At 39.1% G+C, this 72,089-nt stretch overlaps 1 protein-coding gene across 8 annotated transcripts; it reads right to left on the reverse strand.

The window, feature by feature from the left end:
* Window positions 1-14,223: 14,223 nt before the first annotated feature.
* On the reverse strand, window positions 14,224-45,413 carry LOC145009014 (S-adenosyl-L-methionine-dependent methyltransferases superfamily protein). 8 transcript variants are annotated; one of them, XR_013663713.1, is made up of 4 exons: window positions 44,693-45,413; window positions 44,447-44,535; window positions 41,044-41,625; window positions 40,027-40,457 (listed from the first exon to the last, which is right to left on the reverse strand). XR_013663713.1 is itself a non-coding variant. In XM_078967662.1 (2 exons), exon 1 carries the CDS (start codon window positions 45,371-45,373, stop codon window positions 44,708-44,710), a length of 666 nt encoding a protein of 221 aa, XP_078823788.1. In that variant the 5' UTR covers window positions 45,374-45,413; the 3' UTR covers window positions 44,413-44,535; window positions 44,693-44,707. The 8 variants fall into 8 exon arrangements, 1 of the variants encoding a protein (XP_078823788.1); XR_013663714.1 differs by lacking the exon at window positions 40,027-40,457 and adding an exon at window positions 40,501-40,639; XR_013663717.1 differs by lacking the exons at window positions 40,027-40,457; window positions 41,044-41,625 and adding an exon at window positions 14,224-14,241 and having other exon boundaries at window positions 44,477-44,535.
* Window positions 45,414-72,089: the final 26,676 nt, after the last annotated feature.

A 72,089-nucleotide genomic window follows, 5' to 3' on the forward strand; every position in this document is an offset into this window, starting at 1 on the left:
TTCAATGAGAAATGGTACGAAAAATGGGTTTTGGATCTTTTCTGGGTATGAAGCTTGATAAATTACGAGGTAAATTAGCATATTTTTTTGTAGATATCTTCACAACTAGCTAGTGCTCCATAAGGGTTAAAAGTGGTGAAGTGGCCATAACAAACGATATGGTTGAAGCTATGTTTGGACTTCCGAATAAGGGTTTGGATTTTAAGACACTGGATGAATTTAATAAGAATGATCCATTTCTTGAGGCTTGGAAAGGACAATATGGGAAGGGAAATTATTATAATGGAAACTATTTGAAGAATATAAGGAAAACAAGTGATGCGGATGAGATGTTTAAGCTAAATTTCTTAACTTTTTTCATTAATACTTTTGTTGAAACAGAGACGATGGGGTCTTGTAGAATTAGTTTTATTGAAAAGTTAATTAAATACAAGGATGTGTCAAGTAGTCACTGATGTGAGTACATAGTAGACTGTTTAGAAAAAACAAGAATAAATTGAGGCCAAATGACAAGAACTACTACTTCACTGGACCTCTTGCGTTTCTAATGGTATTGTAACACCCCCCTCTGGCACGTATCACAATATTGTCCGCTTTGGGCCACTCGGCACGAGGACTTCCCAGGGGGTCACCCATCCCGGTACTACTCCCGCCCGAGCACGCTTAACTGCAGAGTTCTTATGGGATCTGCTGCCCTCACGGCTTTAAAACGCGTTGTGTTAAGGAAGGTATCCACACCCCTTATAAGTAGATGTTTCGTTCTCCTTCCAAGCCGATGTAGGATCAGGTGCAACCCACCTTAGTTGTAACGCTCCGTTTATTTAAATAAATTAATAAATATAAGTCTCGGACTAAGTTGTGAAGAATTTTAGAAGTCGGAGATTAAAATTGTCAGTTCCAGATTAGTCTTATAAGTATTTATGGAGGTAAGGACCATGTGGTAAATTATCGAGACTTAAGATGGATAGACTATGAGAAACAAGGGTTAGATGGTAATTTTGGACTTCATTGTAAAGAGTTTTGAAAGGTAGGGTTTAAAAGGTAAACAAATTAAGGTGGAGGGGTTGAAGTTGAATAATCTAATCATAAGTTTGAAATAAGATACGGGATATACCCGTACCCCTTCCCCACGCCATTTCCTTCAACCCTAAAACTAGGAGACCCTTTCTTTGCTTCAGCCGCCACTCCCATTTCTCTACCTCCAGTCGCAGCCACCTCCCGTTCCCATCCTCCCTTCGCCACAACAATCCAATCGTTGCTAGGTGCCGCCTCATCGCTGTTGCTGGAAGCGATTGGGAAGCCGGAAAGTTGCTGAGAGAGAGACCGAGATCGTCGCAGTCGCCGCCCTTGGCCGCCAAATCCTTCTATCGCTACTCCTTCATCACCGAGGAACCACGACATTGCTGCTGTTGGGTTTTAGTCAGAGGCTAGGCGCATTTGTTGTCATCGTTCGTTGCTGTCGTTCGCAAATCACTACACCCCGCCGATGCCTGCATAAGCCACCTGCCACCGTGAAATGGTGGCTGGGTTGGTGGTCTCGTGAAGCTGTGTGTGTGTTGCGATGTTGTGCACGAGTATTGGGATGGTTTAGAGCTACATAAACGTTTTCTGGCCGGAGACCCGAAGAAAACCCCACCGCCACCACCGTAAGGTGGTGGCTGCCACTCGCTACCGCCACCTGCCGCCTCAAGGTGGTTGCATGTGTCTATTTTATTTTTCGTGTGTTATTTCTGCGATGTAAGGTTGGGTTTGTGTGGCTAGAAAACCAAGAAGGCCATCACCACCACCGTGAGGTGGTGGCTGCCACCATTCGCCGCTGCCGGCCACCATGGGGTGGTTGTGCATGTTTAATTAGTGTAGTGTGTATGTTTATTTGTGGGTTCATTGTAAATTGTAAAGCAATTGGAATAATGAAAGGAAAAATCAAACCACCACCATAGGGTGGTGGCTGCCGCCACCGGCCGCCGTGTCGGGTGGCGGTGTGCCTTGTCTCGATTGTGTTGATTCGTTTGGGGTGCTTGAAACCCTAGTGGGCCTTGTAAGCCCTAATGGGCCCAATTAAGCTTAATGGACCCTAATTGACCCAAATAAAACCCTAATGGGCTTAATGTTATTCTAGTGGGCTTAATAGGCCCAATAAAGCCCTAACGGACCTAAAAGCCCAACAAATTGATAAATGGGCTAATATTTGGATTGGAACACCATAATGCCAATAGAACCCTAATTTGTGGAAATTGCTTGGGACGCACACGAGAATTAATTATTAAATCTTAACCAATAATTAATAATTATTGGCAAACTAGCGTAGGGAATAATGGACTTAACGGATTAAGTCCTTAATGGGTTAAGAAAGAAACACTGAACCTTAATCATCATTTCATGTGAAAACTCTAAGTTGGGATTATGCGCTTGGACTTATCGAGACCCACATTTGGGCCATTGGAATGGAATTGTGTGATTAAGCCCAATCACACCATATGACTTATTTAAAAGAATGAGGGACTTAATGGATTAAGTCCTTAGAGGAATAATTCCTTAATGGGTTAAGTAGGAAACTTAACCCTAATCGGCATTTTATGTGAAACCCTAACTTCACTTGGGTTTATTGTTGGGCCTTTCTGTTGGGCCTTAATAATTGGATTATTAATGGGCCTAGGGTAAGTCCCACGTAAGGGGTTGGGCCCAATTTTCCAAATTGGGCCATAGATGGACCATAGTTGGGCCTTAATGATTGTATGATGTTGGGCCTTAGAATAAGACCATGTATAGGCCTGGCCCCAATTTGGAAAATTGGGCCATATGTTGGGCTTTAATCCCTAGTTGACTTTGGGCCTATGGATTGGGCCTTGGGCTTGGGTAAGCCAAGCTAGGGGTAATGTAGTAATTATCCAAGCATGTATTTTTAGTTGTGTGTTAGAACCCAATTACTAATTGGGTGTTATTTGGTGTTGACAGTTCGGGAATCTGTCAGCCAGCAGCTGGGGTGGAGTCTGCGGGACTTCAACAGTGTGGGATTGTGTCAACGGGACTTCAGCAGTGTGAGGTGAGTTTCCTTCCAGTAGGGACGGGTCTAAGGCCACAATGCCGGCCCGTCCAGTTAGCAGTAGTTTCCGGACTTCGATCCGATGTAGTAGCTAGTATGTTTGATGCCTTCGTAGCTCAGACAGGATTTATGCGCTATGTTTTATGTGTTATGTGTTATGTGTTATGTGTTCCGGGCTACGGCCCGATGTAGTATGCAGTATATGTGTTCATGCTAGTTGATATGCTATGCTATGTTCGGTCAGTTAGTTCCGGACTTCGGTCCGATGCAGGGGACAAGGTCCGATGCAGTTAGTTCCAGACCTCGGTCCGATGCAGTTAGTTCCGGACCTCAGTCCGATGCAGTTAGTTCCGGACTTCGGTCCGATGCAGTTAGTTCCGGACCTCGATCCGATGCAGTTAGTTCCGGACTTCGGTCCGATGCAGTTAGTTCCGGACTTTGGTCCGATGCAGGGGACAAGGTCCCAGTCAGTTCCGGACTTCGGTCCGATGCAGTTTTCGGGCTTCGTCCCGATGCAGTGGGCAAGGCCCAATATGTGTTTATATGTTATTGTATGGTATGTGGTAGTTTGGGGGAGCTCACTAAGCTTCGTGCTTACAGTTTCAGTTTTGGTTTCAGGTACTCAGTTTTCAAAAGAGGAGCTCGGGAAGATTGCAGTGCACACACCATTTGTTCAGCCTGGGATGTTTTTACTCTGATATATTTGACAGTTGTTATAATATTTTGAGATACATTGCTTATGATTTCTATATGAGGTTTATTGACTATGGTTTTATCATTAAATTAAACGAAATTTTCAGACTGTGTTTTTGGGATGTTACAAGTTGGTATCAGAGCCTTGGTTTGAGGGATTCGGGCACACTTTCGGGTGTGTCTGAACTCAAACTAAGGAAGTGGTATAAAGTTTTCAAGAAAAAAATCATGGTTACAAAACAATTTTGAGAAAAGAAAACAATTTTAGAAAAAGTATAAAGAAAAGAGTTTTAGAAAAAGCGAATAGAGTTTTGAAAAGAGAAAAGAGTGTGGTGCATGCAATTAGACGAGCTCAAGTAAGTACTCCCAAATTACCCATACAAGTTTATGTTATGAATATCAGTTCCAGTTTCAGTAGAACACCATGCTAGAATAGGGCTAAGGATCTAGGAAGGATGCCTTATGTGCCTATTATATGTGTATCAGCTTTATGAGAATTGCATGCTAGTTAGGGCTAAGGATCTAGGAAGGATGCCTTATGTGCCTATTATATGTGTATCAGCTTTATGAGAATTGCATGCTAGTTAGGGCTAAGGATCTAAGGAGGATGCCTTATGTGTCTGTTATATGTGTACCAGCTTATTGAGAGATGCATGCTAGTACAAAGTAGCCAGTACGATAGCCAGAGTAGTATATGCTTTAGTATGTGTACTCAACGCCCGAATGCTGCTTGCTTTGTGCTCCTGGGAGTTCTAGTTGCCTTTCACTAACTAGTAAACGAATATGATAAGTTACATATTGCAAGGACTAAATAATTTCAGAAGGTTAGGTCTAACCCTATTTCGTAGCTCTTGTCTGAGTCCAACCGTTGTAGGGTAGGATCTCTCATTCGAAGAATTATCTAGTCTGAGTAATATGTAATAGTATTCGCGAGCTAGTTAGGGGAAGAAAGCAGGAACTTCTTATGCAGTTGATGGTGGGGGTGAGTTAGTGGAGTCAGAGATTTCCCTAGGGCAAGCCTAGGATGAGATTAGCATGAGATTAGTAGTAGTAGTAGTAGTAGAAGGGACTTGGTGGAGTCAAGGCAGTTCTTGAGGAAAGTACGGATAGATGTGGAAGGTAGTAGGGGCCCATACTACTGAAAGCAGAGGATCGGTACTCAAATCAAGGAAGGCTAAGATGAAACTAGAGAACTTGTAGTGTGTGAGATCCCTCGAGTTTGGATAAGTATCGTGATGTTAGGGATGGTATATTGCCAAGTATAGTGATGCTATGTGGTAGACCAGATGGTAGTTCTGGTATCGACGAGGGATCAGGCTCGGACTCTGGAGTCGGGCAGATTGATGAGCAGATAAGAGAGTTCATTTCATTTGAGAATTTTGTGCAGTATCACTGACCAGACTCCTGTGATCCTCAGTGTGACCAAGGAGGGCATTATGGAGATTTGTGATGAGAGGCCGAGTGCATTCTGCACTGAGATAGCAGTCATGATAGAGACCCGTACGTTGATGTTTCGGGAATTCACGGTTTGTGAGGCTTCACATTGTCAGGGGGTTAGGGACCCCATTGTTAGTGGCAGATGGTTGGCAGATGTTGCCAACACATTTCGTACCAGATGTTGTCTCGAAAGGAGACAAGGTCTGACTTACTTCCTATCTCCTGAGGGATAGAGCACGAGATTGTTAGGAAGAGGTTGGTAGTGAGTTGAGTGATGACGTGGTTGATGTTATGTCATGAGATGACTTCCAGACCAGATTATGGGCAGAGTGTGCCCAGGCGATTGAGGCGCAGCAGTTGGCGCAAGAGTTGTTAGATCTACACTAGACGACTAAGATTGTGGTAGAGGTCACTACCAAGTCTCAGGAAAGAGTTTATATGGTACCACAGTATGCAGCAGATGAGGAAACGAAGAAGGTAAGTTATCAGAACATATTGTAGAATGATAGCAGGGAGATTGTGAGTATCTCGGGGTGCAAGACCCTGAATGATATGATTTCTAGAGCTCGAGAGCGGGATATTGACTTAGAGCACATTGTTAAGAGGGAACCAGATCAGTTGCTTATAGTAAAGGGTATCGGGAGGAGACCGTAGATTTTAGATCAGCTTCTGAGAGGCCAGCGGGGTCATAATCGGTGCAACACTTGTGGGAAACTGCACAAGGGAGACTTTTTGTTCCAAGGGTTGAGTAAGTGTAACCCTATGTTATCCTCGGTTCGTGTCTAAATTACATTTTCAAGAGATGTCATATGCCAATTGCATGCCGAGAAGCATTAGTGAATAGTGATAGAGCAATCCCCCAGATTATGGGATTGGGAAAGTACAACGTCATCTTGGTTTATTCCAAGACTGAGGAGCAGCACGAGAAGCACCTGCGGGAGGTGCTAGAGACTTTGAGGAGGAAGAGAATTTTCGCAAGGTTCTTTAATCGTGAGTTCTGGTTGCACGGGGTGCAATTTCTTGGGGTAGCTCGTCAATCGGAAGGATATTCTAGTCAATCCGGCCAAGATAGAGGCCGTGATAAAGTGGGAGATTCCGATGGTCTCCAATTGAGGAGTTTCCTGGGTTTAGCGGGTTATTACCGGAGATTTATTCGAATTTTTAGAGTTGTGTGATCTTTTGGATTAGCTGGTGTTGAAACACTAGCAATGGTAAGTGTGGTTTCTAGCAGATCGGTCATGGGTAGTGAGAAGGATTGGGAATTCTTCCAGTTTTGTGTGCTGTAGGGCATTAGCTGAATCAAAGTGGGGGAGAATCACCCAAGGATTCAGAAGCGAGGCAGTTTTGAGACTAGGATAAGTTTCGCATCCTTATTGGGAAGGAAGATAGCCCAAGTGGTTGTATGATTTGAGGATAGTGTGAGATGGAAGTTCGGAAAAGCGTGTGTTCGATCCAGTATCAGAGTGTTGTAAGCCTGCGGGTGTAGCCGTAGCATTCACTAGCAGTCAGATAGTGCTAGAGTGATGAGAGTCTGTGGGTGTAGCCGCAACCTTGACTAGGTTGGTAGATAGCGTGAGTGCGTTGTTAGGACGCAGAAAGGTTAGTAGTACTCACCATTTCAGGTATAGCAGTAAGGATATGGAAATCCATGGATTGGATTTCGGAATTTCCCAGACGGATTAGACCTGGTTAAGCCAGTGATAAGACTGTAGAAGCGCCACTACAGAGAAGAGAGCAGAGAAGCAGTGGACTGCTTGAGGTCATTTATGACATAAGGCTACCAATGATCATGTAGCAATCGCGTTTAGCTTTGGGTTTTGGTGACGTCAGGATTCGACGCATGGAACCGATCAGTTAGATCAAAAGGCCGTTAGGGCCACAGTAACAAGATAGCTAATAGTTGTTGGTTTCAAAGAAGGATTTCGTTCAAAAGTTGTGTGAGGCGACTAAGTAGGGAGTCCTAGGGGCTCCGCAATGGGGCTGGAACCCGATATTTTAGATGATTGGCGGAGAATTGAGACCAGGTAGGTCTCGGTAGATGTCAGGAAGCAGCCATGTGACAGCATACAGTTTCAGACAGTTCGGTGTTTCAGGTAGTTCAGTGTTTAGACAGCTCAGTGTTTCAGGCAGTTACAGCTCTTGAGCAATGTTAGTAATTGTGCCCTGATCCGCAAGTACAGACAGGATAGCTGGTTTATTAGGAAGTGACGAGTCACTCATAGCGGAAATAGCTAAGCATTGGCCAAGTATAAGTGATCTACAGGGATAATTAGGTTTGGGAAAATGTCTTGTATTGGGCATTTTCGAGCTAGCAGAAGTTGAGTAGTCAGTTGGGAGATAAGCAGGCTGGTTTCATTGATAATAATTTGGTATGAGTGGTCTGTCAGGAAATCAGACCATCTCAAGGCAACAGATATCAGACGAAATAGATGTGATCTTGTCGCGAGGGTTGGTTACAGTAACCCCTAGAAAGGCTAGGCTGTGCCCAGGATGGTGACCTGGTTACAAGAGTGGTTTGAAGTGAAAGGAATGGTAAGGAATGATTTCGAGGACGAAATCTAAGTTAAGTGGGGGAGAGTTGTAACGCTCCGTTTATTTAAATAAATTAATAAATATAAGTCTCGGACTAAGTTGTGAAGAATTTTAGAAGTCGGAGATTAAAATTGTCAGTTCCAGATTAGTCTTATAAGTATTTATGGAGGTAAGGACCACGTGGTAAATTATCGAGACTTAAAATGAATAGACTATGAGAAACAAGGGTTAGATGGTAATTTTGGACTTCATTGTAAAGAGTTTTGAAAGGTAGGGTTTAAAAGGTAAACAAATTAGGGTGGAGGGGTTGAAGTTGAATAATCTAATCATAAGTTTGAAATAAGATACGGGATATACCCGTATCCCTTCCCCACGTCATTTCCTTCAACCCTAAAACTAGGAGACCCTTTCTTTGCTTCAGCCGCCACTCCCATTTCTCTACCTCCAGTCGCAGCCACCTCCCGTTCCCATCCTCCCTTCGCCACAACAATCCAATCGTTGCTAGGTGCCGCCTCATCGTTGTTGCTGGAAGCGATTGGGAAGCCGGAAAGTTGCTGAGAGAGAGACCGAGATCGTCGCAGTCGCCGCCCTTGGCCGCCAGATCCTTCTATCGCTACTCCTTCATCACCGAGGAACCACGACATTGCTGCTGTTGGGTTTTAGTCAGAGGCTAGGCGCATTTGTTGTCATCGTTCGTTGCTGTCGTTCGCAAATCACTACACCCCGCCGATGCCTGCATAAGCCACCTGCCACCGTGAAATGGTGGCTGGGTTGGTGGTCTCGTGAAGCTGTGTGTGTGTGTTGCGATGTTGTGCACGAGTATTGGGATGGTTTAGAGCTACATAAACGTTTTCTGGCCGGAGACCCGAAGAAAACCCCACCGCCACCACCGTGAGGTGGTGGCTGCCACTCGCTACCGCCACCTGCCGCCTCAAGGTGGTTGCATGTGTCTATTTTATTTTTCGTGTGTTATTTCTGCGATGTAAGGTTGGGTTTGTGTGGCTAGAAAACCAAGAAGGCCATCACCACCACCGTGAGGTGGTGGCTGCCACCATTCGCCGCTGCCGGCCACCATGGGGTGGTTGTGCATGTTTAATTAGTGTAGTGTGTGTGTTTATTTGTGGGTTCATTGTAAATTGTAAAGCAATTGGAATAATGAAAGGAAAAATCAAACCACCACCATAGGGTGGTGGCTGCCGCCACCGGCCGCCGTGTCGGGTGGCGGTGTGCCTTGTCTCGATTGTGTTGATTCGTTTGGGGTGCTTGAAACCCTAGTGGGCCTTGTAAGCCCTAATGGGCCCAATTAAGCTTAATGGACCCTAATTGACCCAAATAAAACCCTAATGGGCTTAATGTTATTCTAGTGGGCTTAATAGGCCCAATAAAGCCCTAACGGACCTAAAAGCCCAACAAATTGATAAATGGGCTAATATTTGGATTGGAACACCATAATGCCAATAGAACCCTAATTTGTGGAAATTGCTTGGGACGCACACGAGAATTAATTATTAAATCTTAACCAATAATTAATAATCATTGGCAAACTGGCGTAGGGAATAATGGACTTAACGGATTAAGTCCTTAATGGGTTAAGAAAGAAACACTGAACCTTAATCATCATTTCATGTGAAAACTCTAAGTTGGGATTATGCGCTTGGACTTATCGAGACCCACATTTGGGCCATTGGAATGGAATTGTGTGATTAAGCCCAATCACACCATATGACTTATTTAAAAGAATGAGGGACTTAATGGATTAAGTCCTTAGAGGAATAATTCCTTAATGGGTTAAGTAGGAAACTTAACCCTAATCGGCATTTTATGTGAAACCCTAACTTCACTTGGGTTTATTGTTGGGCCTTTCTGTTGGGCCTTAATAATTGGATTATTAATGGGCCTAGGGTAAGTCCCATGTAAGGGGTTGGGCCCAATTTGGAAAATTGGGCCATAGATGGACCATAGTTGGGCCTTAATGATTGTATGATGTTGGGCCTTAGAATAAGACCATGTATAGGCCTGGCCCCAATTTGGAAAATTAGGCCATATGTTGGGCTTTAATCCCTAGTTGACTTTGGGCCTATGGATTGGGCCTTGGGCTTGGGTAAGCCAAGCTAGGGGTAATGTAGTAATTATCCAAGCATGTATTTTTAGTTGTGTGTTAGAACCCAATTACTAATTGGGTGTTATTTGCTGTTGACAGTTCGGGAATCTGTCAGCCAGCAGCTGGGGTGGAGTCTGCGGGACTTCAGCAGTGTGGGATTGTGTCAACGGGACTTCAGCAGTGTGAGGTGAGTTTCCTTCCAGTAGGGACGGGTCTAAGGCCACAATGCCGGCCCGTCCAGTTAGCAGTAGTTTCCGGACTTCGGTCCGATGTAGTAGCTAGTATGTTTGATGCCTTCGTAGCTCAGACAGGATTTATGCGCTATGTTTTATGTGTTATGTGTTATGTGTTATGTGTTCCGGGCTACGGCCCGATGTAGTATGCAGTATATGTGTTCATGCTAGTTGATATGCTATGCTATGTTCGGTCAGTTAGTTCCGGACTTCGGTCCGATGCAGGGGACAAGGTCTGATGCAGTTAGTTCCCGACCTCGGTCCGATGCAGTTAGTTCCGGACCTCGGTCCGATGCAGTTAGTTCCGGACCTCGGTCCGATGCAGTTAGTTCCGGACTTCGGTCCGATGCAGTTAGTTCCGGACTTTGGTCCGATGCAGGGGACAAGGTCCCAGTCAGTTCCGGACTTCGGTCCGATGCAGTTTCCAGGCTTCGTCCCGATGCAGTGGGCAAGGCCCAATATGTGTTTATATGTTATTGTATGGTATGTGGTAGTTTGGGGGAGCTCACTAAGCTTCGTGCTTACAGTTTCAGTTTTGGTTTCAGGTACTCAGTTTTCAAAAGAGGAGCTCGGGAAGATTGCAGTGCACACACCATTTGTTCAGCCTGGGATGTTTTTACTCTGATATATTTGACAGTTGTTATAATATTTTGAGATACATTGCTTATGATTTCTATATGAGGTTTATTGACTATGGTTTTATCATTAAATTAAACGAAATTTTCAGACTGTGTTTTTGGGATGTTACAGGTATGATTTGAAATATTAACTTTATGTGTTAAATATTGTTAACCATAAAATTCTATATTAATGATAAATTATGTAATGTAATTGTGCAGACGGCATATGTAGACAAAGTGATATGTGAAGATGTAAATTTGCAAATGTATAAGGCATTCATCACAATAATTTATTCTGAACACCTAAGAGTTTTGGAGGAATATAAAGTAAGCAAGGGATCTATGGAAATCTCTGTTTCAAGGAAAATGTTGATAGTGTGTTTTATCATGAGATGATGAATCAAGATGATTGAAGAAATAGATCAGTTGAGCTAAGAATATTATATAATAACTTTACTAGAAAAAAATGATGTTTTTATGTTAGTGAATGGTACGTGTAATGTATTATAAATTAGTAGAATGTTAAATTAAAATTTCATTCATTTAAATTGTAGGAGAGTTGTGGAATTATTGAAAGTATGATAGGAAGGTTGCTTGAGAAGAAAAAGGTTATAGAAACAAGTAGTCTGATGTGTATAGAAATGCATTCGAATGATGATAAGATGAAGTCAGTGGTTAGAAAGGTGGTCAAATTTTTTAATGGGACAACATTAAAAGCATTAATTAGGGATGAGCATGAAGATAGAATGGATGTTGATATTATGAGTGGGCATGCAAAGGAAGGAGAAAAATCAGATGAAATGATAAACCAAATGCTTACTAATTTGACCAAGGAGAAAAATCTGAGATTGTATTCATTCATTAAAGACTTCCAGCGTACCTCAAATTTATGAACTTCAAGCCTCGAATTCCATATCAAGAAGTTGAATTTTTTTTACGAAATTTTGAATTGTTGACAATATTCAAATAAACCTGGAAAATTGTAATTGTAATTATAAAAAAGTTAAAGAATATAATATGTAGTAAATGATAAGTTATTTGATGTTATAATAATTCAATTTATAATAACTGTACTACAATTAATTTTCTAAATATTTTCATAAAATTATGGTTTTAATACACTAAACCAATTGATTGTTATATTGGTAAATTTATTAATTTATTCATTAATATTACATACTATGTAAATATATTATCATCTAGTATTAAAATATACAATCACTTCATTGTTTTTGAATAAAAAGTGAATAAACATTTACATGCATAAATACCTTCAATGGCAATTTAGATGTGATATGCCACATAAAAAGCCTATGAATCAATTGTGGGAACACAGTTATAACGTCTTTCTTCATTATCGGGTCTTGGTCGGATAAAACCAACAATTGCTTGCCAAAAGTTTTAAGAAAAGATTTCAACAACCATATATAGGAATCAGTGACACACCTCTTGTGATAATCAATTCAAGTACAAGGAACAAAAACCATATGGTACCTGTAAAAGTATTTGAATTAATATATGCATGAATAATAAATAAAAAAAATATTAAATTAAAATCATATCCAAACCATTAGTTCGAAAAGTAGCATCGAAAGAAACTACATCACCAAAATCTTTAAAATTGATCTTGGATGTTTCATCTGCCAGAAAAGAGCATTTAATTGCTTATTCTCAACTCAATAGTCAAAAAAAAAAATCTTAACACTCTTTTCTGTTATTCAGCTTGTCCACTAGAATCTAAGAAACACTACCACCTATGATGCAATTAAGATCCCCCATGTAATTTTTGAAGTCATCAATTAGGCCTCCTACAAAATTGTATCCACCAAGAATACTTGTATAGAGCCTGTGAGCTATGATTGTACCAATATTTTGATTATACATTAAATTGATTTTTGAGTCCAAAGTATCAACAGGAGATGTATTTAGGAGACCTTGGTTATTACATATAAGATATTTCATGTACAATATTCCACACTTTTTTTTGTTTGTGGTCTTTCTAACATCAAAATCTCCTGCACATGCATATTTTCTGTACATCTCTTCAATTGCATGATCAGATGGGTATTTAAGGTCTTTTATTGGCTTAAGCTAGGGATAGTAAGAATCCAATAAGATTTACCGGCTATTACCAAATGTTGATCAATACAATCACTTGTTCTCTCTTTACATGATTCAATGTTTGTGACATCCAAAAAGGCACAACTTAATAACAGAGTCTAAATCACAATTTGATAAATCAAATAAAATGAAGTACAAATTATCAATGAACTCTAAGTATGTGACAACTAAAAAAGATTTTGATAGTCTATAAAGACTATGCAAATCATGTAATGTGTTTGAGAATATTTTACCGACAATAAGTATAAAAAAATAACATACCAGAGATTTGCATTCTTTCAGAAATATTTTCAGCAAATGTGAACTCCCCTTCATGGTGATGATCCATAGTGTTTGGCATTTTCAATTGAGGGATTATCATCATTATTTGAAAAAAATTTCATCATCTCTTAAGAAGAATTCAACATCGATTGAGGCAGTTTCATCTTCATTCATATCGTTTATATCACCAAAATCGTTAGGGAATGACAAATCCATTCATGGATTCTTATGGAATAAAAGAATTCTATAAATTTGAGGACAACCTTGAATGGAAGATACGTTTCGTAAATGTTTGTTACTAATGATATTAGATCCTTGAAATTTGTCCTCACGATTGCTAATACATGATTGATGATTGATCGTTTCATAAATGTTTGTTAATACTGATATTAAGGTGTCGTTTGTTTTTCTGAAGCAAAAATTAATGAAGTCTGCGGACCAGCTTTGCAGCCCTGTGCAGTAGAAGAGGTGGACCAAACGATTGTAGACTATGATAAGAAACGTGTTTGTTTTTTTTAATATCTACATGTTGCTTCAGATATTAAAAAATTAAAATAAACTGATTTTATAAACCGAAAATAGTTTTTTAATGCTGAAATTTTAATATTGTATAACATTTCAACAAGAATTTATGATATTTCAGCAAAAAATAATGATATTTCAACAAAAAAAATAAATAAATAAAGATATTTTAGCAAAAAATAATGATATTTCATCAAGAAATTATCATTATTCAATATAAAAAAAAAACTCAACAAGAATAAATAAAAACAGAACGGAAAAAAAAGTGAAATAAGATTTCAGCAGCATATAATCATGATTCATCACGAGTTCAGCAAGAAGAAAAATGAAGAGGTTCGAAGAGACGATACAAATGTTGTACCAAACAGAACACGCGCGAATGTTTTTTACTTGAAGACTTCTAAAAAAACAAACAACTACGAGATGAAAAATGTTGTTAAGCATGAAGATGGAATGGATGTTGATATTATGAGTGGGCATCAAAGGAAGGAGAAAAATAAGATGAAGAGATGAACCAAATGCTTACTAATCTGCCCAAGGAGAAAATTATGTGAGCTTGTATTCATTCATTAAAGACTTCCACCCTACCTCAAATTCATGAACTTCAAGCCTCGAATTCCATATCAAGAAGTTGAATTTTTTACAAAATTCTGGATTGTTGACAATATTCAAAGAAACCTGCGAAATTGTAATTGTAATTATAAATAAGTTGAAGAATATAACATTTAGTAAATGGTAACGCATTTGATGTTATAATAATTCATTTTAGAATAACTGTACTGCAATTAATTTTCTAAACATTTTCATAAAATTTTGGGTTTAATACACTAAACCAATTGATTGTTTTATAGGTAATTTTATTAATTTATTCGTTAATATTACATACTACTGTTGGGTTATTGGTGTTGCGTCTTGGGCTCGCTTCCTAGTCCATTCTTTATGCGGTATGGGCCTGTCCATCCGTATCTTATTTTCTAGGGTTTGTGTATTTATAGATGCTTGCATGCATCTTTTACGTAACTGATAGAGTAGGGTTTTACGGTGTAATTATAGAAGTTATCTTTTTGTAACCCAAGAATCCTCTACAGTGGAAGTTCTTCATCGAGCTCTACTGAGGATTGAAAGTTTAATCATTCGACATATTCAAATCCATTCTTGAGTATTGCTTTATATTCTTTATATACCTGTTTCAAATATCTATTCGATCTTAAAGATATTTTTATCTCATCAATTGGTATCAGAGCAGGAGGCTGTGTAATTCATACACATCTCTTCTGTGAAAGAAGCTATTAGGGTTTGTTCCGCATTAACTAATATTTATTCAGCCGTCACCCCATAATTGACGTATCTCATTACTTGTTCGTTTTGCCCTAATATTATATATTACAACTCTGATCTTTCAAACAGGTTATTCAATCAAGCATAGACGAGTCGCCATCTAATCCCATTAATATTTCGAACAGCATTGGATCAACAACGAAAATTCCCATCCTTTACACCCAAGATTATGAAGTCTGGGAAAATCACTTTGAAGACTATGTTTTAGGATCTGAGGACAATGGATACCTCATCTGGGAAGCAATCGTTTCAGGACCCTTTGCTCATTCTGCAACTTCAAGGATTATTAAAACTCAAAAGGAGTATAATGATCTTTTGAAAGATGTTAAAGATGTTGCCCAAGACGAAAATGATAAATTTCAGTGCAATATTAAAGCATTGAGATTAATCAGATTCGCTCTTCAATCTGACACTTTCAGGCTGGTGAGTTCGTGCACTACTGCCAAAGAAATATGGGACAGGCTTCGCGAATTGTATTCTACGGACGAAGATCTTGAACACTCCATTCAAACCTTACTCTTATCCGAGTTTGGTGAATTCAAGCAGAGAGTCGAAGAAACTGTGACTCAAACGTTCGATCGCTTCAATCATCTTCTTAGCAAGATGATTAAACATGATATTGAAAGGAAGTTGATTGAGCAGAAAGTCACGTTTCTTAACGGCCTCAGATCTGAGTGGAGAGCTGTTGTGTCCACAGTTAAAGCGCATGAGCAATTCAAATCTTATTCTCTAGCGAAACTGGTGGGCATACTGAAATCCCAAGAGAAGATCGTACTACAGGAGAAAAATGTAGTTTCAAGCCTCGGTTCCATGGCACTACTATCCAAAAGTAAAGCGGCGATGGAAGATGAAGACCTCAACTTAGAAGATTATGATCTTACTTCTGAAGACTATGCTATGATGGTATCAAATCCCATGAGGTTCATCAAGAAAAGATTTCCCACCAATAAGAACCGTAATTGGCAGGGAAGTTACAGCTCTGAAAAGGTCAAAGAAGAACCGAAAGCAGAAGAATCAAGGAAGGAACCGAAAGCTGAAGGAGATTCGGGAGTGAGCTGCTTTTACTGTGGAGGAAAGAATCACTATGCTAAAGATTGTGTTCTCAAGAAAATGGTTGAAAGGATGAGGAAAAAGATGAAGAAGCATTGTTACTAAAAAAGCTGGATGAGATCAGGAAGAAGAAATCTACTGCTAACTCGTCTATGAATGCTTTAATTGTGTAGGGTTCAATAGCAAATGATGAATTCGGAGGAGTGGAGGTCTGGTCAACCGACTCAGAGAATGATGAAGTAAGGAAGCCTTCTCAAGGAAAAGCTTATGTGGCGAAAGAGAAGGACAGCAGTGGAAGATGCTTGATGGTGTCTGATGTATCTCAGATGAGGGGATATAACACAGATGGTGGGAACAAAGACTCGAAGGAGCAACAGGACATGTGCTTTACAGCAAAACCGCTCAGCGTGCAATTCAACGAGCTTGATGAATTAATCAAGAAGGTACAATCCGTGTTTGTTTCATTTAAAGTCCCACAATGCTCATATGAAAAAGAATTAAAAAAATGTTAATTCAAGAATTTCTCATCTAGACAGTAGCTTAACTCAAACTCGGGTCACCAATTCTAACCTAACTGACCAAATAAGCAGGGTGTCGTCGAAGAGTGAGGAACGGAGGATGTGGATCAAACTGAAAGAGTCGGAGTTAGTCAAAACCAAGGACGAAAACATTTATTTGCAAAGAGACAATTTAAAACTTTTGAAACAGGGAAATGTTTTTGTTTGATTGCTAAGCGTCTTTACAATAATATCACTCAAATTCATTTGAACTGTGAAATAGGGCAGAAAATTCATCGTATGATCTTGCCTTTTCTTGAGTTTAAGGAAGATGAAATCGACGCTGAAGCATACAATTGTGAAAGTGTGGTTTCGTCTGAGGATGTTAATCCAACGTATATGTATGGTCTAGACAAAATTGAATCTTTTATTAAGTCCAAAGACCATAAGGACATGCTAAAAAACCTTTTGGATGAAAATGACAAACTGAATCTAAGGACCGAAACCATACAAAAATTTGACTCATTGAATGCCAATTTGAGCTCAGAAAATAAAATTGATGTTGAAAATGCATCTGAGCTCAATGAGAATAATGACATGAGTGAAATTTCTGTAGAGGACGAAGTTGACTGCTCTGAATTTATCAAAAGTGAACCTGAAATCCACAAAAATCTCATCTCAGAAAATTCTGTGGAGTTCGCTCGCTTGTCCCAACAAAAGTCCCCGAAACTTGAAGAAAAAGTTGTTGTTTACCAAAAGGTAAGGACAACACATAATCAGGTGTATAAGGTCACAGGTATAACCGAACATCAGACAGCCGAACTCACAGCCATTGTAAACGAAGACAATGCCGATGGTTGTGATGAGTTCTTCTGGTCGGCTCCTATTGACAATGCTGATGCAACTGTTGGTCTATCAGAGCAAACATCCTGGAAAGCAAAAGGAAGATACATTCCTGAGCCACTTAACAAACCTGATAACTTTGACGTGTCGAGTTCCAGTGGTACAAAAGATGTTCCTAAAGATAAGGCAGATTCAAGAGAATCATCATCGGTTCAAAGTGGACCTGTTGACACCAGTCAAAATCAAAAGGCGAACATCCATCATCAGCCGAAACAGATGAGAAATCAAAAACGACAAAGGAATCAGAGATACAAGAAGAATCTTTCTGAAAGAAAACAGTTTTGGCAATCTCAAAATACCTATTTCTCATATCGTGACAAAAATTTAAAGTCAGAGAAACATACTGTTGGATCTCAAGAGAGAAATAACAACCGAAAGCAGAAGTTCGGTTCAGAGCACAGTATCAACCGAAAGCAGAAGTTCGGTTCAGAAAGAAGTATCAACCGAAAGCAGGAGTTCGGCTCTGAGAGCAAAAGAGACCAAAATTCTAGGTTCGGTCCCACTGATAATCAAAACCGAAAGAGTCACATAGAATATCAAGTCAAGAAATCATATCAGTCAAAATTCTCTCATTCTAATTCTTCTAGTCATTCTTCTTCTCAATCTCATTCTAAATCTCCAATTGACCGGAAAGGGAAATCAAAGATTTCGTAAGTTAAATCAGAGAGCAAACCAAAAACACTAAATCCCACAAAGATTAAGGTTTACACCATCAAAAAGAAAGATGAAACAACTTTGATAAAAAGAACTTATTTTGTTGACATCTCTTTTTCTGCTCCTGTTCCTGTGAAAGGCTCACGTGGACCCAAGAAACTTTAGGTTCCTAAATCTGTTTGATTTGTGCAGGTTATAAGTGACGAGCAGTTCGATGAAGAATGGTATATTGACAGTGGCTGCTCACGTCACAAGACAGGGAGGAAGGAAGAGCTTAGGGAATTCAGATCTCTTTCAAACGGTGGAAATGTCAAGTTCGAGAACAACTCCTTCGGAACCATAAAAGGATATGGAATGATTACAAACGGTGATTTCACAATCAGGAAGGCTGCATATGCAGAAGGACTACAACATATTCTCATCAGTGTATCTCATCTTGTTGGAGGTACCGGTCTCAAGGTCTCATTCGATGATGAGGGTTCGGAAATTATTGAGAAGCAAACGAACAAAGTTATTCTCAAATCAGAGCGCAAACGTAAAATGTTTCCCCTAAATCTCAAACCAATCAAAGGGAATCCAGCAATCTGCTTGTTATCAAAAGCACAGTCTGATGAAAGCTGGTTGTGGCACCGAAGGCTTTCTCATCTCAACTTCAAGGACATCAACAAACTTGTCGCCGGAGGTCATGTTCGTGGTCTTCCATTGCTCAAGTAAAACAGAGAACATTTGTGTGCGGCACGTGAAATGGGGAAGCAGAGTCGTCAAAGTCATCCATCAATTATAAACACAAAAGTTGTTGAACCACTAGAGTTACTTCACATTGACTTGTGTGGTCCCTCATCAATTGAAAGTATCGGCGGTAGCAAGTACATTCTTGTTATTGTTGATGACATTTCACGTTTTACATGGGTGTTCTTTCTAAAGCTTAAATCTGAAGCGACTCACAAGCTAAAGATGTTCATCAAGCAGGTGGAAGTACAACTGAAGAAAGTAGTTCGGAACATCAGAAGTGACAATGGCCTCGAGTTCAAAAATAAAGAATTTGAAGAATTCCTGGCGGAAAGAGGAACTACCCACAACTTCTCAGCTCCCTACACACCTCAACAAAATGGTATAGTTGAGAGGCGGAACCGATCTTTGTGTGAAGCAGCTCGAACGATGCTAAGTTTTGCTTTTTTACCTTTATATTTCTGGGCTGATGCTATATCTGCAGCTTGCTTTACACAGAACAGGTCATATCTCAATAAGCGATTCACGCTCACTCCTTATGAGATCATAAACAACTGGAAGCCGAATGTCAAATTCTTCCATGTGTTCGGTTCTCGGTGCTTCATCTTCAATTCTAAAGAGCATCGCAACAAATATGATGTCAAAGCCGATGAAGGGATTTTTCTGGGCTATTCTCTCACTTCTAAAGCGTACAGGGTATTAAACAAACGTTCAAGGAAAATAGAAGAGACGTATTATGTGACCTTTGATGATAGCTATGTCAAAAAGTCAACAGCAAACATAAACTCAACTGGTGAAATCTTTCCTCAAACAGGTCAAGTCACAGCATCAATTGCAAATCTCTTTGAGAAGTTTGTTGAGTTATTTGATGAACCAGAGAAGGCTATTAATTCGGAAGCCAGCGCAGCAGACAACAAGGTGGATCATCTGAAGCAACTAGTAGAAGATGCTACAAGGCGAATGAATGAAGAAGTGCCCAGTTCCGGAGCATCAGTCGAGGGGGAGCATGCCGATACTGCAGCACCCGAAGGTACTGTAGCACCCGAAGGTACTGTAGCACCCGAACGCTCCACAACACCAGAAGGCACAACAGCACCCGAAGGTACTGTAGCGCCCGAAGGTACTGTAGCACCCGAACGCTCCACAACACCAGAAGGCACAACAGCACCCGAAGGTATTGTATCACCCGAAGGTACTGTAGCATCCGATCACTCCACAGCATCTGAAGGCACAGGAGCACCCAAACTCTTCAATATACCCGAAAGTCCGACTATTTCAGAAAGCTCTTCATTCGAGGGGGAGAATACCAATATGCTCTTTGACGATGAAAGTCAATCCGAACCAGAAGAGATGGTAAACGCTGAATTGGATCCTTCCTATGATCCAAATTACCCTCCTCTCATCAAATGGACCAGAAATCAACCAGTCTCTCAAGTTGTAGGTGATGTTTCTGAAAAGGTTCTGACCCGATCACAACTTAAGGAAAAACAAACTTCCCTATTCTCCAAAGTAGAATTCTGTATGTTTAATTCCTTCGTTTCAAAAGTTGAACCCAAGACAGTCAACACTGCTCTCGATCACTCAGATTGGGTTCAAGCTATGCAAGACGAACTGAACGAATTCGAAAGGAACAAAGTTTGGCGCCTCATTCCAACTCCTCAAAATGCATCAGTTGTGGGTCTAAAATGGGTATTCAGGAACAAAATGGACAAGGAAGGGAATGTGACTCGAAACAAAGCACGTCTGGTAGTGAAAGGATACTGTCAGGAGGAAGAGATTGACTATGAAGAGACTTTCGCTCCAGTTGCAAGGCTGGAATCTGTTCGCATTTTTCTGGCCTATGCAGCACACAAAAACTACGAGGTCTACCAAATGGATGTCAAATGTGCTTTTCTGAATGGAGAACTTGAAGAAACAGTCTACATGGAGCAACCTCCCGGCTTCGTCAATGAGAAGTTCCCAAATCACTGCTATATTCTGGACAACGCGGTTTATGGTCTGAAACAAGCTCCTAGGGACTGGTATGAAACGCTAACAAAGTTTTTAAAGATGTCTAAATTCAAACAAGATTCGGTTGACCCAACCTTCTTTCGTAAAAAGGAAGGTAACCACCTTATGATTGTACAAATTTACGTCGATGATATCATCTTTGGCTCAACGAATCCCAGCTTAACAGCTGAATTCCAAAAGCTGATGGAGACTAAACTTGAAATGAGCTCCATGGGTCCGATTAACTTTTTTCTTGGATTAAATATTAGACAGGGACCCGAAGGCATCTTTATCAACCAGGAAGCATACACCAAAACTCTTCTTGCCAAATTTGGTATGATGGGAGATTCAAAGGTCAAGGTTCCAATGGCTTTCGGAACCAAACTCACCCCTTCACTGGAGAAACCAGCTGTTGACATTACGCTATACCGCCAGATGATTGGGTCTTTAATGTATCTTACTGCTAGCAGGCCTGACATCATGTTTTCTGTATGTTATTGTGCTAGGTTTCAGGCAAACCCACGAGAACCTCATATGCTTGCAGTGAAGAACATACTTAGGTATCTGAAGCGAACTACCTCTCTCGGTCTTTGGTATCCATCCAACTCAGGCTTCTTCGTTCAAGCCTTCTCTGATGCAGACCTTGGAGGATGTGGTTTAGACAGGAAAAGCACCACAGGGGGTTGCCAATTCCTTGATGGGAAATTGGTCAGCTGGCAGTCAAAGAAGCAAACATGCGTTTCCCTTTCTACAGCCGAAGCAGAGTACATAGCAGCCGCCTCCTACACATCTCAAGTAATATGGATCCAAATCCTGCTCCGGGATTATGGACTTAACATGAAAAAGATCCCACTATATTGCGACTCAGAAAGTGCAATTAGGATCTGTCACAACCCAGTGCAACACTCTAAGACCAAGCATATAGCACTGAGGTATCACTTCATTAAGGATCATGTGGAGGATGGTAATATCGAAATTCACTTTGTTCGAACCACCGATCAACTGGCAGATATCTTCACCAAAGCTCCACCTGAAGCCAGTTTCAATAAAATCCTTCATGGTCTAGGAAGGATGGAATCTGAATCAGTACCAAAGACTTCATCCCAAAGTTAAAAAGTAAGGAGCGAAATGAACCGAAATGAATCGAACGTTCGGTCCATTTCGGGTTCGGTTCACATGGGAACCGAAATGAACTGAACGTTCGATCTATTTCGGGTTCGGTCCCATAACACATATTTTCGCTCAAATCTCAAAAAGGTGTTGTCTATGGTTGTACTCTTTTTGTAAAGCTGTTTTTCCAAAAAAAAAAAAAAAATGGAACCGAAATGAACCGAGCGTTCGGTCCATTTCGGGTTCGATTCAATTTTTTTATTTTTTTTATTTATTGTTATTACTTATTATGTATTGGTTTTTCCCTTTTGTAACACTGTTTTCCAAAAATCCAAAAAAAAATTTAGGAACCAAAATGAACCAAATGTTCGGTCCATTTCGGGTTCAATTCATTTTTTTTTAATTTTGTTTGGTTTTTCTCTTTTCACAATCTTAAAATCTCCAAAAATATTTTTGTCTCATTCTTGTTTAAAAATTACTTGGAATAGGTTTGCTTCTCATTCTTTATTTTACCTACTTAAGCGTCCCTAGAAGCATGCTGCTGCATGTTGTCCAAAACCTCAACTGATTTTGAATAAAAGCCTTAATGACTAGGTATATACAAACCTTGTCTTCCCAGTAAGGCTGCTCCATTTATTCTAATCCTGAGCTACCTTACTCTTTTCTCATATGAGTTGAGAGTTTACTGCTTGGTCACTATTTTCAGCAGAGATACTATCACTTTTCTTCACCACCTTACTCTTCTCCATCATATTTCGGTCCCATATCGTAACCCTTGAGACTCTCAGAATTAACCACTGAGGTTTATGGTTGCAAAATATCTGTGTTTATGATCTAAGCCACGTGTCACTACGTGCTTAGTGAAACCCAACATTCAATACCTATCATGAATTGACGGTCAACATGAAATCTCTCTTTGTTTATGCGATTCTTATGAATTTGTTATTTACCATAACATTTCTTCCCCTATAATCCAGTTTAAATTTTTTTTTTTTTTTTGAGATTTCACCATCATATATTTTTACAAGTCACTATATCTGTTATCCAGCCTACTTGTTCACCAGACCACATCGGTCTCACAAGTACTTCATTTAGTCTCGGTCTTATGTCAAGGTCCGGGTTTCTAAATTGAAGCGAAAGCCACCCTATTATGCCTAACAAAAAGATGCCTTTCAACACTTCTTAGAAAGTGCTTGATCGTAATTCAACGGGAATCCATACAAACACTTTAAGGTCTCTCTTGACCTTGAAGAAAGTGATTCGTGCCCGGGATCATCTGTTTTGTGTCTAATTTGACATCACTCTTCCCCTATATATCTCGCTTTATTTCCTTATCTTTTACACTCTATGCACAAAAATCTTTGATTTTCCAAACTTCTCGTTCGGTTACTTTATAATCTTATGTTTGGATGACAGCTATTAAACAGATAAGATGTTGACTCAGCCAACAAAGTAACGGCCTCAATAGTGAGGTGATGGGCACGCGTGCAAAACGGAACAGTTCTTCTCTCTCCTGCGTAATCATCGGGGGTGCCAACCGTCGCGCTTCAGTCAAATCCGAAACCGTTTTATTGTATCAAGAAGCTTTGGGGATGATCTTTCTCTCTCCTCTACCCACGGTATAAAAGGAATTCGTCTGCTTCATTCCCAATTTACCACATTCAAAACTCAAAAGAGCAAAATCGGACGATTTCTCATCTCCTGTTCATCATCTTCTTCCTTCAACCATGGCGGATTCTTCATCAATACAGGAAACCTCCTCTCGCACAAATATTCTTCCAATCCGTGCACAACAAAGTCTGGTGATTGATCTCAACCCTAAGGCATACGAAAATTACATGTATCCCATGGTGGAGTGCCTCAAATACTCTCCGTTGGTGCTCGCTCTTTCCAAAGTTGAGCTTGTACCAATGGAATGCCTCTCCCAGGTCTTCTCCACAGCCCATTATGACAGATCAGTGGATCGCATCTACTTTGGTCTTCTTTCTCACAAGACCTCCATCTCTAAGCAACGATTCTGTTGGCTCCTAGGCTTTGAAGCCGATGAATCTAGGGTTAATCCCAACACCATTACCGTCAGGCAATTATTTTCGATGTTCTACAATATGGGGTACACGGAGATTCTCACAACGGTTACAAAATTCAAGAAATCGTGTCTCCCTCCTCCATGGAATGGTTTCTTCACCATTCTCTTCAAAGGGCTCTCCGAGCGTAGTTCTGGTTCTGACGGGGCCAGCAAACTGTTTATGACCATTCTCTATGGTCTTTATCACGGCCTTAACCTAGACTATGGCTCGGTTCTATGGCAGCAACTCATTCAGAGCCTTGCCTCCTCCTCTCGCCACACTGAGGTATCCTACGCCAGGTTCTGGACGCTCATCACTAAGTGGGCCATGGATAAACTCCATGTTCCTACTGTTGCAGGTTCCCTTCTCTGCAACATCAGCGTCTTCCACACCACCAAAATTATCGTCACCGATCCGACAAAATTTTCTTTCGTCGGATCCATTCCGGACTCTATGTCCGCCGGGGTGTCAAAGGAGAGCATCATCATGAAAGCCTACAAGGACTTTCGTCCTTCGGGCCCAAGGGAGCTTTCTACTGAAATGGTTCAGTCCATAAATGATGCAGATAAACCTGCTGTTCGCGGAAAGAAACCCGAGCAAAGGAAGATAAAGAAAGCAGCAAAGGGGGCAAAGGGTCCTTCTCCTAAGAAGCGAAAACCCTCAAAACCAGATCTTTCCCCACCAGCAAAGAAGAAGAGAGTCCAACCCAAGAGAAAACTCATTCTCTCCTCTTCTTCCATCGACTCGGAAGAGAACCACTCTGACTCTGATGAGTCAGCTAGAGGCGAAACCCCACCTCACTCCCCTGATCATGAGGTACATATTTCATCAAAACCTCCTTCCCCTTCTCCTATACCCACCTCTTCCATTCCCATCATAACCTCCTCCATTTCCATTCCCTCCATATCTAACCCTATTTCCATTCCCCCCATAACTACTCCTCTTCAAACCACATCAACCACCCTTCCCTCACCACTTTTCACAAAAGCCACCACCACTACCACCCGTGAGGTTCTAATCAACGTATCTGATACGGGGGTTTCTACTTCACAACCTGAACCTACATCTGCACCCGAACCCACTATCACCACCGAACCACCCACTGCACCCTTATCTCCCACTCCATCTGCTGAAACCGAAACCTTTTTGGGGGGGAGGATACCATTTTTGACTCCATCTACTATAGCCCCTATCAACTTCAGAGTGATGATGATGATGATGCTCCGGTCACCAAAAAGCACATCAAGGAGCTCCACGAGAAGATTGACAATCTTGTGGCTTCTTCCTCCTCCTCAACATCTCACTTTTCATAGGCTGCTATTCAGAGTATGGTAGAGTCACTTACAAAAGCTCATGAAGCCTCTATCAGCACAGCTGCTGCTGCCATTAATAAATCCACGCAGGCTAGTGCGGTAGCAACCGAAAAAGTCGAAAAACTATTTCAAGACGCCCAGCTCTGGCTGGAGTCTTTACAGGTGGCTTCAGAGTTAAACACTAAGAAGATCCGCACCGTTGTGGAGAAGCTGGTCCATTCCTTCGAGACGGAAAAAGATCAATTTGCCAGCTTCCGCCAAAAACTCAAAGAAGACAACCAATCATTTCTATCTTCGGTTGCGGATCGTCTTCTCTCATTCCAAGCCACTCTAGCCGCCGAATCTACCACAAAGGAAGAGCTTGCCCAAAAGTCTTCCGAGCTTACCTTGGCAACTCATCAGCTCTCCCAAGCCGAGAAGGAAATCGATTATCTTCAGTCTGAGAAAGCTGTGGTCAGGAGTTGTGTTTCAGATGTCCACGGAGCTTTATCCAATATCCTTGAAGCCCATGATCCGATTCTCAACTATTCGGTGAGGCGAAGTCTTGCAGAGAAGCTCGCTCCTGCTCTTGCCCTTCTTAGCCGTATTGAAGGCATTCCTGAGCAGGAGGACCATCCGAAACAAGGGGAGAAAAGAAGAAATCCACAGCTCAACAGAAACCCCCTCCAAGTTCCCTACCTCAATCAATTCCACTTTCATCACTTGTCCCTCCAAAAGCACCCAAACCAACATCTGGTCCTTCATCAGGTTTGAGTGCTTAAGCCAAAGCCAAACAAATTGACGACGACAGTGATGAGAGTGATGATCAAGAGCCAATTGTCAGCTTGGTCAGGAAGCAGACCAGAGAGAGAGAGCTGGATGAAAATGCTCGAATAGTCAGGGAAGCAGAGGCCAAGGAGAGGAAGATGAAGGAGGCTCATGATCTCCTTGAAAGCAAGAAAACTCTGTTTCCTCCTTGGACCCTCGAAGTGCTCATCAAAGAAGCCATTGAGTCCCCTTGCACTCTATGGCCAGAACCGGTCATCTCACTAGACCGTGTCAACTCAATCGATTCCCAGTTCGACATGCCCCTGACCCGAAAGGCCTTCATCTTCCATGCGTTCGCTCATATAGCTGAAGTTCCCCATCCTCACCCGAAGGTGGATAGGGAGCTTATAGACTATTACCTGAGGACTGCTCAACCTCAGTACCAAACTTGGAGCGCACAGAAGATAACCAACGTTCGGGTACTCAAGCCTGTTCGTGAAGGTAACTTTGTTAATATCATATTCAAGGTCTTGAGGGGATCTGAAAAATCTGAGCACTCTATCTCTCTGGCTGATCTTCCCAACCTCAACCCTCACGATTGGATCGTTTTGCACAACATTCTTCTTGTCAATGAAGCTGAATATGGTCCGGTCATAGACCATTTCAAGAGAATGTTAGTTTGCTATATTTTGGAGGTGGCTAAGCTTGATCAAGAGATTGCTAATATCCTGAGGAAGAAGCCCATCATCACTCCAGTAGGTTCTGCTAGCGATATAAACCGAATGAAGATGGGAAAGATTGACCCGAAACAAAACTCAGTCATGTTCACTAGAGCAGAAGGCCAGAAATGCTTGTTTGCTTTGGCTGACAAACATCTCTACACCACTACTTGTCTAGAGCATGTTCTGGGTATAATCAATCGTTGCAAGCAGAACACGGATAGTGATAAAAAGTACTTCAATGATATGATAAACTGGTACATTCACTTCCGTCAAACACTTCTTGCCATCATCCCCTACCTATTCAAGACAGTAAAGAAAGCCAGTGCTGCGGGGGCAAGCAAGCTGGAGTGAAGTCTCGCCTCAATTGACGCAAAGGGGGAGATTGTTGGGTTATTGGTGTTGCGTCTTGGGCTCGCTTCCTAGTCCATTCTTTATGCGGTATGGGCCTGTCCATCCGTATCTTATTTTCTAGGGTTTGTGTATTTATAGATGCTTGCATGCATCTTTTACGTAACTGATAGAGCAGGGTTTTACGGTGTAATTATAGAAGTTATCTTTTTGTAACCCAAGAATCCTCTACAGTGGAAGTTCTTCATCGAGCTCTGCTGAGGATTGAAAGTTTAATCATTCGACATATTCAAATCCATTCTTGAGTATTGCTTTATATTCTTTATATACCTGTTTCAAAGATATTTTTATCTCATCAACTACATAAATATATTATCGTTTGGTATTGAAATATACAATCACATCATTGTTTTTGAAAACAAATGAATAACCATTTACATACATAAATTCCTTCAATATCAATTTAGATGTGATATGTCAAGTGCAAAGCCTATGAATCGATTGTGAGAAGATAGTTTTAACAACTTTCTTCATTGTCCGGTCTTGGTCAGATAAAACCAACAATGGTTGTTTGCCAAAAGCTTTAAAAAAAGATTTCAACAACCATATATAGGAATCAGTGACACACCTCTTGTGATTATCAATTCAAATACAAGGAACAAAAACCATATAATACATGTAAAAGTATTTGAATTAATATATGCATGAATAATAACTAAATAAATATTAAACTACAATCATATCTAACCCGTTAGTTCGAAAAATAGCATCGAAAGAAACTACATCACCAAACTCTTTATAATTGATATTGGATGTTTCAGCTGCCCAGAAAAGAGCATTTAACTGCTTGTTCTCAACTCGATACTCAAAAGAAAAATTCTTAACGTTCTCTTTTCTGTTATCCAGCTTGTCCACTAACATCTATGCATCACTACCACCTGTGAAGCAATTAAGACCCCTCATGTAATTTTTGAAGTCATCAATTAGGCCTCTTACAAAATTGTATCCACCAAGAATTTGCATAGAGCCTGTGAGCTATGATTGTACCAATATTTTAATTAGACATTGTAAGAATTAAAGATTTTTGAGTGTCATCCGACTGCCTATGATGACGTGAAAACACCATATTATCTCTTGATACAACTGGATGATTGTGTTTTTCTTCAAATTCATACAACCACCATTTAGTAGTTCTATGTAAAACTTTAAATCATATACGCACATTGCAATGGGTCGTACGAGTGTTAATCCTTTTAATCTTACTTCTTGTTGGGTCCAAAGTATCAACAGGAGATATATTTAGGAGACCTTGCCTGTTACATACAAGATATTTCATGTATACAATTCCACACTTCTTTTTGTTTGTGGTCTTTCTAACATCAAAATCTCCCGCATATGCATATTTTCTATACATGTCTTCAATTGCATGATCAGATGGGTATTTAAGGTCTTTATTGGCTTAAGCTCACTAGGGATAGTAAGAATCCAATAAGATTTACCGGCTATTACTAAATGTTGATCAATACAATCACTTGTTCTCTCTTTACATGATTCAATGTTTGTGACATCCAAGAAGGCACAAGCTAATAACAGAGTATAAATCACAATACAATAAATAAAATAAAATGAAATATGAATTGTCAATGAACTCTAACGCCTTGTTCCCGAGTTCTACTTAAGGAGAGAAATGGGAGGATACAGAGGGAAAGTGAGGGGTGTCGAAGGAAAATCATGTTCCCGAGTTTCATTAATGGAAGGAAAGTGAGGGGAGGGGAAGGATTTTGGAGTCAAATTTTCCTCCCAAATTGGGCGGATTTGGGAAGAAAGTGAAGGGAAGGAAAATTTTATGTTTTATTTTCTTTTTCCTCCTAACTCGGGAACACAAAAACTTAAAAATTTTCTTCCATTTCCTTTCGTTTCCTTCGAACTCGGGAACACGGAATAATGAATATTTTCCTTCACCTCCCTTTCTTTCCGTCATAATTTTCCTTCACTTTCTTTTAATGAATTTACAAAAAAAAAAAAAAAAAAACCTCGGGAACAAGGCGTAAGTGCCTGCATAGTATACCAAGATTATGCAAATCATGTAATGTGTTTGAGAATATTTGACGTACAAAAACTATAAAAAAAATAACATACCAGGGATTTGCATTCTTCAGAAATATTTTTGGCAAATGTGAACTCCCCTTCATGGTGGTGATGCATAGTGTCAACATTTTCGAGTGAGGGATTATCATATCATTAGTTGAAAAAATTTCATCATCTCTTGACAAGAATTCATCATCGATTGAGGCAGTTTCGTCTTCATTCATATCATTTATATCATCAAAATCGCTGGGGTGAGTGGGTGGGGTGGGGGGACAAATCAATTCGTGAATTGTTATGGAATAAAAGAATTATATAGATTTTAGGACAACCTTGAATAGAAGATACATTTCGTAAATGTTTGTTACAAGTGATATTAGAAGCCTAACAATTGTCCTCACGATTGTTGATACACGATTGATGATTGATCATTTCATAAATATTTGTTAATAGTAATATTAAGGTGTCGTTTGAGTTTTCGAAGCAAAAACTAATGTGTATGCAAACTACCTTTGCAACCCTCTACAGTATAAAAGGTGGACCAAACTGCTGCAGACTGTAATAAGAAGCATGTTTGTTTTTTTAACATTTTCATGCTGCTGCAGATATTAAAAAATTAAAATAAATTGATTTTATAAACCGAAAATAGTTTTTTAGTGTCACAACCAGAAATTTTGTGTCTTGTAATAACTATACTTAAGTAAAATGTTGAATCAAAAACTTAAGAGCATGTGTGATGCTTCAAAAACTTCAAACAAATACACTATACAAGTACTCCAAATAGTCATCAAACAATTGGAAACCCTAGAAGTTCTTGTTTAGGTCCATTTTGGACTAGGACTTCCTTATTGGGCCCAAATGGACCAATAAGCTTCCAATTTGACTATCATGGGCTTACAACCCTTAATTGGGCTCTAATTGGACCCACATTCATTTATTTCAACATTTTGGGCCATATTGGGCCTAGAATGAAATAAGTTAAAAGTTTTGAACCATGATTAACCTAAACTAGCCCAACTAAGTGCTAAAATCAAATTATATTTCTTTTAGGTTAAAACTCATCCAACTTAACTTCTACATGGGCTTGAGGGCATTAAAGCCCAAAATTTCCCTTTTCCTTCAAAAATCTCAGCCCAAAACAAGCCTAAGAGGAAGGGTTGACCTTGTGAGTGACACCTCACAATTAACCAAAGGACTTCCATGCAAGGAGACTCATACTTCCTTATTGTTTAGGTCCATTTTGGACTAAGACTTCCTTATTGGGCCCAAATGGACCAATAACCTTCCAATTTGACTATCATGGGCTTAGAACCCTTAATTGGGCTCTAATTGGACCCACATTCATTTATTTCAACATTTTGGGTCATATTGGGCCTAGAATGAAATAAGTTAAAAGTTTTGAACCATGATTAACCTAAAATAGCCCAACTAAGTGCTAAAATCAAATTATATTTCTTTTAGGTTAAAACTCATCCAACTTAACTTCTACATGGGCTTGAGGGCATTAAAGCCCAAAATTTCCCTTTTCCTTCAAAAATCTCGGCCCAAAACAAGCCCAAGAGGAAGGGTTGACCTTGTGAGTGACACCTCACAATTAACCAAAGGACTTCCATGCAAGTAGACTCATACTTCCATGCACCATCCTTTCATGCTTCCCTCTTCTTCTTCCTCTCTCTCACTCTCGGCCGAAACACACACACACACACATACAAATCTCTCACAAACTCTCTCTAGATTACTCAAGAAACCATCCTCCCTCTTCATCAAAAATCTCGAAACTTTGCTTGTGAATCAAGAGGATTTCAAGAAAATATCATCACTTCTTGGTAAGTTACACATATCTAAGGAATTTATAACTCTTTTTCTCATGATTAGATCCTTTCTCTTAAACAATTTTGGTGAATATACTCCTAGAAAACTCCATAAACTCGAGATCTTCATCAAGGGGTGCTAGGGTCAAAAATCACCAAACTTTCTTCCATCTTTTCTTCAAAAACCGAGACCACACCCTAAGGTGAGCTTCATACTCCCTATCTTTCGGTTTTATAAGTTTTGTGTGTGTGTGTGGGGGGGGGGGGGGGGGGGGGGGGATACAAGTGAAAGTGTAGATCTATATGTGTTTTGTATGCCTTGTATGATTTCTATGCTTATATGTGTGTTTTTGTGTGTTTATGATGTTGGATCTAACCATAAGCCCCTAAAAATTGAGATATACTTTATGTTAAATGATACTAGCATCAAATATATTTCTACATACAAATTATTCTAAGAAAAATAGCTAAATGGCTTAATAACATCTTCATTGGGCTAAAAACTCAATTTTTTGACATAAAATGTTAAAAATATAAAGTTAAAGGGGCCCAAAATGACATATTACGAATTCTGATGGATGAGAAGAGTCAAAAAAGTTTCAATAAAGTATTTTCTGGAAATATACTCTTTTGGAGAGTTGAAAATATAAATTTCAAGCTTAATGGGCTAAAAATGACATTTTTGGCCCAATAGGGCCCATTATGCGAAATTTTCTGTTTTGAGGGGCTAAAACTGTATTTTTCTGTAAAACAGTGGACTATTAGTGTTCCAAATCCTTTTCTAAGGTTGAAAATGCTTTTCATAATTTAAAATGACCAAAGTTGCAAAAAATTTCCAATTTGGGCCAAAAATGTAAAACCTGCGAAAAAGAGGGGTTACAACCGAGAAAACTGCATTTTCAGGGATTAAAACGGTTTTCAACTAAGAATATGCTGAAAAATATCAATTCTAATAAGTTTTGGTGTTAAATGACACGAAAAATGGTTTAAGGACTAAACCGGAAACTTATTTATGCCAAAGGTTGAAAAAGTAAATTTACCAAATAAAGAGGGGCTGAAAACAGAAAATTCTCAATGTTAATTCAATACATCCGTTGTGATTAAATAATGGCACTACGACTACCGACGAATTACAATATACAACAATCAAAAATCGTTGTTAAACAAATTGATTCGGTCTCGAATCAATAACAACCCGGAACTACTAACACGACGATAACTCGATTCATACAAGTAACGTTTGGGAATTCAATATACACGTGAGAGTGCACAGACGTCGACGCACTATCTTTGGGCCCCAAAGTGTAAAATCTTGTTTGCTGGGCCTGGCTAGCCCAATGATCTGATCTTTAGGCCCGAAGACTCCAACCTTACGAGTTGTTGGGTCTTACATGATCCAACACAGCGTAAAAGGACTTTTACTGGCTTTAATACTATTGGTCCCCAAGGGCCCTTTGGTACTGCTAGTAAAGTCGAGATTTCACCAAATGCGAGTCGGGCCAAGGGTTCTTCGCATTCACTATAGCCTCGACCGACTAATGGGATTATTGAGATCTTCGTGCCCTCTATTCTCCTCGGTCGTGGGGCTACACGAAGTGAGGGCGGTTGGGTTACGTGAATAGTACGGACGACGCCTACGAGATCGTTAGTATAATTGTAAACTGGTCGTTTGTGTAACGCGTGTTTATAATAATTCACCATGCGAAATAATCCGACGTCGCCTGTAGTCAATGACTTCACATGCCGCGATGGTACAACAACTACATGGAATTCAAAGTGTTAGGAAAACATCGTGTTTTCCTAGGGTTTTATTTTCAATACCTACAGTTTCGAAATGTACACAAGTTTAATCAACACTTTTTACAATTATAGAAACAAACAAGCATACTTATAGATCTTCACAAACTTTTTCATAAACTCTTTTCAGAAAATATCGGATTTTCTGGTAGTTTTCAAAACAATACAAAACGTTGCTTTTCAAATACCGCTTATGAACTGACCAACATTTCATATGTTGACGTTTTTCAAAATACTTGTATTCTCAGGTAACAAGTAAACCGAAGGAAATGTATTCAGTGATGGCTTGCAGTTTGTTCTATGATCGAACAAATTTATTTTGGGAATGTAATATTAAAACAATGTACTCAGTGTAAACTCTACCAGTTGTACTATATTAATGCATGGTGATGAATGATGTTATGTTTCGTATATATTCAATGTTATAGTATTCAATTAAGTCACGACAGCCCTCGGACGTTTCCGCCGTCTGGTTCGGGGGTGTGACAGGTTGGTATCAGAGCTTTGTTTATAGTGAACTAGCATATCTATCCACACATTCATATGCAACTATAAACCAAAAAGAGGGACTAGCTTAACTCTGAACAAAACAAGTAAAAATACAACAATAAAACATCTTTGCTTGCAGTAGGAACAAGGAACATAACGTCGAACCAAACAAAAATAATACTAGTATCTCGGTTAAATTCAGGACTGTTCTTAGTGGTATCAAGGGGTGGATGTAGCCTGATCAACTACATTCCCTCCAAGGTATAACTAATACATGTCCCGATGAAATCGTGATATCTAGGGAACCTAAACCTATACCCTTCTACCACCAAAAAGAGAACGCATGTTTAGCTTATGCAATAGTTGTAGCATACTAGGAATAACGTTAGCATAATTACACACTCTCGCAGACAGCATGGCTGGTTTTCATCACCCCGGAGATCCCTACTTCCGTAACCAGGGAAACAACGGATGGCTAGAGGAGGAGGAGCCTGAGGAAGAGCCTGAGGAGGAACCTGAGGAAAACCCCGAAGAGGAATCTGACGGGGAACCTAAGGCAGAAGTCGAGGGCGAGCCTGCCGAATCGGAGGAAGATGAAGGAAATTTCGAGGAGGAACCCGATGACAGCGAAGGGGGTGATTCGGACACGGAGTGCGAAGTCATCAACCCCCCTTATCCGATCAGGGTGCCTGCTTACCGGGTGGGTCCCACTGGTCCTACACCTCCCTGGGGTATTGATCTTTGGAGATGGAGCAGACAGCAGGGACAGCGACCCCCGTACGGCATGTCACGCGAGTTCTTTGACCTGAGAGACGGAGGACCGGCTGATCGAGCCCTTCCAGTCATGGTGAAACGGTTACGGAACACGGGCGACCTTGCCCAGGACACTGCTGATCATGTGCGCCAGTTGAGGACTAGGGTCGAGCGTGCGGAGCAGGAGACGCGTGACGTCCTTCGAGAGTTTCACATGAGGCAGGTTCGGTGGGAGTCTCGACTTCAGGGAGCATCCACATCCTCGGCACCACCTCCGAACGCAGCTCATCACGGTTAAGGATAGACTTATCTTAGTAGGTCGTTAGGAACTATGCTATGTACCCCGACTCTATGTTTAAGTGACTACACTACTCATAGAGCCGTTATGCTGTCGAACTAGTATCACTCATGTATGCTCTTACGAGCAAAATTTTCATGTATCAAATGCGGATAATATTAATAAACTTTTACGTGTTTTGTTACGATATTACAAATTGCTATGTGTTGAGACATTATGATTGAATGGTCAATGGTAGTGGTAGTGTTTAAGTTCGTACCATGCACCTAGTCAGTAGGATCACAACCTCACGAAAACCACATACACTCAACATCTTTCCGTTTCGTGACAGAAAGATGCCTATCCGACCTCCTCGCGGAAACCCAGGACCAACTCCACCCGAAGTTGACTCAGCCACGTTCCAGGCAGCTGTATCTGCTGCGGTTATTGCAGCAATGGCGCAAATTCCTCAAGGGAACAACGGAGGAGTCAATGGACAAGGAGCCGGAAGTTCGAACAACGGAACGAATCAAGGACCCACCAAAACATGTACCTACAAGGACTTCGCAAACGCCAAACCACGAACTTTTAACGTCACTGGAGGGGTGATCACTCTGAAGCGATGTATCGAAAAGGTGGAGTCGGTATTCGAGATATGCGATTGTCCTGAACAGATGAAAGTGAAGTTCGCGGCCTGCACTCTTGTCGATCAAGCGCTCACCTGGTGGAACGGACATGTAGAAGCCATGACGCTCCCTGTAGCCAACTCTATGCCGTGGGCGGAGATGAAAGAAATGTTAATGGCTGAATACTGCCCGCGAGGCGAGATACAGAAGATGGAGCAGGAGCTGTGGAACCTCACTGTGCAGAACGCGAATATCGATGCCTACATATCGAGATTTAGTGAACTATCTCTGTTGTGCCCGGGTATGATCACTTCGGAAGGGAAGAAGATTAAGCGATTCATCTGGGGACTAACAGCACCAATTCAAGGGAATGTGATAGCTGCAAACCCCGAACCATTTGACAGTGCAAAAAGATTGGCAAAGAAGTTGTATGACCATAACAACAAGAAGGGAGAGAAGCCAGTGGAGACTGAGAAGAAGAAGGAAGGTGATGGCAAGAAGGGAAGGAACAATAAGAGGAAGGGGCGCCAGGGCCCCGAGACCTCTAAAAAGCAACAAACAGTGGCAGTTAACGCTGCCACCGCACCAGCTCCAGCCGCACCACATGCTCCAGCCTCAGCGGCTACAAATGCTTCAAGACCTTATTCCGGTAATCTTCCCAAGTGCAATAAGTGCGGTTTCCATCACAATGAAGAATGCAAGGATTTTCAGTGCACCAGTTGCAACCGAAAGGGACACACTGCAAGGTACTGTAGGACTTACCCTCCCCAGAACCAAAATCAGGGAAACAACAACAACGACCATCGCAACAACAACATCATCACCGGCGGCAGCAATGCAGGACCTAGCCACACCTGCTATGGGTGTGGAAGGACTGGGCATTTCCGCCGAGACTGCCCTCACAACAACAATTCAAGAAACGGAGGAACAGGAAGGATGCTGACCATGGGTCAGGGGGAGGCGATTCAGGACCCCTCAGTTGTTACCGGTACGTTTCTCCTAAATCACATTTATGCATGCATCCTATTGGACACCGGAGCGGAGCGAAGTTTCGTAAGCAATACGTTTAAACATTTACTAAAACAACAGTCCCAAAGGCTAAATGAAACCTATACGGTGGAAATGGCCAATGGAAAAACCGAATCCACTGGTGATATCTACATCGGATGTACCCTAACCGTTAATCAACGCGCCTTTCGAATAGACCTAATGCCAGTATCAATTAGGAGTTTCGATGTGATCATCGGCATGGATTGGCTAAGCCCCCACCATGCTGAAATTATGTGCCACGAGAAGGTCGTTCGTCTTCGTCTCCCAAATCACGAAACCCTAGTAATTTACGGAGACAAACCCAGCATGAACCTTCGCCTCATCTCGTGCATCAAGGCACAAAAGCACCTACGAAAGATGGATTCGGCATTTCTGGCTCACATAGTGGATAAAACCAAGGAAGAGACTAACATTCAAGATATTCCGGTAGCGTGTGAATTTCCAGACGTGTTTCCTGAAGATCTTCCGGGAGTACCCCCAGAGAGACAGGTTGAGTTTTGAATCGACCTCATTCCAGGAGCAACTCCTCTCGCTAAATCACCATATCGGCTGGCTCCTGCTGAAATGCAGGAATTGTCCAGCCAACTCAGTGAGCTTCTGGACAAGGGATTTATCCGATCTAGTTACTCGCCATGGGGAGCTCCAGTACTCTTTGTCAAAAAGAAAGACGGATCCTTTAGGATGTGCATCGACTACAAAGAGTTAAATAAACTCACTGTTAAAAATCGCTACCCACTCCCACGAATCGATGATCTATTCGACCAGCTCCAAGGAGCTAGTTATTTTTCAAAAATAGATCTACGGTCCGGATACCACCAACTCAAAGTCCGAGAAGAGGATATTCCAAAAACCGCTTTCCGAACCCGCTACGGACATTATGAATTTGTCGTAATGCCCTTCGGTCTAACAAATGCACCTGCTGCATTCATGGATCTGATGAACCGGATCTGTCGACCATTCCTAGACAACTTTGTCATTGTCTTCATTGATGACATTCTCGTTTATTCCCGAAGCGAAGGAGAGCATGGCCAACATCTCCGACAAATCCTAGAAACGCTGCGATCAGAGAAGCTATACGCAAAACTCTCCAAGTGTGAGTTTTGGCTCCGGAGTGTGAACTTCCTAGGTCACGTGGTTAGCCAAGAAGGAATACATGTGGATCCCTCTAAGGTCAAAGCTGTTGAAGGGTGGGCAATCCCGACAACGCCCACAGAAATTCGTCAATTCTTGGGTCTAGCAGGCTACTATAGGAGATTCATTCAAAACTTCTCTAAGATCGCCAAACCACTTACCTCTCTTACGCAAAAGAGCGTACCATTCAAATGGACAGACAAACAAGAGATTGCGTTTCGGACATTAAAGCAAGCTCTCTGTAGCGCCCATGTACTATCTCTACCGGAAGGAATGGAAGATTTTGTAGTCTATTGCGACGCGTCAAATCAGGGCTTAGGTTGCATCGTCATGCAACGTGGAAGGGTGATAGCATACGCATCCCGCCAATTAAAGACGCATGAAGTAAATTATACGACCCATGACCTAGAATTGGGAGCCGTGATCTTCGCTCTGAAAATTTGGAGGCACTACCTGTACGGTACGAAGTGCACCGTCTTCACGGACCACAAGAGTCTCCAACACATCTTGAACCAGGAGCTGAACATGAAACAACGAAGATGGGTTGAATTGCTAAACGATTATGAGTGCGAGATCAAGTACCACCCAGGCAAGGCCAACGTGGTAGCTGACGCATTAAGTCGGAAGGAGTACTCTAATCGTCGCGCGAAAACTCTCTCGATAACCATTCAATCTCATCTAGCCACTCAAATTGCAACAGTCCAGTCGGAGGCCATTAAAACGGAAAATAGAGCAAGCGAGGCATTACGCGGGATGGAGAAGAATCTAGAGGCAAGGGAGAATGGAGTATACTACTTCATGAACCGAATTTGGGTCCCAAAAACCGGAGGGTTTAGGGAGGTTGTTATGAAAGAAGCCCACAAGACACGATACTCCATTCATCCCGGTTCAGACAAGATGTATTTGGACATTAAACAACACTATTGGTGGCCTAACATGAAGGCGGAAATTGCGACCTACGTTAGTAAGTGCCATACGTGCGCCAAGGTAAAGGTGGAGTACCATAAACCCTCAGGATTGTTACAGCAACCGGTAATCCCGGAGTGGAAATGGGAGGGGATTTCTATGGATTTCGTGACCAAGCTACCCAAGATGTCGGACGGACTGGACACCATATGGGTAATAGTCGACCGACTGACGATTTCCGCAAGAAAAAAAAAAAGGTTGGATGAGACAATACACGTGATGTGGCAAACACACGCGTAAAAGTATTTTATTCCGAAGACTTCTAAAAAAACAAACAACTGGAAGATAAAACATGTTGTGCGTGTGTTATATCGCGCAACAATAAAAGGTCTGGAGAACTTTTTTACCAAAAACAAACAACACCTATAACGTACCGTAATTATAGGAGGTTACCATTGAAAGAGTCATTAAATATGATTAGCCAATCCGAAAATGCCATTATCAATGTGAAATTATATAGCTTTTTTACTTAATAAATTAGATGAATATTGATTGGCTGAAATTTATCATCATGTTCTCACTTTAAAAAATGTTTTCATATATATATATATATATATATATATATATATATATATATATATATATATATATATATATAGCTTTTTTATTTAATAAATTAGATGAATATTGATTGGCTGAAATTTATCATCATGTTCTCACTTTAAAAAATGTTTTCATATGAACTTTTATATATATATATATATATATATATATATATATATATATATATATATATATATATATATATATATATATATATATATCCTTGAAGGTATACAAGCTTGGGTACCCAAATCCAACATAATACGTCGTTTTGTTTGATAGATTCATTATAATATTCTTAAACTTCAACCCCTAATTTGATTTATTTTCAAAATTTTCGAAATTTCACTATTATTTTCCTCTTACATTATATCTTTTTGTCGAACACCTAATACACTATATATATTATAGTTGAAAATGAAAATTTTGTAAGGGGTAGATAAATGTGAAATTCATAAAAATCTTAGCAGTCAATCAAGTTAGAAGTTTAATTATAAGAACATTGGACAACTACAATGTATATATATGATTCAAAACGATATAGTGTACCTAAGCTTATATACCCTTAAAGGTATATTCACTTTACCCTATATATATATATATATATATATATATATATATATATATATATATATATATATATATATATATATATATATATATATATATATATATATATACTTTTCGTCATCATATCTTGGATTTCCCTCCAACATATTATCCATTTTCTCATATATTTCATCAATTTTTGGGCCTTCACCATCACAAATTTGATCAACATATAAATTGGTTTCATGGTGCGTAAAATATTTTCTACTTCAGCCCAAAACCTCTGATATTGTTATCAATCTAACCACATTCTAGTGTGTTCATCGCTTTGTTTCACCCACTCTCTTTGCAATTGTTGTAGAAAGGGTCTCTCTACTAGTGATTAACCTCTTCAACAAAATGTAGTGAGATGCAAATTGGGTTTTTGCAATCTTCAAAAGCTCTAACTTTGAATTGTCCCTAAATATAGTCAAAGGTTGTCCATGATTTATAAAAATATTTGACAATCATTTTCTCCTTTTTATGTGTCTTCTAACCAAATGAACTCACTTGAAAAGTCATTAAAAACCATGTTCAAGGTATGAACATAACATGTTGACCAAAAAATATTCTTGTATATACCTTTTCGACTTCTTTTCCCGCAACTTTACAATTGGTGGCACTATCCGTCAAAACACTGAGAACATTACTTGGGCTTAAGAGAAACAATGTCATTGCTAAGGAAATCAACAATTGATTTACATGTTTTCTCTACCCTAGAAAAGTCAATGGCATACATGTACATAGAACCTCGATTGTTAACAGCAAGAACACTAAGCAATGGTTTATGTTTGATATTTAACCACCCATTGGATACTACAAAAAACACCATATGAATAACATGTATCTTTATAGGTAGAATTTAGAAGTAGTTTAGAAGTATGGTAGATTTGTTGTTTCAAATAATAATAATATGTACCTTTAAAAATGTCAAGTCATTCTCAACATCTCTCACACATTCATCTAGTAGAACAGTTCTTGCTTTCTCACTAGATAAAGCTTTAGAACCTCCAGATGCCTTTCTTAATTCATTTACCATTTCACAAAATTGTGGATTACACAAAACATTAAATTAAATCCCATTTACACATAAAGCCCTCATAATTGTAAATCAACCACAATTCTCTCAATTATGGCAAAAGATTTCTCTATTGGTTTGTTAGAGCTCAAATTATGTTTATTTGTAAAAACGGAATTTTTTAGGGATTTAGATACTCCTTCCTTTTCGGTCTATTCTTTTGCAACACTTCATAAGTGTCTCGGTCTTTCATTACAACGGGAGACCTTTTAATTTAAGCTTTTTTTCTGAGTTCTGCACAAACAAAGTGAACGTAAATTCAATTGTATGAGCTAGTAAATATTCCATGGCAATGTTTACAAACTCATTTGATTCCAGCTTGGAATCAACGAATTCGAGTTAAACGATGTACAATTCCAGTTCATCGATCCCATTTGATTCGAATTTATAGTTCGTGTATCGGAATCCATGAATTCCTGTATAGAAATCAACGGAATTGTCGCAATCAAATTTTGGGAACATCAATTTCATCTTTGGAAACACAATCCCGAGGGAACCCGATACACATACATATCGCGTTTTGATACGATTGATCATGTATAGAAAATGTGGCTATCCCAACAAATTATGTGACTACGATATAAATTTCAAGGAATTGGTTGAGATTTTTGCTAATCGTTCCAACTTATTTGTAGGCTTTGTTGTCAATTGTAAAATACGAACACTATCAACTCAAATTCGATCATCCAAAGGATAATCAAATTCAAATCCATCTAAATCACATTACATTTAATCAAATATTCTCTTGAATAAATGATATAGCTTGAATGTATGTTATTGGACCTCAAGATGAAATAGGAAGAAAGTTGCATATTTGTACCTTAGTCACAAAAGCTTTCATGGTGGAGGCATCAATATAATGAAGCAAAACTCCATGTTGGAGGGAAAGGTAATGTTACATCATGTTTGAAGCTTCCAAAAGATGCCAAGTTTGCAATGTGTTACGCAAGCAAATACACAAGGAAAAAGAAAAAGAGAAATTTAGTGATATGTATGCTTGATGACACTTTAGGAATGAATGTAGAAAACATGAATTACGATGATGAACTTCAAATGCTCAACCCACAAACAACTCAAATAAAAGATAGAAAGAGAATGTTCATCTTAAGTTTCAATTACATATTTCCCAACTATATCAGTTTTGAGGGGTTTGGCATCATAATAGAACTACTACAGGCACAAAAACCTTCTTTATGTTTACTATTTGATGATCTTTCTAGACTAGTCCTACACATAGTCACAGAAATCGCTAGGGTAAGCACGATCTGCGATCCAAGTCGTTCGTACCAAAATGCGGTACGAACGTGTACCATGTACGCTCCGGGTCGCGACACAAAACCATAAATTGACGTTCCAGATCTTCAATTCGAACGTACCAGATGCTATAGCAATCGCAATTTGCCTAATTACAATACGCGTTTGCAATCAATTAGAAACATGGATCGGAAGTTCAAGAGTCGATCGACTCAAGAACGTTTTTTTGTAACTGAATAATTAACTAGCGACTTTTCAAATTGAATTCATATTCTGTAATTAGGCCTATATTAGACTTCCATTCCATGGTATTTTTCATTCAATTGTATTCCAGGACATCAAATTTCAAATTTTATAGTTTGGTTATTGATCTTGAATACCGATTATCGATTATAGTTATAGATTATAGTAACAGTAAAGAGTAGACTTACTGTATCATGGTTTTTGGAAAATAAAGAGGGACTAATAGCTGGGAGGAAGATGATGGAGGACAACAATCAGAGTCACAACAATACCTGGAGGAAGAAGATCATTATGTTGATCTTAGCAATGAAGACAACGAGAATCAACAATCAAAAGCTCATACAACTCGTGGGAGTCAAGGTACACAACCAAAAACACAAAGTGTAGATGCTAAGCCTTTATATGATGAAGTTACTTTTATTAGTGCTGGTAGTAGTAAAAATCCTGGTGGTTCTAGAAAATGGGTTTGTAAACATTGTCATGGAGCATTTACTAAGTCGTATATCCGCATTTATACTCATTTTTTTAGTACTCAACTCGGAAAAAAAAATAAAAAAAATAAAAAATAAAAAAAATTTAAATTAAAAGATGTCTCGTTATACAAAAAGACCGAGAAACTTATGAAAGGTTGCAAAAGAAAGTGAAAGAGGTTGAAAAGTTTGGAGTCTCTAAATCCCTAAGAAGTTCTTTTTTAACAAAAAAAAAACCAACTTTGAGCTCTAAGAAACAGATAGAGCAATCTTTTGCATTAATGGAGAAAAGTGCAGTTGATTTGAAATTGTGAGGGCCTTATGTGCTAATGGGATTCCATTTAATGTTTTGCGGAATCCTCAATTCCGCGACATGGTAAACGCAATAAGAAAGGCACCCGAAGGTTATAAAGCGTCATCAAGTGAGAAAGCAAGAACTGTTTTACTAGACGAATGTGTTAGAGATGTTGAGAAATACTTGATACCGTTTAAAAAACATGGTATTCACACGCTATTTCTATTGTATCTGATGGGTGGTATTCACATGCTATTTCTATTGTATCTGATGGGTGGTATTCACACGCTATTTCTATTGTATCTGATGGGTGGTCAAACATAAAACATAAACCATTGCTCAATGTGCTTGTAAACAGTCGAAGTTCTATGTTTATGTATGTCACTGACTTTTCTAGAGTGGAGAAAACAGGTAAAGTAATTGCTCAATTTCCAAGCCAAGCAATTGATTATGTTGCCCCAAGTAATGTTCTCAATGTTGTAAAAGACAATGCCGCCAATTGTAAAGCTGCTGGAAAGGAAGTCGAAAACATGTACAAACATATTTTTCGGTCGCCATGTTGTGTTCATACCTTAAACCTGGTTTTTAAAGATTTTGAAAGCGTATTTATTTGGTTACACGACAAATATAAAAAGGGGAAAACGATTGTCAAATATTTTTTGAATCATGGACACGCTTTGTCCATTTTTAGGGAGACTTCAAAGTTGGAGCTTTTAAAGGTTGCAAAAACCCGATTTGCTTCTCAATATGTTTTGTTGAAGAGGTTATTCATTTGTAGAGAGGCACTATCTACAACAATTGCTCGTAATTCGTGGAGAGATTGGGTGAAACACGGCGATGAACATACTAGAACAACTTACTGGACAACTTGTTGTTAATCATATAAGAGATGAAGACTTTTGGGTCGAAGTTGAAAATATTTTACGCATCACGAAGCCAATTTATCGGTTGATCAAATTTTGTGACGGTGAAGGCCCGAAAATGGGCGAAATTTATGAAAAGATGGATAATATGTTGGAGGAATACAAGATGTGATGAAGGAAAATATGTATGCGTCGTATTTCCCTCAAGTGCAACAAATTGTATTGATTGTATTGAACAGGTGGGAGAAAATGAGCATCCCGTTACATTGTTTAGGATTCGCTTTAACTCCTCGGTTTTACGATAGCCGCTATCTTGAAATATTAGCACCGGGTGGAACTTGTAGAAAAGCACCAAACCTTGATAAAGAAGTTATACAATGTGTAATGGAAGCATTTAATCGCATTTCTTAAAACAGAGACGAAGAATGATTGTTGCAAGAACAATTTGCCACATTTAACATGAAGAAGGGTCTTTATTCTCTGCCGGCAGCTCAAATGGATGCGGTGGTCTACTTATGGCGCGGAAACACAGGAGTTAGCTGATGTGGCAAAAAAAGTATTGTCACAACCTATAAGTATCTCTTCAGTCGAAAAAAACTAAAGCACTTACTCCTATATTCACACTGTGAAGAGAAACCAGCTAAGTTGTAAAAGGGCGGACAAACTTATTTTTATACCTTCAAATCTTCGTTTGAGTTCAAGGTTTACCGAATAATATAAAGAAGGGTCACACAAAAAGTAGGATATAGATCCCGAATCTACAGAATTGGAAGGATCGATGCTAGAAGACATAGAATGGGAAGATCTCGAGAAGACAAAGATAATGGCAATGGAAAAAAACAAAGGGTGGAGTAGTGGATTAAGTTAAATGTTTGAGTTTTAAGTTTTAAGTTTATTTTTTTTTGTTTTGACTGTTGATGTAATCTGTTTTGAATTTTTAATGTTTGTTTGATTGCAAGTTTTAAGTTTATAAGTTTTGGCACCACAATATTTGGTACATCTAACCAGAGCGTCTAGAAGCATACCCCCCCCCCCCCCCCCTAAATAAAAATGAAATCCAAGCATTGAAAGAGGTGAAGAAACAAGAACAACAAGAACCTGAGAAGTAAAGCCATAACGAACACATACGTGATTTCTATGTTACACAGGCAAACAGCATTGTAATCTTGAACATAAACAAGCTTCACCTGCAGAATGTAAGAAAAACACAAAGACATCTTGAAAAAATACATAAAAAATAACAAAGTGCTTCCATTTATCTGTGAATTATGCAGAATGTAAGATCAAACTGGCAATTAAGCTCCAAATGTTGAGAATAAACTTCAATAAACTATTGTAGCTCACCTAATAGTGTGGATTTTACAGCTTCTTTCGCAGGATATACACATCACTCTCTTCATACGCATATTCTGGGTGTAGATGATCATGTGGCACTTTTTCAACATCAAAAATCCGATTACATTGCTCCCAGAACAACAAATGAGCTTCAGGCGACCTCACTTGATACCCTAAAAGCACAACCCCTGTATCACTAACCATCGACTCCATCGCCGCCAGTAGCGGCGCTACCGATTCCTCTATATACACCACATCAGCAGCGATTACGATGTCAAAAGGCGGTTTTAGGGCTTTGATTTGGTCCGAATTAGTCCAATGGAGTTGCGCCGTTTTTAACATCTTACCTAACACAGGCTTGTTGCGTTTCAAATTGTGTTTCAGTGCCGGCATGACGGGTGCGATGTCGGTAAGGACGACGTCTTTGAGGCCGAGAAGGTACAGACCCATGGCGGCTACACCACAACCGGTGCCGAGTTCAACGGCGCGTTTGTTTGGGAAGTGAAGAAGGGTTGCGTAGGGGTTGTCGGTGGTGGAAGTGGAAGAGAGCCACCGCTCGGCGAATTTGACGAGGACGAGTGAACAAGGCCAGACGGTGGTTCCGACGTGCATTGAGCCATTGTCTTGGTGAAAGGAAAGCTTTGAGTTGTTGACTGTGAGATCGATCACCGGTGAATCTGTGAAACGCATTGTGCCCTTTCCGACCTTTTTTTTATTCACTCTCCTCCTCGGCTGTGTGAGTTTATCGTTTATGTATTGTTAACATTGGGCTTTTTCACAAAGAAGCCCAACTTAAAAATCTAGACCCTAATACACAATGATATTCAAACAAAATTTAAATTTGTGACATTTAATCACTAAAATGTGAAAAATTATAAATTATATCAATTGTTTTTTCTTGGGCACGTATAATTTGATTTTTTTCTATTGTGTTACTGCAATCGGATAAAATCAGTTTTACTGGTTTTGTGCCTACCTATTAATGTGGCAGCAATATGACATCCTACTTGACTATATAAGTATGAACAACATCCTACTTGGATCACTTGACCCATCTAATTTATTTTTTCCTACAAGGCTATCAAGAGTGCTCCTATTTGACCACTCCAAAAGTTGTCAACTAATCATCACAGTCATTATATACTTAAACCATCTCCAATTTATTTCCATTTTTTCCCTCATAAATGGAATAAATGTTTCATCTTCAACTCTACTTCATTTTCTACCCCATTTTTTACCCCAAAAAGTATATTACTAGAATATTCCATTTTTATAACTTATATATATATATATATATATATATATATATATATATATTATCAAATACACTCATCTACTAATTAAACTCTATTTATGATTAATCAATATAAATTAGTATATAACATGATATTATAAATATTAAATATTACATTTAAATTATAATTAGTAGATAAAATAAATTAGAAATGTATAAAATAAAGATAAGAGGGATTAAAATTGGCATCTAAACTTCACCTCCATTTTTGGAGATATTAATAGTATTCCCCCATATGGGGGAATACTATTAATATCTCCAAAAATGGAGTTGAAAATGAGGTAGGGTTGGAAAAGAATGGGGAAAGAAATTGGGGAATAAATGGAGTTTGGGGGTGGGTTGGAGATGCTCTTAGGGCAATATCACTTTTATTTTGTTTTTGCTTAATGTTTTAATATGGGGGAATACTATTAATATTTCCAAAAATGGAGTTGAAAATGAGGTAGGGTTGGAGAAGAATGGGGAAAGAAATTGGGGAATAAATGGAGTTTGGGGGTGGGTTCGACATGCTCTTAGGGCAATATCACTTTTATTTTGTTTTTGCTTAATGTTTTAATATCTTACACATGTAAAGGAGAGGAAAATAAGAAGAAAAGAGAGATAGATAAAAGAGGTGGTCAAGTGTGATTCTTACCGCAATCAACCGCAACCACTTCCCTTCATATACATGATGGTGGTGTTTACATCCATAACGCCCCCCATCACTCCAAATAATCTAAAAGGTTATATAAAAATATAAATTGTGATTTAATTAAAATATTTGAACGAACTACCTTAAACCACTTTAATGTTTTTGACAAAAAAAAAAGTATAAATTAAGATGTCTAAAGCCTATATTTTATATTTTAATAGGAAACTACTCAATTAATTTAAGATATAATCTAATAAAAAAATAGCGCAATACAAGATAAAAATAACTAAAGGGAACAAAGTGTGTGTGTGTATATATATATATATATATATATATATATATATATATATATATATATATATATATTGCATTTTCACCACGTCATTTCTTCTCTCGCTTTAAACAGCATAGGCATACGAACTGGTGTAGGATCCATAAATGAGTTCAATGCCTAAAGAAATCATGATTATAACGTTCAATTAAATGAAATGAATTACCGATAAGGTAAATAATATTTCAGTCTATTTTATTAAAAGTAAGTAGCTTAATTACAACTCAATGTAAGAACTCGCAAAAAGACTTACTCTTACCGCTAACTACATCCCTATTTATAGGAAATAATAAGGGAGTCGGTTAGGAAGATAACCAATAAATTTATGACACATAGACAATGACACGAGACATTAACTAAGAAGAAAAGTCACTGTGAAACTATAAGTGTACTAAATTCTGAAAAAGACATATTATCAAAATATTACAATGAAGACAAGATATTACATTTAAACCTTTCACAATAGACAAAGACACAACATAATACATGATTATGGGACCTAACATTCTCCCCTTTTGTGTCGAGTCTACAAAAATAGTCTTCATGCACTTTTATCAAATATTTTAAGGAGCATAGCCAAGCAATAAAGTTTGAACCGTAATCCACCACTTCAACACGTCGAATACACTCTTCACTTCTTCCTTTGAATTGTTCTTACAAAGCTCAATCTTAGTAACGATTACATTTAAAGTTTTGTTTTGTACCAATGCTTGTTTTGTATATAAAAACATTTGATTCTCGTTGTAACATTTAGAGTTTTGTTTAATACAATCAAAACACCAATTATCTTTTATTCAATCATTTAAAATTATTTCATAATAAAACAGTCATCAGAGTACAATCTCAAAATCATCACAATGCGGAAACATGGGTAAATGCATTGCGATCATGTCGGGCCCTTCCCTTTCAAACCAGAAGTACCTGAAACTATAACCATAAAAACTGTAAGCACAAAGCTTATTGAGTTTTCCAATATATTGCATATCATACACACCATTAGGTCTAGCCCTCACATTCGGCCTAGCAAGCATATTAGGCCCAACCCATCATAATGGGCCTAGCCCGATCGAACAAATGCAAAAGTCACAAAGACAATTAGCACCTCCACAACATACAATAGTCCTAGCCCTTCCTGATCCATGGACCTAGCCCTACATACTAATATGCCTAGACCGTCATACAATGGGCCTAGCCCAACATTCAAATAGGCCTAGCCCGACATTCTATGCAAAAGTCACATAGACATCTAACATATCAAAACCTAGTGGGTCGGCATTGGTGCCTTCGACCCACAAGAACAGTAAGGAGACTCACCTCTACTGATGATAACTGAAACAACAGTTGATCCGCAGCGAACAGTGTTCCTCACGCTAAACCAAAACCAAAAACAAACACAATCAATAATTAGGGTTTAACCCAAACCCATGGTTAAGTCCATTCCTCATCATGATGAGGCAAAAGACCATTTTTCCCTTCATATATAAGCCCAACTAAACTAAGCCCAAAACTCCTAATATCCCAAGGCCCAAAATCAATCCATTGTGCTTCTGCTGAGAACGCGTGGCTTTCCACCCTATGACACCTGGCATCCGAATGTTGGGCGTTCCCATGAAAACACCTGATGTTTGCTCACTAATTACCAACTTCCAAACCAATGTCTTAATGGCTTCATATCTCATGTCCAAATTTCTGATCCAATCATAATGGAACGTCTAAAGCCATAAAGTTGCAAACTTTATAGCCATGCATGGCTACAATGAGCCCAACACCAAGATGCTAACTCAAAATCAACTTTAAGGCTCAAAAGCACTTGCATGGAAGATTATGAAGACCCAAGATTACATTTTTATAATTATAGACTCACTATTATGCTTGGAAGGACAGTCCATACATCTGGAGCATTCCAAACTCACAAAGATCAAGTCTTTGGGACCAAAAAGAAGATAAATGTCACACCCTAAAACCGGAATGGCGTAAACGTTCTGGGGTGGATGACGTCATGTCAAGTATCACAACATATGCAGTATAGTAATCAAAGTACAAAAACTATTGCATAAATAGTAATAATTTTACATAGTTTTCATTACATAGAAACATCAAAGTAATACAGAAACTAATATAGTTGCAGCTCGGTTCTAGGCTGGCTTCTCAAAAGCTCCCGAGATGTACCTGTCTATTGCTGACCTGAGAATACAAGTTATTTTGAAAGCGAGTATCAACATTTTTATAAATGCTGGTGAGTTCATAAGTAGTTAGTGTCATTTATGTAAGTAAACATTTTATTTAAAATAACTTTAAGATAAGTAGTAGTTTAGAATCTACAGTGTATTAATGTCCTTTCCAGAAATCCTATATTTTCTAAATAAAAGCACTCTTCTACCAAGACTCAACGGAATTTTGTTTTAAAGAGTAAATTTCCCTGAAATACTATCATTACCAAAATACAGTATTTGATTTTAAAGAAAGTAGGAGAATATCACGAGTAAAGACATTAGGGAAAATAACATATGCCTCAACAGAGAATACTGTTGACTAAGGCAAAAGAAATCATAGACTCCAGGAGAGTATCGAATGAATGATACGCCTAGCCCAGTCTAACAAAAAGAAACATAGACCCCAAACGGTATCAAATGATGGATACGGCTAGCAAGGTCTAAAACAAAGAAACACAGACCCCAGACAGTATCAAATGAACGATACAGCTAGCAAGGTTTATAATAAAGAGTGAATGTGAACTCGTATGTAACCATGTTGATCGATGATATAGTATCTGATGACCCTCCGGGTCACGTGTAGAGGTAGTGGTAGTAGTAGTAGTGGCTTTATGTCACCCATAGGCCTTACCGGCGTGGACTGTAGCTAGTAGTCAGGGTGTGGGAGTGTCAGTCTCGTATAGATCTATACACATGATGTTCTCTCTCCCTCCCAGAGACTCTGGTTACACGGAGTTGGCGCAATGAAGCGTCGTAGAGGGAAATAGTGTGTTACATTCTAAAGTAAGAGAGAGAGGGAGGGAGAGTGTGTGTGTGTGTGTGTGAGAGAGAGTGAGATACAGAGAGATAGAGTGAGAGATAGAGAGAGATAGAGTGTGAGATAGAGTCTCCTAACTATTCCTATAATAGTTACTAGGGTTCCAGGAACATGAATAATAGAGGGAGGCCTTTACTACTCAAGGCGTTGTACTGGCTGAGAGCGAGCGAGCGAGAGAGAGAGAGAGAGAGAGAGAGAGAGAGAGAGAAAGAGCTTTTATATCCATATATGTATACATGATATATAACTAATGGTTAAACGACCTTCGGACGAATATCCGATATCCACCAGACCACATCCCAACGAGGAAAAGGAAATAGGGCGAACTAGCCTTCCTAAGTCTTTTAAACATTATTTATATAACTATAAAAATACAGGCATGCATTTAACGAAGTAAAAGCATATAAAAAAAACATTGATGAAAACTTTGGAAAACCTTTACACATAAGAAATTTACGACTTGAAGTCAGTTTGAAAAACAAGTTTGAAAACCGTTCAAAAACACGTTTAGAATATAATTTGATAAAACAATATAAGTAAAGAAAACCTTTGTTTAAAACACTGTTGTAACTGGTTTAGAAGTAAAACTTACAGCACGAGAGACATTTTGAGAAAAGATTTAAACAAGTAAAGACGTTTTGGAAAACCATCTATAGTGTTATACTTGGTAAAGCAGCTGAAAGTGTGATAAATCCTTTTACATGCGGGTTATTAATCACACATGATTGATATGATAACTAGCATGTTTTAACTTGTATTCCCCCCCCCCCCCATAAAAGCATGTAAAAACATTTAAAAGATTATTTAAGGGGTATGAACTCACCTGTTGTAAGTGGATCGGATGAAGGTGCCGATTGGGTGCTCGGTGTCAAATAAAGACTTGAACACACTTAGTGACCTATTAACATATGATGACATATGTTTACATATAATTAGTAAATATAATACTAATTAAACACGTATATGCATCCTAAAGTGCAGAAAACACTTTGGTTAAGTGCTAGGAGTGTCCCGGGTAACATCTAAGGGAGTATATGGCCTAGATAGGGAGTTTACTCTTCAAGAGTAAACTCTTTATAGAGTTTACGGCCCTAATACCAACTCCCCATGAGTTTACGGCCGTAAACTCATGGTGGGGGTGTTCTAGGATGCTAAATGGTCTTATCTCACTCATAGAATTAGGCTAGGTCCACATATGAGGCATATGAATGGGTTTAAGGCAACAAATGGACCATTTAAGAAGTTCACGGCCCTAAACAAGGAGTTTATGGTCGTAAACTCTCACTTGGTCATTTCCTTCATAGATCTAAGCCTTAAATGATAGAGTATAAAGTTCTAAACATTATTCCAAGTCAAATGGGGGTGTTAGGGCATCATTTGGCCACCTTTTGGGAGTTTACGACCCATGGACCAATCCTAGGGGGGTTTACGGCCATAAACTCCTATGTCCAATGATTCTTTGATGTTTAATGCCTTTACTTCAATGGTGGTTGCTTCTAGACATTTTTCCAAGGCCATAGGAGGTGTTTGAGGGCATTTCTAACACCTAAGAAGGTGTTCACGGCCCTTGAAGAGGGGTTTACGGTCTAAGAGTGTTTATGGGCCATAAACTCATGTTTACTCTCCAAAATTGAAGGTTTTAGTGTTCTAAGCTCGAAGGTGTAAGTCAACAAGTCATATCTAAGCCCTAGGGGTACTTTGAAGGGGTTTTGGGGCTTAAAAACCCCACGTATGGGTGTTCACGGTCCAAGAGTGTTCTTGGGCCATAAACACATGAACTTGCCCCTATTTGATGTCTTATACATGAATTTGCATGTTAACTAAGCTACACAACAAATTAGGATAGATTACTTACTAGTTGGGGCTCGGAATGGGTGTTTTTGGATCGAAAACAAGTTGTAGAGAGAGAGAGAGTGAAAAGGGTGTGACTGGAGTCCACTCCCCCTTATATAGGGGTTGAGCTTGTGGCTTTGTGGAAATCTACCCAATACTGATGTTAAACGGGGCTTTTGGTCGCACCCGATTAAATGGTCGTATTTTGACTTGGTTGAAACTAAAACTTTTTAAGGGATTAATGAGGGTGTTTCTAATTTGTTTCAACCCTTACTAAGTCATTATAATAGTCCCAAATAAATTAACCAATCCAAAAAGGTTAATGAACAGTTTAATAAAATGAGGCTTATTAACGGAAGTAGGGGTTAAAAATGACGGAATAAGTTTCGGGTTGTCACATCATCCCCCCGTTAGAGGGAATTTCGTCCCGAAATTCAGGTTTAGGAATGGAAGTAATCATGATCAATCGGGTAGAGGTATGAGGGCACTTCCTACTCGGTTGGTCCTCGCACTCCCAAGTGAATTCTGGCCTTTGTTTGTCATTCTAACAAACCTTCACTTACGGGATGCGGATTCCGTCTCGTGCAGTTAGCGATCCCTACTGGTTCGTCTATGAAGTTAGGGTTCCCAATGGTTTCTATCAAAATGAGTGGGATACAAAGAGTGATGTTGGGCAAACACTTATCGAGTCTATGAAGTGGATTGATTTGGGGTGAAACTTGTGGAATTTCCGAAAGTAGTAGTGGTCTGACGAGGGTTGGACCAATCTTTGTAAAGAATCTCGGATGGTCCTAAGCTCTTGGAAGGGTAGAGCTTTTCAGTACCTAGAACATAGTGTACTTCTATGGCGAGATCATCACTGGCGTGATCGCCATTCTGAAGTTCCAAACGTTCTCTCATATTGGAAGTTTAGTCCTTCAGGTTGGTTCTTAGAAAGCTCGGGTTGTCCTTGGATTCGTGTTTCCTATCAATTGGCTTTCAAAGGTTTTCTGGATCATCGGATGGATTGCATGTCTACGGGTATGTATTTGCTGAAGGGTGGCTATCTCAATCTTGTGCAAAATGAACCTGCACTTCTGATTCTTGAGATATTTCTAACGGAAACCCTTAGGGTCGGGGAGATAGGGTTCCACCAGACGAGTGCTTAGAAAGTTTTTAAATTTTACATTATCGTCTAGTTAGCGCTTTCACAATATGATTCCTAACGGGAAAGGATCATGCTCTTACTTACCTTGTTGTTTCATGAATAGCAGGCTCTGCTCAGGGCTAACTCAATCCTTAGAGATTTCCTGAAGTGTTGGACTATCTCGGGAGGTGGTTCTACTATTTTTGTGCCAGATAGTATTCTTGGAACACCTATTTGTCCAGTGAATCTCTAAGACATGCCCTATTCTCTAAGGCATTGGTTTATTTTAGTTGCAGAAAGCGCGTTCCCTTGTATAACCCATCAACTAACACCTAGACTGGTGTGAAGTCTATAATCTCTTCGGGATCTGGGTTATAAGGCTTAACGAAACCTACTTTCTCACTTTAATCAAGTATTCTTGGGTGCGGAGGTTATCCTGTGGTCCTTGGCATTCTAGTGTTCACTTCGAATAATGCAGTCTATCGTCTACAGGGCGGCGGTGACTTCTCTCATGTAAGGGGGGCGGAGTGTCCTAGGCACTACTCGTTGGTATCGGGGTAGACGAAGTGCCTGAGTAGTGCGAACATCTTCCGCAACTACTCTTCTGAAGGTTCTGAGTTTTCTCGATCTAGGTCAAATCTAGTGAGTATAGGGTTCCATCACTCGGAACTTTAATCTCCTCATCCACTTTTCTCAGAGTTTAACTTATCGTAGCTTCCAGGATTCTGGGATATCTGTTGAGATGCTTAATTCGGGGGGATTAAGCATGAATGGATGGTCGTAGTCAATGTCCTTGACTCTTACAACTCAGATTTCTTTACCAACCGAGGGTGTTAGCTACTATGTTGACTTAACCGGGATGACAACAAATTTCGGATTTGTGGTCATTATAGTAGCTCAACCCGCCGTGGTTCTCTTGACTCTAGCTCCTATTCTATGGAATAGAATGAAGGGTTTTACTATGGGGTTCGTGGTAGAGCTCATACTTGGCTTAACCACTAATACTTGGTGTATGCAAGCTGTATATAATTGAAGTCAACAGGATGTTTAGTTGTGCGACTCCACCCCAGACCCACAACCCAACGAGGAACAGGGAGTAGGGAGGAAGCACACATCTTAAATCTTTTTTATCTCAATTATATACCACCCCATGAGTTCTATCCTCTTGATTCATGAACCGGATTGCGAGGTGCGAAGGGTCTTTCTGGGGATCTACGGAGTATGCTTCGGGTGATTATCATCTTCTGGAATACCTGCAATGTCTTTCGCTTCGGTTCATATCTGTCTAAGAAGGGTTGGTTAACAACGTGCGGTACCCTTCTCCTAGGTACTTCGGAAGGTTTGAAATAAGAGTGATGACTGACGGATCGTATTAGTCTTTATTATTTTTATTTTGTTTAGGTTCGGAAGAACCTTTATTTTCCAAAATGGCTACGGTGAAAGTTCTTTTTACACAGCACTAGGGAGTTACACACAGTTGCACTAAGTCGAACCATGATTGATAAAGGCGTCGAAGTTGGCATACATCGACATGACATAGAATGAGGGTCGATAGGGTCATGTGCTAAATGGGCACACAAGTTCTAAGCGTCTCTGTCACAATTGGCATTTTTCTAGGAAATTCTATTCCTATGTAAACATCATCCATTGTAAAAGCCTATACTCTAAGTAAATACTATACTCTATTCTCGTTCAAATACATCTCATATGTTCAACTAAAGGTTGGAAACCCTAGAAATCCCGACTCAAGTTCATTTTGGACTAGGATTCTCTTATTGGGCCTAAGGGACCAATAAATCTCCAACTTCACCATCTTGGGCCTAGGAACCCTATTTGGACGCTAATTGGAACCACAATCATGAAATTAGAGTATTTTGGGCCATGTGGGCCTAAAATAATGCATTTTATCTCTAATAGGCCTTGTTGGGCCATAAATGATCCCAATTGCTCTAATGAGCCGTAAACCCTTCTAATTGGGCTTCATAGATTCAAACAACTAAAGAGAAGGCCCAAATTTCTTCAATCCCTTCTTCATAGCCCAATTATTGGCGCAAACAAAAAAGAAAAAAAAAAGAGAGAGAAAAGGGTAATTTAACCAAACCATGACACATCATTTTTGTTTAAAGGTTAATAAGGCAATATGTCCAACATGTAACTAGGACTTCACATGTTTCCATGCACCACCCTTATCTCCCCTCTCCTCTATTAATTCGGCCCAACCCTCCCTATTTCACCCTATTTTTCACTTCAAAAAACACAAGAACTCTCTTAAATCTCCCTCTCTAGCACAAGAAAGTCCCCTCATTCATCCCTTCAAATTTTCGAAGATTTGTGAGTGTGTTCAAGAGATTCTTCTACAAGATCACTATCTTTGGTAAGTTTTTCACTTAGATCTATGATTTCACTTCTTTATCTCTTCAAAAATCTCCTCATACACCATATTTTCGTGGATCATGATCTCTAGAACCCTTTAAGTTCGAAAACATCCTTAAGGAGTTTGCTAGGGCCAAGATCTACTCATCTGTTCACCGAAAACCGAATCCAACACCCCAAGGAGAGTTCATACCCCCTTGTTTTCTGTTTTTACTAGTTTTTTTTTTGGGGGGGGGGGTGGGAATACAAGTCTTATGTGTAGATCTATGTATATATGCATGATTATGTGTGTTTTCTTGAAACATTTGGTGATTATCTATTGATTTCTTCACTAATCTAAAAATATGTTAAGAAAATTGAAGTGTATCACTAGGATCTTCATATGAAACATGGGAAAAGTATGTTTTATCTCATGTAAATTTGTATACTTGATATAGCAAAAATGAGTGTTGGGTTCAATGATCTATAAACTAAACTCATAAAATAGCTTTTAACAGGAAAGTTTTAGTCCAATCTCAGATTGTTTTTACCCTCTTAATGAAAGTATTTTTCAAAACTGTTTTACATGGTTAAATTTCAGATTTATACCTTTAAAATGACTAACCTCACGTTTTCATACGATTTTTATACAATTTTTGGCGTATTTTACAAAACTACCTATCATATTTGAAATAATTTCGGACCAACTTGTGAAGATGAGTAATTTCACACTAGTTTGAGGCCATCAAAAATTATGAGAAAACGTTTGAAAAAAGTAGACAAAATTTCCAAACTTCCAGAATTTACGGATCCAAATTTCGACTTACGATGAATTTTCTACAAATTTTCTAAAAACTAGGTCGGAAAAGCCAAAAACCAGAAAAATGTGTATTTTCACAAAAATCAAGCCAAAAATGATATTTTTGACAAAAATGGGTTTAAAATGTTATTTTTAACACAAAGTAGTCATCAACACAAGTTTTTAACAAAATTGGAGATTAAAGTGTTATTCTTACAAAAATTGGGCCTTAATTGTAAATTTTTGGCTTCTTGGGCCAAGAACATCATTTTTACAAAAAGTGGGCTTTAGATATCAATTATGTTAATAATCAAGCTAAAATAAACAAAACAATAACAAACGGGTTAAAAACGATATTCATATCCTTATTGGGCCTGGAAATAATATACATATTTAGTGGGCCTTAGTGTCCTTTTACATGTATATTGGGCTCGGGATAGGTATTCATATCCTTATTGGGCCTAGAAATAATATATATGTTTAGTGGGCCTTAGGGTCCTTTTACATGTATATTAGGCTTAGGATAGACATTCACATTCCTTTTGAGCCTGGAAATAAGACACATATAGTGGGCCTTAGTGGTCCAGTTACATGTTTATTGGGCCTGGGAATGGGTTTTATATGCATTCTTCTTTTTATGATATTTTAGTAAATACTTGAGCCAAAACCAATGATAAACCAATAAATGGATTTAAATTGATCATTTTCTAGGTTATTGGGCCTTAGTGGCCCATTTTTACGTGTGAGAGGTCATGTATATGTTTGTTGGGCCTCATTGACCCATTAACATGTGCGACGGACCTTGGATACTATTTGTGCGCTATTTGGGCCTGTAAATACTTTACATGTGAAATGGGCCTTAGTTTTCATTTCATATATATTTTGGGCCCATGTTATATAATCTCATTCCAATTGGGTCTTGAAATGATTTACATGTTTAGCGATGCCTTAGTGGTTCACTTACATGGATCATTGGGCCTGGAAGGAGTTTATACCTTTTTCTTTGTGTAAATTCGATTAAGGATCTAGCGAGTTTTTGTCGGTTGGCACTTATTAAGAGTACGATCGTAGCCTGTAGTTATAACCAAAGTCTCTTGGAGGGAGAAAGAGGATTTGTGTATAGATCTATACGGGGTTAACACCCCACACCTCAGCTGTTCGCTATAGTTAGACTAACTCAGTCTAGGGTGACAAAAACCTTATAATCAAAGTCAAAATCGACATCCAATGATGCCAAGACAGGTGAAATTGTCATTATTTAGTATGGTTATGACGGCTCGCTTAGAGGAATTAACGTTATGAAGTTTACGGAAGACCATTTTTTTTACAGGCAACATCGAGTTGTCTGGGAATATTCTCTTTACATGCTCTTACATTCTCTTTACCTTTTTGGTCAAATAAACAATAACATACATGCATTAATACAAGATCTAACACAAACACACTAAACAGTTTTCAGAAAATATCGGATTTTCTGGTGGTTTTCAAAGTTATGCAAATCATTTTCACAAACATGTTTATGAATTCACCAACATTTTTATGTTGACCGTTTTCAAAATAACTTGTATTCTCAGGAAACCGTTGAAGCAGGATGAACGAAACAAACTAATGGATATTGTGTGATATTTTGTTTCATCACACTCTTACTTTTTTTGGCGTGTAATATTCAAAAACAATACTCGATGTAAACAATGCATGTTGTTATATTACATGTGTGATAACGATGATGTTATGTTTCAATTATATTCACAGTAATGATATTTCAAGATGAAGTCACACACAAGCCACCAGACGTTTCCGCCGTCTGGTTCGGGGGTGTGACAGATTGGTATCAGAGCATTGTTTATGTTGAACTAGCATATCTAATCATACAGGATATGCAACTATAAATACAATGGGACTAAACAACTCTGAACCTAATAATTAAAAATACATACCTTTGTGTGCATTTTAGAATAAAAACACAACAATAACAGTAAAAGTGTTTGGAGGATTTCAACATCGCTATTAAACTCGGGCAGTTATGTAGTTGTATTGGGGGTGAATGTAGCCCGATCAACTACATTCATTCAAAATACGACCAACATGTGTTCGGGAGTAATTGTGATGGGCAATAAATCAAAAACTTACCATTTAATTATCCAAAGAGCTTATAGAACCAAACCTAAACAAAATTAAAATTACTATAGGAGTAATTGGTATGCTATTTGTTTCTAGTATTTATACCCCTTTGTGCAATACACTATACACGAGTATCATTAGCCAAGAAACCCCTATCTCCCTAGTCAGGGAATAGCAGGGTGGCTCGATTCAGAGGAGTAGACGGAGTAGAACTTGCAGATGGACCCGTCGAGTCAATAGTGGACCTCGAATTGGAAGAGCCAGAGGGCAATGGTGATGATGACTCAGATGCAGAATCTGATGTCATCAATCCTCCATGTAGGGCCAAAGTACCGACTTATCATATGGGCCCTGGTGGCCCCATGCCCCCTTGGGCACATGATCTTTGGAGATGGAGTCATCAACAGGGGATACGACCACACTACAGCAGGAACCAAGGTCTCTTTGATCTTAGTCATAGAGGATAGCTGAACGGTCCTTCCCAGTCATGGTCCGACGCACCCGAGGTATTGATAATCAAGCTCAAGACACCCCAAATCGAACGGAACAAATGTGGGTTTCTATTGAGAGAGATGAGAAGCAAACACAGGAAGTGAATGGAGACTCTCGAGCGAAACAATTAGTTTGGGAAGTACGACTACGAGATACCGAACAAAAAGTAGCTCATCTCCGAGGTGCATCCGCTTCATCAGCACTACCACCAGACACTTCCCGCCACAATTAGGATCAACCTTTTCTACTTCCCCCTACTATCCGACATGACTCTTTTTCATGTACTAAGATGGTACTTACCACTAGAACAATTATGTGCTATCTTTATTTCATATTACCACATAGACTCAATTATATGCACAAGCGAACCCTCAAAACCGCTAGATGCTTAAGGGTCTCGAAACCAAAACAACCTATATACTCTAAGGATAGACGTGACGATCGTGCCAAATCTGTGATTACCTACTACCTCAAATACATCATAGGGATGTAGATGGAAGCAGTAAGAATTATACAACAAGATGAAAAATTTATAGAAGACAACTATGAATGACGATCGTTACTTACGATTTGGATTATCAACGTGCAGCAGGAAAATGCCATCTCGCAAGAATAAAAGGCGCACCCGCGAGACACCGCTCCTGCAGATGGACTCTTCTATGTTCCAAGCTACTGTAACGGCGGTAGTAACCGCTGCTATGGCACAAATCAATGCAAACCACCCCAATGGAGGCGGAAATAACTCCAGCCAAAGGAACGAGCATGGGAACCAACAAGTGACAGCTTGTCGAGGCACACTAAAGCCCAAGCTTAAGAGCAGGAAGCAAAATCCTAGGAGTAAGAAAAAGGGACAACCCACTCAAGGGTTCTCAAGGAAGCAACATGTTGTTGCTATTCATTCGACCATGACCCCTATTACACCAACAACCAGGAGACCATATGATGGAAACCTTCCAAAATGCAACCAGTGCAAATTCCATCATAGTGGAGCCTGCTGGGAGATGCATTGTAACAAATGCAACTGAAAGAATCACACCGCCAAATTCTGTAGAACTTATCCATTCCAGAATCGTCAGCCAAATGAAAATGGAAACAATTACAACAATCCTAACAACAACACCAATGATGAGACCAGTCACACCTGCTATGGGTATGGCGGAACCGGTCACTTCAGGTGCAATTGCCCCAAGGATAACAATCAAGGAGAAGAAGGATCGGAAATGTTCCTGACCTTGGGTCAAGGTGAAGTAGTCCAAGACCGAACGGTTGTTATTGGTACGTTCCCACTTAACAACTCTTTCGCTTACCTCTTATTCAATAGTAAAGCTGAGTGAAGCTTCGTTAGTAACATATTCAAACACTTACTAAAACCACAACCCCGGAGGCTAAACTAAGCCTTAACGGTGGAGATGACTAATGGGAAAACCGAATCAACCAAATATATTTATGTAGGGAACACCTTAACACTAAACAACCATTCATTTCAAATAGATTTGATGCCAATAAATACTAGGATTTTTGATGTGATAATCGACATGGTTGGGTTAAGCCCCCACTGTGCTGATACTATGTGTCGCGAGAGGGCCGTTTGCCTTCACCTTCCCAATCACGAAACTCTAATAATCCATGGTGATAAACCTGGAGCCAATCCTATTCCTATCTCGTGCATCAAGGCATAGAAGTGCCTGCACTAGAAAAACTACGTTTTCCTCGCTCTTGTTGTGGACAAGACCAAGGAAGAAGTAAGTATACAAGGTATTCCAGTAGCATGCGATTTTACGAGTGTATTTCCCGAAGCTCCCAGGAATACCTCCATAAAGACAGGTTGAATTTCGAATCGACCTCATACTGGGAACTACATCAATTGCCAATTCACCCTATAGGTTGAATCCCGCCGAAATTCAGAAGTTATCCATACAATCAAGAAAATTTCTGAGCAAAGGATTCATCGGACCAAGCTTCTCACCCTGGAGAGCTCCGGTCTTATTCTTCAAAAAGACGGATCCTTTAGAAGGTACATCGATCTTAGGAAGTTGAATAAGCTCCCTATAAAAAAAATCGACACCCACTCCCTCGGACTGACGATCTGTTTGGCCAGCTTCAAGGAGCTAGTTACTTCTCAAAAATAGATCTAAGAGCCGGTTATCATCAACTTTGAGTCCGAGAAGACGACATTCCAAAAACTGTCTTCCGAACTCGTCGCGACCATTTCAAATTCATTGTGATACCCTTCGGTCTAATGAATGCTCCTACGACATTCATGGACCCTACGAACTGAGTTATCTCAACCATTCCTTGTCAACCCTTTTCATTATTTTCATCAATAACATACTCGTCTGCCCACGAAGCGGGAACGAAACACTATCAACATCTACGACCAGCCTTGAAAGCATCAAAGCCGAAGAATATCGCGAAGAAAGCATTGCATGGATGGATAAGACTCTTAAAGTCGAAAGACGAAGCTTATTGTTATAAGAGTTGAGTTGGGCGTTATCTGGGTGATCGTCAATAGGTTAACCCAATCTGCCCATTTCCTGCCAATACATAAATCAAAAAAGATGGAAGGATTACCTTGGATCTATATCCCGGAGATAGTGAGACTCCATGAAATATCGGTATCAACTATCTCGGATCGAGATAACAGGATTACTTTAATACTTTGACAGTCACTTCAGAGGGTTATGGGAACATAGATAGATATGAGTGTTGCTTACCACCTTCAAACCAATAGCCAAAGCGAACGGACCATTCGACCACTCGAAGTCATGCTCCGAGCCTGGGTGTTTGAATTCAGCAGGTCATGGGATACCCGGTTGCCCTTGATTGAATTCTCACGCAATAATAGGTATCGTACGAACATCAAGGATGCTCCTTTCGAGACTCTTTATGGTCAAAAATACAGATCACTTGTCAGTACTCTCACGGGACCAAAAAACTATTCGCGAGACGACATAAAAGATAATCCAAATCATAACTCGACTTCAAGCATCGCGAGACCGACAGAAGAGGTATGCTGATAAGCGGCGTAAGCCATTAGGATGTCAAGTCAGGGATCGCGTGTTATTAAATGAATCTCCTTGGAAAGGAATGATTCACTTTAGGAAACGAGAAAACTAAACCCACGATACATCGAACTGTTCGAGATTCTTGCTCGGGTTGGTCCAAAGACTTAAAGGTTACAGCTGCCCGTAGAGCTCAGCAACGTACACCCTGTGTTCAGCATATCGAATCTTAAAAAGTGCCTATCAAGCAAAACTCTTGTCATTCCTTTAGAAGAGATCGAAATAAACGAGAATCTCCTATTCGTCGAAGAACCAGTTGAGATAAAGGATAAAGAAGTGAAGCATACGAAGCAGAGCCGCATTCTGATTGTAAAGGTTCGATGGAACACTAAGCATGGACCGGAATTCACATGGGAATGAAAAGATCAGATGTAGTAGAGGTACCCTCCATTACTCTCTCATTCATGAACCTACCTTTTGAAAGAATTTTGGGACGAAATTCCCTCTAACGGGGGGATGATGTCACAACTGGCATTTTGCTAGGAAATTCTATTCCTATGTAAACATCATCCATTGTAAAGCCTATACTCTAAGTAAATACTATACTCTATTCTCGTTCAAATACATCTCATATGTTCAAATAAGGGTTGGAAACCCTAGAAATTCGACTCAAGTTCATTTTGGACTAGGATTCTCTTATTGGGCCTAATGGACCAATAAATCTCCAACTTCACCATCTTGGGCCTAGGAACCCTATTTGGATGCTAATTGGAACCACAATCATGAAATTAGAGTATTTTGTGCCATGTGGGCCTAATATAATTCATTTTATCTCTAATAGGCCTTGTTTGGCCATAAATGATCCCAATTGCTCTAATGAGCCGTAAACCCTTCTAATTGGGCTTCATAGATTAAAACAACTAAAGAGAAGGCCCAAATTACTTCAATCCCTTCTTCATAGCCCAATTATTGGCCCAAACAAAAAAGAAAAAAAAAGAGACAGAAAAGGGTAATTTAACCAAACCATGACACATCAGTTTTGTTTAAAGGTTAACAAGGCAATATGTCCAACATGTAACTAGGACTTCACATGTTTCCATGCACCACCCTTATCTCCCCTCTCCTCTATTAATTTGGCCCAACCCTCCCCATTTCACCCTATTTTTCACTTCAAAAAACACAAGAACTCTCTTAAATCTCCCTCTCTAGCACAAGAAAGTTCCCTCATTCATCCCTTCAAATTTTCGAAGATTTGTGAGTGTGTTCAAGAGATTCTTCTACAAGATCACCATCTTTGGTAAGTTTTTCACTTAGATCTATGATTTCACTTCTTTATCTCTTCAAAAATCTCCTCTTACACCATATTTTCGTGGATCATGATCTCTAGAACCCTTTAAGTTCGAAAACATCCTTAAGGAGTTTGCTAGGGCCAAGATCTACTCATTTGTTCACCAAAAACCAAATCCAACACCCCAAGGTGAGTTCATACCCCCTTGTTTTCTGTTTTTACTTGTTTTTTTTTGGGGGGGGGGGGGGGGGGGCGGAATACAAGTCTTATGTGTAGATCTATGTATATATGCATGATTATGTGTGTTTTCTTGAAACATTTGGTGATTATGTGTTGATTTCTTCACTAATCTAAAAATATGTTAAGAAACTTGAAGTGTATCACTAGGATCTTCATATGAAACATGGGAAAAGTATGTTTTATCTCATGTAAATTTGTATACTTGATATAGCAAAAATGAGTGTTGGGTTCAATGATCTATAAACTAAACTCATAAAATAGCTTTTAACAGGAAAGTTTTAGTCCAATCTCGGATTGTTTTTACCCTCTTAATGAAAGTATTTTTCAAAACTGTTTTACATGGTTAAATTTCAGATTTATACCTTTAAAATGACTACCATCACGTTTTCATACGATTTTTATACAATTTTTGGTGAATTTTACAAAACTGCCAATCATATTTGAAATAATTTTGGACCAACCTGTGAAGATGAGTAATTTCACACTAGTTTGAGGCCATCAAAAATTATGAGAAAACGTTTGAAAAAAGTAGACAAAATTTCCAAACTTCCAGAATTTACGGATCCAAATTTCGACTTATGATGAATTTTCTACAAATTTTCTAAAAATTAGGTCGGAAAAGCCAAAAACCAGAAAAATGTGTATTTTCACAAAAATCAAGCCAAAAATGATATTTTTGACAAAAATGGGTTTAAAATGTTATTTTTATCACAAAGTAGTCATCAACACAAGTTTTTAACAAAATTGGAGATTAAAGTGTTATTCTTACAAAAATTGGGCCTTAATTGTAAATTTTTGGCTTATTGGGCCAAGAACATCATTTTTACAAAAAGTGGGCTTTAGATATCAATTATGTTAATAATCAAGCTAAAATAAACAAAACAATAACAAACGGGTTAAAAACGATATTCATATCCTTATTGGGCCTGGAAATAATATACATATTTAGTGGGCCTTAGTGTCCTTTTACATGAATATTGGGCTCGGGATAGGTATTCATATCCTTATTGGGCCTAGAAATAATATATATGTTTAGTGGGCCTTAGGGTCCTTTTACATGTATATTAGGCTTAGGATAGACATTCACATTCCTTTTGAGCCTGGAAATAATAGACACGTATAGTGGGCCTTAGTGGTCCAGTTACATGTTTATTGGGCCTGGGAATGGGTTTTATATGCATTCTTCTTTTTATGATATTTTAGTAAATACTTGAGCCAAAACCAATGATAAATCAATAAATGGATTTAAATTGATCATTTTCTAGGTTATTGGGCCTTAGTGGCCCATTTTTACGTGTGAGAGGTCATGTATATGTTTGTTGGGCCTCATTGACCCATTAACATGTGCGACGGACCTTGGATACTATTTGTGCGCTATTTGGGCCTGTAAATACTTTACATGTGAAATGGGCCTTAGTTTTCATTTCATATATATTTTGGGCCCATGTTATATAATCTCATTCCAATTGGGTCTTGAAATGATTTACATGTTTAGCGATGCCTTAGTGGTTCACTTACATGGATCATTGGGCCTGGAAGGAGTTTATACCTTTTTCTTTGCGTAAATTCGATTAAGGATCTAGCGAGTTTTTGTCGGTTGGCACCTATTAAGAGTACGATCGTAGCCTGTAGTTATAACCAGAGTCTCTTTGAGGGAGAACGAGGATTTGTGTATAGATCTATACGGGGTTGACACCCCACACCTCAGCTGTTCGCTACAGTTAGACTAACTCAGTCTAGGGTGACGAAAACCTTATAATCAAAGTCAAAACCGGCATCCAATGATGCCAAGACAGGTGAAATTGTCATTATTTAATATGGTTATGACGGCTCGCTTAGAGGAATTAACGTTATGAAGTTTACGGAAGACCATTTTTTTTACAGGCAACATCGAGTTGTCTGGGAATATTCTCTTTACATGCTCTTACATTCTCTTTACCTTTTTGGTCAAATAAACAATAACATACATGCATTAATACAAGATCTAACACAAACACACTAAACAGTTTTCAGAAAATATCGGATTTTCTGGTGGTTTTCAAAGTTATGCAAATCATTTTCACAAACATGTTTATGAATTCACCAACATTTTTATGTTGACCGTTTTCAAAATAACTTGTATTCTCAGGAAACCGTTGAAGCAGGATGAACGAAACAAACTAATGGATATTGTGTGATATTTTGTTTCATCACACTCTTACTTTTTTTGGCGTGTAATATTCAAAAACAATACTCGATGTAAACAATGCATGTTGTTATATTACATGTGTGATAACGATGATGTTATGTTTCAATTATATTCACAGTAATGATATTTCAAGATGAAGTCACACACAAGCCACCAGACGTTTCCGCCGTCTGGTTCGGGGGTGTGACAGATTGGTATCAGAGCATTGTTTATGTTGAACTAGCATATCTAATCATACAGGATATGCAACTATAAATACAATGGGACTAAACAACTCTGAACCTAATAATTAAAAATACATACCTTTGTGTGCATTTTAGAATAAAAACACAACAATAACAGTAAAAGTGTTTGGAGGATTTCAACATCGCTATTAAACTCGGGCAGTTATGTAGTTGTATTGGGGGTGAATGTAGCCCGATCAACTACATTCATTCAAAATACGACCAACATGTGTTCGGGAGTAATTGTGATGGGCAATGAATCAAAAACTTACCATTTAATTATCCAAAGAGCTTATAGAACCAAACCTAAACAAAATTAAAATTACTATAGGAGTAATTGGTATGCTATTTGTTTCTAGTATTTATACCCCTTTGTGCAATACACTATACACGAGTATCATTAGCCAAGAAACCCCTATCTCCCTAGTCAGGGAATAGCAGGGTGGCTCGATTCAGAGGAGTAGACGGAGTAGAACTTGCAGATGGACCCGTCGAGTCAATAGTGGACCTCGAATTGGAAGAGCCAGAGGGCAATGGTGATGATGACTCAGATGCAGAATCTGATGTCATCAATCCTCCATGTAGGGCCAAAGTACCGACTTATCATATGGGCCCTGGTGGCCCCATGCCCCCTTGGGCACATGATCTTTGGAGATGGAGTCATCAACAGGGGATACGACCACACTACAGCAGGAACCAAGGTCTCTTCGATCTTAGTCATAGAGGATAGCTGATCGGGCCTTCCCAGTCATGGTCTGGCGCACTCGAGGTATTGATAATCAAGCTCAGGACACCCCAAATCGAACGGAACAAATGTGGGTTTCTATTGAGAGAGATGAGAAGCAAACACAGGAAGTGAATGGAGACTCTCGAGCGAGACAATTAGTTTGGGAAGTACGACTACGAGATACCGAACAAAAAGTAGCTCATCTCCGAGGTGCATCCGCTTCATCAGCACTACCACCAGACACTTCCCGCCACAATTAGGATCAACCTTTTCTACTTCCCCCTACTATCCGACATTACTATTTTTCATGTACTAATATGGTACTTACCACTGGAACAATTATGTGCTATCTTTATTTCATATTACCACATAGACTCAATTATATGCACAAGCGAACCCTTAAAACCGCTAGATACTTAAGGGTCTCGAAACCAAAACAACCTATATACTCAAAGGATAGACGTGACGATCGTTCCAAATCTGTGATTACCTACTACCGCAAATACATCATAGGGATGTAGATGGAAGCAGTAAGAATTATACAACAAGATGAAAAATTTATAGAGTACATCTAGGAATGACGATCATTACTTATGATTTGGATTATCAACGTGCAACAGGAAAATGCCATCTCACAAGAATAACAAGCGCCCGCGAGACACCGCTCCTGCATATGGACTCTTCTACGTTCCAAGCTGCTGTAATGGCGGTAGTAACCGCTACTATGGCAAAAATCAATGCAAATAACCCCAATGGAGGCGGAAATAACTCCAGCCAAAGGAACGAGCATGGGAACCAACAAGTGACAGCTTGTCGAGGCACACTAAACCCCAAGCTTAAGAGCAGGAAGCAAAATCCTAGGAGTAAGAGAAAGGGACAACCCACTTAAGGGTTCTCAAGGAAGCAACATGTTGTTGCTATTCATTCGACCATGACCCCTATTACACCAACAACCAGGAGACCATATGATGAAAACCTTCCAAAATGCAACCAGTGCAAATTCCATCATAATGGAGCCTACTGGGAGATGCATTGTAATAAATGCAACCGAAAGAATCACACCGCCAAATTCTGTAGAACTTATCCATGCCAGAATCGTCAGCCAAATGAAAATGGAAACAATCACAACAACCCTAACAACAACACCAATGATGAGACGAGTCACACCTGCTATGGGAATGGAGGAACCAGTCACTTCAGGCGCAATTGCCCCAAGGGTAACAATCAAGGAGAAGAAGGATCGGAAATGTTCCTGACCTTGGGTGAAGGTGAAGTAGTCCAAGACCGAACGGTTGTTATTGGTACGTTCCCACTTAACAACTCTTTCTCTTACCTCTTATTCAATAGTAAAGCTGAGTGAAGCTTCGTTAGTAACATATTCAAACACTTACTAAAACCACAACCCCGGAGGCTAAACTAAGCCTTAACGGTGGAGATGACTAATGGGAAAACCGAATCAACCAAATATATTTATGTAGGGAACACCTTAACACTAAACAACCATTCATTTCAAATAGATTTGATGCCAATAAATATTAGGATTTTTGATGTGATAATCGACATGGTTGGGTTAAGCCCCCACTGTGCTAATACTATGTGTCGCGAGAGGGCCGTTTGCCTTCACCTTCCCAATCACGAAACTCTAATAATCCACGGTGATAAACCTGGAGCCAATCCTATTCCTATCTCGTGCATCAAGGCATAGAAGTGCCTGCACTAGAAAAACTACGTTTTCCTCGCTCTTGTTGTGGACAAGACCAAGGAAGAAGTAAGTATACAAGGTATTCCAGTAGCATGCGATTTTACGAGTGTATTTCCCGAAGCTCCCAGGAATACCTCCATAAAGACAGGTTGAATTTCGAATCGACCTCATACTGGGAACTACATCAATTGCCAATTCACCCTATAGGTTGAATCCCGCCGAAATTCAGAAGTTATCCATACAATCAAGAAAATTTCTGAGCAAAGGATTCATCGGACCAAGCTTCTCACCCTGGAGAGCTCCGGTCTTATTCTTCAAAAAGACGGATCCTTTAGAAGGTACATCGATCTTAGGAAGTTGAATAAGCTCCCTATAAAAAAAATCGACACCCACTCCCTCGGACTGACGATCTGTTTGGCCAGCTTCAAGGAGCTAGTTACTTCTCAAAAATAGATCTAAGAGCCGGTTATCATCAACTTTGAGTCCGAGAAGACGACATTCCAAAAACTGTCTTCCGAACTCGTCGCGACCATTTCAAATTCATTGTGATACCCTTCGGTCTAATGAATGCTCCTACGACATTCATGGACCCTACGAACTGAGTTATCTCAACCATTCCTTGTCAACCCTTTTCATTATTTTCATCAATAACATACTCGTCTTCCCACGAAGCGGGAACGAAACACTATCAACATCTACGACCAGCCTTGAAAGCATCAAAGCCGAATAATATCGCGAAGAAAGCATTGCATGGATGGATAAGACTCTCGAAGTCGAAAGACGAAGCTTATTGTTATAAGAGTTGAGTTGGGCGTTATCTGGGTGATTGTCAATAGGTTAACCCAATCTGCCCATTTCCTGCCAATACATAAATCAAAAAAGATGGAAGGATTACCTTGGATCTATATCCAGGAGATAGTGAGACTCCATGAAATATCGGTATCTACTATCTCGGATCGAGATAACAGGATTACTTTAATACTTTGATAGTCACTTCAGAGGGTTATGGGAACATAGCTAGATATGAGCGTTGCTTACCACCTTCAAACCAATAGCCAAAGCGAACGGACCATTCGACCACTTGAAGTCATGCTTCGAGCCTGGGTGTTTGAATTCAGCAGGTCACGGGATACCCGGTTGCCCTTGATTGAATTCTCACGCAATAATAGGTATCGTACGGACATCAAGGATGCTCCTTTCGAGACTCTTTATGGTCGAAAATACAGATCACTTATCAGTACTCTCACGGGACCAGAAAACTATTCGCGAGACGACATAAAAGATAATCCAAATCATAACTCGACTTCAAGCATCGCGAGACCGACAGAAGAGGTATGCTGACAAGCGGCGTAAGCCATTAGGATGTTAAGTCAGGGATCACGTGTTATTAAATGAATCTCCTTGGAAAGGAATGATTCACTTTAGGAAATCTTCTATCGGAGATTGTTACAAGACAATTCCTTAGATATGATGTCTCTCACTCAAAGTACATTCCTTTGAACATCCTTTTGCGTAAATGTTTCTAATCTAGACATAGATTTTCAATATTCAATTCCCAATATGGACACGTTTCCATATTTTCCATATGACAACTTATTCTTAATAGAATCTTATCTATTCATAATAATATGGATATGGTCCATCCAATATGGAAACATTTCCATATTTTCCATATGACAACTCATTCTTCATAGAATCTTTTCTATTCATAATAATGTCGATATGGTCCATCCAATACCATGCTTCCAACTACTCACAAGCAACCAATTCTCGTCGAACTTTGGATTGTCCTTTGATAGTTGTTTAATTATTTTAGTCAAAACCGATTCTAGTCCCTTTTCCCTCTAAATGCGCTAGACATTTGGAAAATTTTAGAATGGTCAAATATTATAGCATTTGCAATCGATCCTATACCCGAAGCGTATGGGACACGATGCAAAATGTCTTACATAAAAATTTGATACTTTATCAATCTTTTGCCATAATGTTTTATTTGCTATGTTCTCAAAATTCGAGTTGTGAAGAGGAATGTCGTAATCATAATCGAAATTTTAAGAACACACTATGTACTTTTGACTAATTTATTAATATTCCACAACCTAGGCCTTTAGATTTGAAATGAAGCATAATATTCTCCCCCTTAATTATAGCAAAACAACTATTCAACCCTTACAACTTTGCAAAGTATGACTCTTGTTTTCTATAACTAATATTGCTAACTTGCAATACTTGCCTTAATAATCATACAATCATAACATTTATGCTCCCACTATCATGATGATTATTATAAACATAACGCTTATGCTCCTACTAGCTTCGACATGTATTCATAAACATCTTAACTTTCAGAAAAACAATACCTATTGAATTTCTTAAGTCCATGTTTCTAATACTTAGTGCTTTGATAATCTTTTATCAAAGCTTCTTGAACTTATACACCTTTGCCTTAGATAGTTCATATGTGTGTCTAAACAATTAAGACTAATTGCCAAACCTCACAACTCAAATCATGGAAAGGGATACCGTAACCATAATCGAATTTGAAAATGCAATTTTACAATCACTATCTTTTTAAAATCTTTCTTAGTGAAATCATTTCCTCACAATCATTTTCATGAAGGAGGAAATCTTATGACACTTAGATTTAAACGGTGTATGTGTTCCTATCCAAGTGAATTTGTTAAAACCAAAGTTTACGACCAATTCAAACTCATATTGACCGAACTTTCTTAATCTTGATTTCTTGCCTTATGGTAGCACAGCTGCCCACCATGTCTTCCAAGTAGTTAAGCAGTTCACCTTTGCCTATCAAAATACTTTCCATTGATCAAGGTCCTTGCCTTTTATGCATTCAAACGAGAACTCATAGGACTCATATGCACAATTAACTCAATTGGAATGGCATAGAAAACAAAATAGTGTCAACACGATAGGTTGTAAACCTCAACTCGTGTGCTAGTGATGATCGATAAGGTTTATTTGATTTGTTCTTGAAACCTTTCAAGACCATTAAGACTCCCAATGACTCCTTGACATATAAGATTCTCTTGTCAATAAACATTTCTTAACAACCAAATATTCAAGATTTAGTGTAGTTTTTATCAAAACATAACACTTCATAAAATGGTCCTAGTTGGTCTTTGTCGTATCCAAGACATCACAACTTTCCACATTTGATGAATGTTAAAAAACCTTCTTAATACTTGTCACTTATTGCCACAATTTTAACTTTAAGACTTGTTATTGGAACGAAGTATGATTGACTTTTTGATTTAACCATTTCTTCAATTCTTGATTCCTCTTCTTAGACATACAATTGTACTAAGACTCACTTAGAGGATCAATTGAGATATGGTTCTTAATCAGTAAGACCTATCATAAAGCATAAAAGGTACTCTCCCTTCTTCTTAGAATGGAGAAACTTTTATCTTTCTGCCGACTTGATTCTTCTTATTCGTTTTGCTATTGATTTAAACTTTTTCAATCAATTTAGAATTACACTTAATCTTGTAAGTATAATCACATTTACTAAACCTTTAGTAAATTATGATGAATATCTTTGTTACTTTTATGGTGGACTTGATCAACACACAACTTTGGGTACTCGATCTCATAGTCCTTCACTTGACACTTTGTCAATGAATTAGTCTAATTTCCAAATATGAGATTTCTCATTCTTCGTGCAACCAAGTTGCATGATTCCAAATTTCTGTCCAATTGAAACTTGGACAATGAGAAACTCTCCCTATTTGGTAAATTCTCGACTTTTCCATAAACACAATAAATTGGAATCATATCCATTTGTTGTAGAAATATGCAAACACCAATTTTCATAACGATTTCATTGCAAGGAAATAAACAAATAGATAAGTCAAACGAAAATTTATTTTATTTATAAAAGCAGCGGAAAACATTTGTCCTTACAATGCAAAATCCATTGAAAACTATGTATTTCAAAAAAAAAAATTCTAACAACTCTATCATAACTATCTAAGCTCAAAATCTAATCTTCAAGTCCATGCGATC

Source organism: Lactuca saligna, chromosome 8, assembly GCF_052625555.1.
Source record: "Lactuca saligna cultivar CGN05327 chromosome 8, ASM5262555v1, whole genome shotgun sequence".
Classification (NCBI taxonomy): Eukaryota; Viridiplantae; Streptophyta; class Magnoliopsida; order Asterales; family Asteraceae; genus Lactuca; species Lactuca saligna.

Bases quoted from the DNA above. Each gene is read 5' to 3' on its own strand.
- LOC145009014 (XM_078967662.1), bottom strand. From the start codon at position 45,373: ATGCGTTTCACAGATTCACCGGTGATCGATCTCACAGTCAACAACTCA.